The sequence below is a fragment of the Aethalodelphis obliquidens genome, unplaced genomic scaffold (assembly GCF_003676395.1).
Source record: "Aethalodelphis obliquidens isolate GAN/ISIS:26980383/991018 unplaced genomic scaffold, ASM367639v1 scaffold3, whole genome shotgun sequence".
Taxonomy (NCBI): domain Eukaryota; kingdom Metazoa; phylum Chordata; class Mammalia; order Artiodactyla; family Delphinidae; genus Aethalodelphis; species Aethalodelphis obliquidens.
In genome coordinates, this window is record NW_020837947.1 from 69,004,086 (window position 1) to 69,076,174 (window position 72,089).

Genomic DNA, 72,089 nt, shown 5'->3' on the forward strand with positions numbered 1-72,089 from the left:
TATAGTCCAATATGAAATAAAATTTAATAAAATAAAATTTTTTTAAAAGGAGTAAATCCTGAGTTCTCATCACAAAATAAAATGATTTTTTTCCTGTTTCTTTAATTTTGTATCTATATGAGATGATGGATGTTCACTAAACTTGTGATAATCATTTCATAATATATGTGAGTCAAATCTTTATGCTGTACACCTTACACTTATACAGTGCTGTATGTCAATTATGTCTCAATAAAACTGGAAGAAGAAAAGAATACATAACAAATGTTGGCGAGGATGTGGAGAAAAGGGAACTCTGTACACCGCTGTTGGAAATGTAAGTTGGTACTGCTACTATGGAAAACAGTATGGAGGTTCATCAAAAAACAAAAAACAGAACTACCATACGATCCAGCAGTTCCACTCCTGGGTGTATATTTGAAGAAAACAAGAACACTAATTTGAAAAAATGCATGAACCCCAATGTTCATAGCAGTACTATTTATAATAGCAAAGATATGGAAGCAACCTAAGTGTTCATTAACAGATAAATGGATAAAGAAGGTGTGAAATATACATATATTTGTACACACACACACACACACACACTGGAATACTACTCAGCCATAAAAAAAGAATGAAATTTTGTCATTTGCAACAACATGTGTTGATCTGGACAGTATTATGCTTAGTGAAATAAATCAGACAGAGAAAGAAACACTATGTTTCACTTATATGTGGAAACTAAAAAATACAACAAACTAGTGAATATAACAAAAGAATCTGACTCGCAGATATAGAGAACAAACTTGTGGTTACCAGTGGGGAGAGGGGATGGGGGAGGGGCAAGGAAGGTAGGGGTAGGGGATTAAGAGACACAAACTACTATGTATAAAATAAATAAGCTACAAGGATATATTGTACAGCACAGGGAATATTCCCAATACTGTAAAATAAGTATAAATGTAGTATAATCTTTAAAAATTGTGAATCACCATGTTTGTACCTGAAACATATATTATAAATCCACTATACCTCAATTTTTTTTAAGTTTTTAATAAGATATAGTTGAAATTTTGATAGTATATAATAAGAGTCTAATAAATCCTATTTCTTTTAAGAAATAAATTATTTATTAATCACAACAATTGCTTTACTTTTAGCAAATTATACTTTCTAGTTTTAAATACTGAAAATCTTAGATTGCCAATTAGGAATAATTTACCAGGATCAATTTTTTTCTCTCCGTATTTTGGAATTTAGTTTTAAAATTCAATAAATAAATAAATAAGTAGGCTGGCCTGGGAAAGCCACACTGGGAAGGTGACGTTTAGGTCAGGACCAGTAGGAGGTGAGGGAATGAGCCAGGAAGAAACTGGAGGAACAGCAAACCATGCCAGGAGGAGCACAGCCTTGACAAGTCCTAGTCATAAAGCAGTTTCACTTATAAGCAGAGTAACAATATAATCTATGTCCAAAGCAGGACATATGTATTAGGCAGCCTGCGACATGAGTTCCAGCAGCAATAAAACTACGGGTATCTGAAATGTAGTAATGCTCTCTTCTATATTTCTTTTTATTAAAAAAAAAATACCTATCTACTACCCTAAAATTAGGAAAACAATGTGTTTTTTCATGAAGTATGACAGCATGATGGTGAAAAGTGCCCTGGATTCCATACATGAAACTCCAGCTACAATTTCTGCTCAGCCCAAGGCACTCTACTAGTGGTAACAACAAGCTACCTAACGAACATGAAAATGGAGAAATACAGGAGTCCAAGTTAAGATATTTGTCCATTTTCCGCTAAGACAGGTTTTTAAAGAAATGAGAACCTACAGTTTTGTCAAGTTCAGATTCATTTAGTGAAAAAATGAATAATCCTTGAACCTCATTCCCTGAAGTTCTGCCTGGGAAGTTTTCTGTCCAGGATACTAATCCTTTGCATAGGTACATGTTTACCAAGGCACAGATGTTAAAGTCACAACTTTAGAAAAATGGAGAAAACACATGACAAACTCTTTAAAAATATAGTAAGTTCTTGTCAAGAGAGCAGGAACCAGCCAGACCTTTGAGAAACACTGCTGTAGGTGTGGGAAGGCAGCTCAACCACTGTTTTGTTACATAACATCAGATAAACTGCCTTTTCTGCATCTATTTTCCCATTTTTTAAATATGGAAATAATAATATATGCTTTACCCACTGCACAATATTAATGTTAGATAACATATGTTAAAAGGCTTTGACTAATATAAAGTACTATACATTGTCAACATCATTAATCATTTATTGATTATCTACTATAATTAAAGCAATATGATATATGTTTATTGGGGACTGAGAGCCAGGATACCAAAAAAAAAGAAAGCAAAACCTGGATAACATCTGCCCTACGCATGGAATACAATTAGAATTGTATGAATAATGTATGTGCTTTATAGAAATGCATGCAAATACTCACACTCTCTTAAATAAAGCCAAGCACTTAGTAAAGATTACAACTGGAATAAATTATTAGACAGTGCTGAGGTTTTGGAGATTATCTAATGATGATGCAAAAGTTTGCCAGGAATAGTCACTGAAAGGAATTGAGAGTTTTGTGATAGAAGGTGAGTTAGTACATAATGGGAGAAACAAAGAATAATGGGAAAAAAATAAGAAAAATTACTTTACAGTTTCACTAGAGATAGAACCAAAACAAGAATTGAAATAATGAGGATTTTGTCATTTGAAGGGGAGAAATTTGGTCTTGGCCACATTTACTTTACCTTGACAGAGTGGCTGCAAGACTATAATCAGGGTCCCAGGTCATGTTAGATCATTGAATTGGAAGAGCAAGCTCAGATCTAGGTTGTAAAAGTGTTAATCTAATAAAAATTTCTCCTGGTGTACCTGGGTAAAAAAAATGGAGTGAGATTAAAATAATTGTTTTAGCTGTAACTTCCTAACAATGAATAATAAGGTCAGTAGGTAAAGTATTACAAAGACTTCTCTTTCCTTCCATCCATTTTATAAACACCAAGCCTCTGCTCTTCTCTTGGGGCTGGAAGAATTTGGTTAGACATAGCTCCCCACTGTCCCTTCTGCCCACCTTCCTTCTGGACTCTGTCCCATCTGGCCATGCTCTTTCCTTCCAGATGTCTGTTTTAGCTTTTGGCCCATAATTTCTTTTGGACTGCACATATTATCCCTTGCTTTTCAAAATCAGCTGCCAGCTGTAAAAGAAAAATTGTTCCAAACCTGGTCTGGGGCAGAACTTTTTACTTGATGTAACATCCAGCCTCTTTCTGGGAAGAAATGAGCATTCCTGATAAAATGCTTAAGCAATTTTCAGATAAACTTTAATAGAATTAAGATTTGTTCTAGGAAAGTCAAGTTGGGTAACAGCTGATATGAATCCAACCAGGAAGTTATTGGTGATGAACACAGTTTCTATAGAGACTTAAAGCAAAAACCAAATTACACTGGGTTGAGGAATAAAGGAGAAGTAAAGAATTGTAGACTGTGAATGTAGGTGACTGTTTCAAGAAGCTTGGCTGGGAAAAGCAAGGGAAAATGAGGTGGCAGCTTGTTTTGAAGGACAATGGACGTGATTATGTTTATGTGTGGAAGGAAGGGAGGAAAAGAAACCTAGGAAAGGAAACTAGATGTTGGCTTTTTGTTCCTGAATAAAAACTTTTGCCTCTTGTTACAAATAAGATAATGTGCTCTGATTTGGTTTCGCTTATTTAGAATAGGTAAGTACTAGGAATCTAGAGCTGGAGTAAAGCTTATTTTTAGAACCTGGCATTAGAGAGGCAGCACAATATAGGGTAGGGTCTCCTCAATTCGCCTGCCCACTAAACTCACATGAGGATCTTAATAAAAGTAAAGATTCCAGGGACCTGTGCCAGACCCACTGAACCAGAACATCTAAGAAGAAAGGCCTGGAAATCTGCAGTTTTCACAAGTATCTTATGAGCAAGCAAGGCTGAAAGAAAAATGGTGTAAAGCACACACTGGAAATCAGAAAACACCTGGGTTCAAATCCTTCTTCATCACTATTTGGGCTTGTACGAATTATTCTACCTCCCTCAGTGGTTGTGTCATGGACAAAATGAAGTAATACACGTAAAGTGCCTGGTACACACAAATGTTCAACCTATATTTGGTACCTTTATTCTTAAAAATAAGACTTGTTTTAGGAAACTCCACTCCCCAAACCCAGCTGACTGCCAGTGAAAAGTCTAGTAACCTCTAGTGAACCAGATTTTGTTAAAATAAATCTAGTCTGAGGATTACATAATCATTCTCTTTTCCTATCAAATGGTCCTAATGGGAGTGAATCTTTGAATCAGCCTGCAAGGGACCTTTTGCCCTTGCAGCAAGATTGTAATAAAACATCGACATTACTCCTAACTAAATTTTTTAATAAGATCACAACAATTTGAGTCTGCTGAATTTATCACAACAATTTGAGTCTGCTGAATTTTTCCAACCCCTGGACTGTGTTTACTTCCTGGCACTAATGTTTTTACTTTAGCACCATTCCATATATTCTGATACTGCCATAAAATGGTCTCCCACAGCTAACCCAGCTGGAAAGACAGAACTGTACAGGCTTTTATTAGAGGAGAGGCGTGAATTTGAGGAGGGCTACATTGTCCTCTCAGGGATAGGAATTCAAGACTAGGAACTTTGACTCACAAGGATGTTACAGCAAAGCAATAGTCATAAAATATCCAGTAGTCCAGATGCTGGAAACTGGTATAAACCAGAGAGAGAGAATTGTAGATAGGATCTTTCTAAACAGCTAGAATATCATAAACAGACATCAGGGATTGAGTAAAGCCCTAAACAGAGAACAAAGTGTAGGATACAAACGTTGGAATAAAAGATTAGAGCTGAGCAAGTAGAGTTAATTGGATCAATGGATATCTTTGGCCTGAGGCCACCTTGTTGAATTTAAAGGAGACTCACCCCAGGGAGTAATGCTGGGCCTGATAAAGAAGCTTAAAGCTGGAGAGTGTTTTTGAATATCAGTAATTGACCTGGATTTGGGCTTTGATTTTCCTGCTTCTCCTTTTGTTTATTTATGTAGTTGAAATATCTGCATTCTTTTATTTTCACTTAATAAGGAGGGATTAATTTGGTCACTTTACCAGACTCAGCTTCACTTTGAACAGGCTTTGATCTAATGGGCTCAGCTTTGGATTAAAGTTACAGCAGCGGGATGAGGCATATTGCAGCAGCAATCAGGGACCAAAATGGCAGTGTGGCAGAGGGGCAAAACTAAAAAAGCAGAAGGACAGTAAATGTGAAGCATCTTGGGAAAGGAGATGGAAACAAAGGCCTAAAAAGACTAGGTTACTCCAGTGTAGCCATCCTAGAAAGCAGAGAGGGAAGCTAGTGAGTTAGGTGAGGGAGATGGTGGGTCAGTGAGATGCGGTAGAAGAAAGATCCAAACAAACAGGTACCAAAAGAGGTCTCCAATAACCCAAGTACTGGAATCACTGAAAAAAATACTTTGAACAAGGACTCCTTCCCTCTACCCAGAATGCTTTTCTCTGAGATATCCACAGGACTTACTCTCTTATACAGACTTGATCAAAACGTGTCCTTTACAGCAAAGTCTTCTCTGTTCATCCTATCTAAAATGCCAACACCTTCACACACACACACACACACACACACACACACACACACACACACACCCATCTCCTTCTCCAGCTGTCTTGTTTTTTCTGGGTTTTTGGTATTACTACGGATATACGTTTACTTCTTAAAGTTTCAATTCACTAGGAAGATATAACAATTCTGTATTTGCATGTACTTAATAACATGGCCTCAAATATATAAAGCAAAATTTACAGAACTATAAGTAGAAATGGATAACTCAAAAATTATTTCATTAACTGATAGAACAAGCAGATGAAAATTCATTAAGAGCAAGATTTTAACAATGCATTACAAATTTGATCTAATGATCTTATCTAGATGACTACACCCAGCATCTGCAGAACATATTCTTCTCCAGTGCCCATGGAACACTCACCAAGGTCAAACATACACTGGGCCACAAGCAAATCTCAACAAACTTCAAAGGATAGCAATCATATAAAGTATGTTTTCTGACCATAATGCAATATCAAAAATATATCTAAGAAGTCCCTGTATCCAGAAATAGAGACATAGATGTAGAGAACAAATGTATGGACACCAAGGGGGAAAGTGGTGGGGAGGGGGGTGGTGGTGGGATGAACTGGGAGATTGGGATTGACATGTATACACTAATATGTATAAAGTAGATAACTAATAAGAACCTGCTGTATAAAAAAATAAATAAAATAAAATTTAAAAATTAAATAATAAAAAGAATTCCCTGTATGTATAGAAACTAAAAACACACTTCTAAATAACCTGTGGGATCTGTTGTAATTATTTGTTCTTTCTGTTCCTTCTTGTTTATCACACCAGAGGTCTGTCTATACTCTTCAAAAAATCAACCTTGACTTTTGTTTATTTGTTTTTATGGAAGTATAGTTGACTTACAATATTAAATATCCATATAAAATATTAGGTATATTCCCTGTGCTGTACATTACATCCTTGTATCTTATTTATTTTATACCTAGTAGTTTATACCTCTTAATCCCTTCACCAAATCCTCTTTCCCCTCTTTCTGACCCTCTCCCCACTGGTAACCACTAGCTTGTTCTCTGTATCTGTGACTCTGTTTCTGTTTTATTATAGTGACTTTTAAGTTCCACATATAAGTGATAACATACAGTATTTGTCTTTCTCTGTCTGACTTATTTAACTAAGCATAATACCTTCCAGAACCACCCATGTTGTTGCAAATGGCAAAATTTCATTATTTGTATGACTGAGTAATAAATACACCATTGTGGTATATACACCACATCTTCCTGATCCGTTCATCTGTAGATGGTTACTTAGGTTGCTTCCATATCTTGGCTATCTTAAATAATGTCACTATGAACATTGGGATAAATGTATCTCTTGGAATTACCATTTTTGTCTTTCCTGGAAAAATAAGTGGAATTGCTGGGTTAATTAATTAATTAACTGCTGACAGTTTTTTGTTTTTTGTTTTTTTGGCCATGCCACATGGAACTTCCCCAGCCAGGAATTGGACCCAGGCCACAGCAGTGAGAGCCTGGAATCCTAACCACTAGGTCACAGGGAACTTCCTGGTAGTTCTATTTTTAATTTTTTGAGGAAACTCCATACTGTTTTCCACAGTGACTGCACCAGTTTACATCCCCACCAACAGTGTACTAGGGTACCCTTTTCTCCATATCCATGCCAACATTTGTTACTTGTAGACTTTTTGATGATAGCTATTGTGATAGGTGTGAGGTGATATCTCATTGTGGTTTTGATTTGCATTTCTCTGATGATTAGTGATGTTGAGCATCTTTTTATGTGCCTATCAGTATGTATTTTTGGGAAAAATACCTAGTCAGGTCCTCTGCCCAATTTTTAATTGATTTTTTTAAAATATATTGAGTTGTATGAGTTCTTTATATATTTTGTGTATTAATCCCTTATCAGACTTATCATTTGCAAATATCTTCTCCCATTCAGTAGGTTGCCTTTTCATTTTGTTGATGGTTTCCTTCACTGTGCATAAGCCTTTAAGTTTGATTAGGTCACATTTGTTTATTTTTGCTCTCTTCTCTTGCCTGAAGAATCAGATCCAAAAAAATATTGCTAAGACCTATGTCAAAGAGTGTATTGCCTGTGTTTCTTCTAGATATTTTATGGTTTCAGGGCTTACATTTAGGTCTTTAATCCATTTTGAGTTTATTTTTGTATATAGTATGAGAAAATATTATAATTTTATTCTTTTACATGTAGCTGTTCAGTTTTCCCAACACCAGTTATTGAAGAGACTGTATTTTTCCCCATTGTATATTCTTGTTTCCTTTGTGATACTAATTGACTATATGTGCATGGGTTTATTTCTGGGCTCTCTATTCTGTTCATTTATCTTTGTGTTTTTGTGCCAGTACCATAATGTTTTGTTTTGTTTTGTTTTTAATATTTATGTATATAGATGCATCAGGTCTTAGTTGCATTTTAGTTGTGGCATGCAGGATCTTGTTCCCTGACCAGGGATCAAACCCAGGCCCCCTGCATTGGGACCTTGGATTCTTAGCCACTGGACCACCAGGGAAGGCCCCACCATAATGTTTTCATTACTGTAACTTTGTAGTATAGTCTGAAGTCAGTTCTTTTTGCCAAGATTGATCTGGCTATTAGGGGTCTTTTGTGATTCCATATAAATTTAGGGTTATTTTTTCTAGTCTTGTGAAAAATATCATGGGTATTTTGATAAGGATTGCATTAAATCTGTAGATTGCTTTCGGTAGCAAGAACATTTTAACAATATTAATTCTTCCTATCCATGAGCATAGAATCTCTTTCCATTTATTTGTACTGTCTTCAATTTCCTTCATCAATGTCATAGTTTTCAAAGTATATGTCTTTTACCTCCTTGTTAAACTTATTCCTAGGTATTTTATTCTTTTTGATATGATTGTAAATGAGATTGTTTTCTTGATTTCTCTTTTTGATAGTTCATTATGAGTGTACAGAAATGCAACAGATTTCTGAATATTAATCTTGTATCCTGCAAATTTACTGAATTCACTTGTTAGTTCTAATAGTTTTTTGGTGGCTTCTTTAGGTTTTTCTATATATATAGTATCATGCCATCTGCAAATAGTGAGAATTATATTTCTTCCCTTCTAATCTGGATGAGTTTTACTTCTTCTTCTTGACTGATTGCTGTGGTGAAGACTTCCAATACCATGTTAAGTAGAAATGGCAAGAGTTGGCTTCCTTGTCATATTCTTGATCTTAGAGGAAAAACTTTCAGTTTTTCACCACTGAGTACGATGTTAGCCATGGGTTTGTCGTATACACCTTTATTATGTTGAGGTATGTTCCCTCTATACCCACTTGTTGTAAGAGTTTCTATCATGAATGGATGTTGAATTTTTTCAAATACTTTTCTTCCAGCCCTCCTGTAAGCCCTACTGATTTTCAAATCCACTAAGGGGGCTCGTCTTCACAGTGCTGGACCCCAGAGCTCCAGTGCCTAATATGGGGCTTGAACCCCTTGCTCCTTAGAGAGGATCCCTGAGCCTGTGATAATCCCCTCCTCTTCTGGGTCACCCACTAGAGGTGTGGGTCCTGACTAGATCACTTCTTCTCTCGTCCTACCAGACCCCATGTGGTTCTTCCTTTACAGCCGTGGTTGTAGAAGAGCCATTCTGCTGGTCTTCATGTCGTTCTCAGAGAGAGTTGCTCTATATGTAGTTGTAGTTTCAATGTGTTTGGGTGGGGGAGGTGAGCTCAGGGCCTTCCTACTCTGCTATCTTGACCCCGGTCCCTGTCTTGTTTTTCTTCTTAGTTATTATCGGTGTCTGACACATCATATATTTTACTTATTTATCACACTTAGTCTTACCCACTAAAATGTGAACTCCATGACAGAGATCTTTGTCAGTTTGTTCTTTGTTGTATCCCCTACACCTAGAACAGCACTGGGCACATATTGTTACTTAACACTTAACAAATGCTTCTTACAATAAATATTGAAGAGTTTGTTAGCAAATCATGAAGATAACTTGTTAAAAATAATTAGAAGTACCAGAACATAATTTATGCATCCTGTTGTGGGGAGGTGGAAGGGAAAGATAGTACTGAGAAAATAATTTAATAAAGAGTATCATGAACCTTAGAATAGAAAAGGGATCTTGGAAAAAATCTAGTTGGAAACTATCCTTGTTATGGACTGATTGTTTGTTCCCCACCCCCAAGAATTCATATTTAACCTCCAATGTGATGGTATTAGGAGGTGGGGCCTTTGGGAGGTACTTAAGTTTAGAGGTTATTAAGGTAGAGTGCACATGATGGGATCAGTGCCCCTATAAGAAAGGAAAGGACAACAGAGTTTCCTCTCTCTGTAATGTGAGGACACACAAAGCAGGCAGCCACCTACAAGCCAGGAAGAGAGCCCTCATCAGGAAGTGAATCCGCCAGCCCCTTGATCTTGGACTTCCCAGCCTCTAGAACTGTGAGAATTAAATGTCTTTCGTTTAAGCTGCCCAGGCTGTGGTATTTTGTTCTAGCAGCCCAAGCTGACTAACACAATCCTAATGAACTTTAATAGAATATTGGTTAAATAAATTATGGTATAGCCATATGACTGAATACTATGCAACTATTAAATAAAGAATGAGTAAGCTATTTGATATTATAGAAAGATCTCAAGATACACCATATTAAAAGAAAAAATCAACATGAAAACAGTATAGATGAGTACTGCCCTTTGTATAAAAAGGAGCAAAACCAAGAATATGTCTTTGTATATGCTTATATAAACATAAAGAAATGTTTGAGGATACATAAAAGGGAAGAAAGTAGGGTAGGAACTAGACAGATGGTGGACAAGCATGAAGAAACACTGCACTTCACAATATTTTACATTTTTATTTTTGAACTATGTGAACAAATTGCCTTTTCAAAAGAATAAGTTAAAAAAATGTAAATCCCTGACCTCCCTCTGGAACTCAAGACTGCCTGCCCAACATCTCCCCTGAAGTGTCTCATAGGCTTCTCAAATAGGACACGTCCAAAATGGAAAATCTGATTTTCCCCCTCAAACCTGCTCCTCTCCCACTCTTCCCTAACGCAGTACAACACACCAGCCACGCTCTTACTCAAGTTCCAAATCTGAGACCTACTCTTAATTTCTCTTTTTTCTACCCTAGTGAATTTGTGAACAAGTCCCATTGTTTCTGCCATCATGACAGAGCCCTAATATGCCCACTTCTTACTGTTTCTACCATTATTACTCCAGTCCCAGCCACTGTCACCTCTAACCTGGACCTCTGCGATAGCCTCGGAGGTGTTACTCAAAGTAAGACCCACAGACAAGAATTGCTTGTTTCTAGCCCACAACAACATAAGAACCTTGCACTAAAATGAAATACAACTACTTCGCTAAGCATAATATTGAGTTCAACTAACAATTTTTTTCATAGCAAGACTTTCTTACTTTTTTTTTTGGGGGGGGGTACGCGGGCCTCTCACTGCTGTGGTCTCTCCAGTTGCGGAGCACAGGCTCCGGACGCGCAGGCTCAGCAGCGGCCATGGCTCACGGGCCCAGCCGCTCCACGGCACGTGGGATCCTCCCAGACCGGAGCACAAACCTTCATCCCCTGCATCGGCAGGCGGACTCTCAACCACTGCGCCACCAGGGAAGCCCCAGCAAGACTTTCTTGATAAAAGAAGGGATACATTGATTTGTGCTCTGGAGGAAGCTCTGTATTTCTTTGCAGAGCAGCCCTTCACTATTGCTGCTGTCACTGCTTCCACTCTTGCCCACTTAAACATATACCCATTCTTTGCACAGTACCCCAAAATTATTTTTAAAACATCAATCACATCATGTTGCCCCCAGCTTATAACCCTCCAGAGCCTTCCCATGGCAACTAGAATAAAATCTAAGCCCCCTGGGGCTTCCCTGGTGGTGCAGTGGTTGGGACTCCGCCTGCCAATGCAGGGGATGCGGGTTCGTGCCCCAGTCCAGGAGGATCCTGCGTGCCGCAGGGCGGCTGGGCCCATGAGCCATGGCCGCTGGGCCTGCGCGTCCAGAGCCTGTGCTCCACGGCGGGAGAGGCCACAACAGTGAGAGGCCCACGTACCACAAAAAAAAAAAAAAAAAAAATCTAAGCCCCTTACCAAATTCTAAATGGACTTACCTGACCTGGCCCATCTCTCCTTCATTACACTCCAGTCAAGTTCTTTCCCATCTCTGGGCCTTTGGGCCTTCTGTCTGGAATTATACGCTCCTATATCTTCTTGTGGCTGATAGAGTGTCATTATTTAGGTCTTAGCTCAGATGAATGGTGATATGGTGAAGGTTATAAGTGACCTTATCCCCCCCAGCTTTTTATTTATTTTTGCTTTTAGGAAATTTTAAATGAAATATATGACTCTCTTCCTGAAGTTGGACAGAATCTTATGCTATAGATTATTGTGTGTTATGAGCTGAATTGTGTCTCCCAAAAAACTGTACAGTGAAGGCTTAACCCCTAGTACCTCCAAATGTTAATGTACTTGAGATAGGATCTTTTTTTTTTTTTTTTGCGGTACGCGGGCCTCTCACTGTTGTGGCCTCTCCCGCTGCAGAGCACAGGCTCCGAACACGCAGGCCCATAGGCCACGTCCCACGGGCCCAGCCGCTCCCGCAGCACGCAGGATCTTCCCGGACCAGGGCACGAACCCGCGTCGCCTGCATCGGCAGGCGGACTCTCAACCACTGCGCCACCAGGGAAGCCCGAGATAGGATCTTTCAAGAGATAAATTAAAATGAGGCTAACAGGGTGGGCCCTAATCCAATATGCTTGGCCTTGGTCCTTATAAGAAGAGGAGATTAAGACACAGACACACAGAGGGGGAAGAACATGTGAAGACAACCAGCTACAAGCAAGGAGAGGCCTCAGAAGAAACCAAGCCTGCCAGCACTTGATCTCAGATTTCTAGCCTCCAAAATTGTGAGAAAATTAATTTCTGTTGTTTAAACCACCTAGTCTCTGGTACTTTGTTATGACAACCATTGCAAACTAATACCTTGTGTATTAACTAACATCTCCCCTGATTTGCTTTGAGTACTGCATCCTAATTTTTCCTTCTTTCCCTCTGATATATTATTTATTTTATTTTTATTTTCTCTGTGTGTTTATGTAGCCACCTCAAATCCTTTCTGGAATCTGTTGGTCCCCTGAGGTATGTCTGATAAAAAAGTGGGATTAAGATTAATTTGCCAGTTCTTGATAAATCCTCCTGGTTGATTGGACTCAACACATCTTCTTATTGCCTGACTGGATTCTGCATTCCTTTTATATTTTCTTTGTGTGGCATCAACTCTATTGCTATTTAATTGACAGGCTAGGAGAGACAGATATGAACAGATATGAACAGGTAATTGCTATCCAACAACAAAGGGCAATCTTAGAGATATGTACCTGGCACTGTGGTAGCAGGAACCAAGGCATGTTCTACTCCATTTGAGTAGGAGACCACTAAACTGAATCTTGAAGGATGAGCAGGTAGTCCAAGCAGAAGCAGTAGCATGTATTGTACAGAAGCATGAAGCACAGATTGTATGAGATACATGAACTAGTTTAACCACAGTATAAAGTATACCTGGGGAAATGTGGAGAAGTGAGCCCGGCCAAATGAGCAAATACCCACAAGGCAGGGTTATATACTTCATACCAAGGAGTTTGAATTTTTCTGATAAGTAATTGGGAGTCACTGATGAGTTTTAAGAAGCAGAGTATCATGATTAGAGTTTCATTTTAGAGATTGCCTCTGGCAGCATCACAGAGGGTGAATGCAAAGCAGATAGATGAGTAAAAAGAACTACAGAAAAAAAATTGAAGGGCAATTTGACAACATCTGTCAGCACTAAAAATCTGTATACTTTTTGACTCAGCAATTCCACTTGGAGGAATTTATCCTATGAGTCCACTTGCACACATATAGAAGGTATATACAAGGTTATTCATAGCACCTAAATGTTCAGCAGTCACACATGAAATGAAATAAAGCTATTTAAAAAATGTTATGTATTGATATAGAATGATTTCCAAAAGTTATTAAACTACAAAAAATTAATTTGCAGAACAACATGCAGTATATTTCACCTCTTAAGTAAAAAAGACAAACAAAAGTATTTTATGCATTTAATATGCATGCAGTACATGAAAAAAAACAACATATGCATAAAATATCTCAGGAAGGAAACACTAGAAACTGATAGCATTTAGTTGCTTCCAGAGAGGTGTACTGGGTGGATGAGATGAGTGGGAACAGACATTTCACTAGAGCTTTTGAGTCTGGCATCATGTGAGTGTATTACCGATTCCTAAATAAATAAATTCAGTGTTAATTTAAGGGAGGGAGGTAATCCTGGTCGATAGAGAGGGTCCCTGAATTAAGACAGTAGCAATCACAGGTGGAGAAAAAAAGGGGTAGATAAGAAAAAGTTAAGGAAACAGAAACAAAAGAATTTCATGACTCTACAGAGATGACACGTAAGAGAAGAGAGCTTATAATAGTCCCTGATTTCTGACCTGGGAAACCAAGTGACTATATTGGTGCCACTTACCAAGTTAATGAATGCAAAGAGAGTAACAAGTTTAAAGAAAAGAAAATGCATACAACTGGGGACATGTTATGTTTCAAGTGTTGTGGAGCCACATATTTATTGGCTACTAGGTAATTTATTCATCCAGTGAAGTGTGCTAAGTAACAAGAGCATATAAATGGTGGGAAAATGACCTGTCAGAGAGGTACTGGTCAAGAGATACAAATAGAAGATTTTGGGACTTCCCTGGCAGCACAGTGGTTAAGAATCTGCCTGCCCATGCAGGGGACGTGGGTTCGATCCCTGGTCTGGGAAGATCCCACATGCCATGGAGCAACTAAGCCCGTGCACCACAACTACTGAGCCTGCAAGCCACAACTACTGAGACCACGTGCCGCAACTACTGAAGCCCACGCGCCTGGAGCCCATGCTCCACAACAAGAGAAGCCACTGCAATGAGAAGCCCTTGCACCGCAACAAAGAGTAGCCCCTGCTCGCGCAACTAGAGAAAGCCTGCGTGCAGCAACGAAGACCCAACACAGCCAAAAATAAATAAATAAATATAATAAAAAATTTTTAAGTTTATTAAAAAAATAAAGAAGATTTTGGAGCCATCAGAACATACATGGTTGACATGAGTTCAATCATGTGTTCTCTGCCCGCCCCTACCCCATCACCGCCCCACACCACCTAATTCATCTGTTGCGGTCCTAATCCCCAGTACCTCAGAATGTGACCATATTTGGAAATAGGGTCTTCAAAGAGGTAATTAAGTTAAAGTGAGGTCATTAGAGTGGGCCTGAATCCAATATGACTGGTGTTCTTGTAAGAAAAGGAAATTTAGGCAAAGACATGAACAAGGAGAAGATGATGTGAAGACACAGGGGGAAGACAGCCAACTATAAGTCAAGAAGCCTGGCAGCCCTAACAAACCAATACAGTGATTGTAGGCAGTAGAAGCCGTAGGCATGGCTTTTAATTTTTTTAATACAAATCATAGAGGATTCTAGGAATATTGCAGCAGAAGCAACATAGCTTTTGGATCTCCCCAAATTTCACCATAAAAACAAATACAGCAATTAGAGTAGTAATATAAACAGCGCACAGACAACATCTACAACAAAACTAGGTTAAAGGTAGCTTTACAAACCCCAAAATGTGAGTATGTGGGCATAAAAACCAACAGCTACAAGAGCTGCATGGTATCAGTAACAGAGGAAAGTAAAGAGAAGCAAAAGACAGCCGATTGACCTGAGAATCCAAAAAAAGCCAACAGGTGTTCACTGAAACGTTCAAAGGGTCAATTTAAGAATAGCAGCTGAAACTAGGAAGGGTTTTGCACACTCTAACATCAGGGGTCCATATTAAGGTCTGAAAGGGATGGAGCAGTCTTGACAATATGATCTCTCAAAACTAACCAGCAAAAGGACCTCTCAAGTATAACCTAACAAAGTCTTCACTGGTGAATTCTACAACATTAAAAGAAGAATTAATACCAATCCTTCTCAAATTCTTCCAAAAAGCAGAATAAGAGAGAACACCTCCAAACCCATTTTATGAGGCCAGCATAACCCTGATACCAAAGCCAAACAAGGACACTATAAGAAATATCAGGCCAATATCCCTGATAAGCTTGAGGGCAAAATATTTCAACAAAATATTAGAAAACCAAATTCAGGGCTATATTGAAAAGATCATATACCATGAACAAGTGGGATTTACTCCAGGGATGCAGGGATGTTTCAAAATTCACAAATCAATCAATGTGATATGCCATGTTAACAAAATGAAGGATAAAAATAAGATGGTTATCTCAATAGATGCAGAAAAAGCATTTGACAAAACTCAGCATCTGTTCATGATAAAAAATTCTGTCAACAAACTGGGTATAGAGAGAACACATGTCAACCTAATAAAGGTCATATGTGACACAGCTAACATCACACTCAACAGTGAAAAGCTGAAAGCTTCTCCTCTAGGATCAGAAACAGGAGAATGTCCACCCTCACCACTGCTATTTAGTACTAGAAGTCCTAGCCAGAGCAATTAGGCCAGAAAAAGAAATAAAAGGCATCCAATTCAGAAAGGAAGAAGTAAAATTTTATCTGTTGCAGATGACATGACATTATATATACTCCACCAAAAATCTGTTCAGATTAATACAACAATTCAGTAAAGTTACAGGGTATAAAATCAATATTCTAAAATCAATTGCATTTCTATACACTAACAATGAACTATCAAAAGGAGAAATTAAGAAAACACTCTCACGTACAATTGCATAAAAAAGAACAAAATATTTATGAATAAATTTAACCAAAGAGATAAAAGATCTGTACACTGAAAACTATAAGACATTGATGAAAGAAACAAAGAGATGGAAAGACATTCCATGCTCATGGATTGGAAGAATTAATATTGTTAAAATGACCATACTACCCAAGGAAATCTACAGATTCATTTCAATCCATATAAAAATTCCACTGGGATTTTTCACAGAAATAGAAAAAAAATCCTAAAATTTGTATGAAACCAGAAGACCCTGAATAGCCAAAGCTGGAGGCATCACACTTCCTGATTTCAAACTATATTACCAAGCTATAGTAATCAAACACTATGGTATTGGCATAAAACACATAGATCAATGGAACATAATGGAGTGCAGAAATGAACACACACATATAAGGTCAGCTAATTGTGACACATAATCAGAAGAGAAACACCCCACCCCACCCCAGCTTTGGTTGGTTTGGTAAATGTAACTATGATATAGCTTATGTGTCTTCTCTTGTTCTTTAATTATGTGAAACTGAAAGGCTGGTTTTCTTGTTTCCCTTTCTGGAAGATTTCTTTTTTTTAATGTGTAAGTAATTTGACCAAGTTATAATGCATTTTTCAGTTAAAAATCCCTTCCTTAAATGAAACTATAAGGTGGCCAAATACCTGAGGACCAAATTTATTCTAGTTATAATAAATTTAATATTTTTAAACGTAAAAAAAGAGAGCCAAGAATATGCAATGAGGAAAAGAGAGTTTCTTCAATAATGATCTTGGGAAAACTGGACAGTCACATGAGAAAGAATGAAACTGGACCCCTCTCTTGTACCGTACACAGAAATCAACTGAAAATGGATTAGAGACTTGAATGTAAGACCTAAAACAGCAAACTCCTAAAAGAAAACATAGGGGGTAATCTCCTTGACATTGGTCTTGACAATGACTTTTTGGATTTGACACCAAAAGCAAAGACAACAAAAGCAAAAACAAATAAGTGGGACTACATCAAACCAAAAAGCTTCTGTACAGCACAGAAAACCATCAACAAAATAAAAAGGCAACCGATCGAATGGGAGAAAAATCTGCAAATCATATATCTGATAAGGGGTTAATATCCAAAATATACAAAAAACTCAAACAACTCAACAGCAAAAAAACCCAACAATCCATTTTACAAATGGGCAGAGGAACTAAATAGACATTTTTCCAAAGAAGACATACAAATGACCAACAGGTACGTGAAAAGGTGCTCAACATCACTAACCATCAGGAAAATGCAAATCAAAACCACAATGAGATATTACTTCACATTTTCTAGAATGGCTATGGTCAAAAAGACAAGTTATAATAAGTGTTGGTGAGAATGCGGAGAAAAGGGAACCCTTGTGCTCTACTGGCAGGAATGTTAAGTTGGTGTAGCCACTATGGAAAACAGTACAGAGATTCCTCAAAAAATTAAAAACAGAGCTACCATAAGAACCAGGAATACTTACATACTTCTGGGTATATATCCAAAGGAAATGAAAACATGACCTCAAAGAGATATGTGCACTCCCATGTTCATTGCAGCATTATCCATAATAATTACATAGCCAAGATATGGAAACAATCTACGTATCCATCAACAGACACATGGATAAAGAAGATTTGGTATATAATGCAGTGGAATATCATTCAGCTATTATAAAGAAGGAAATTCTGTCATTTGTGACAACATGGATGGACCTTGAGAGCATTATGTTACGTGAAATAAGTCAAAGAAAGACACATACATTATGCTATTGCTTATATGTGGAATCTAAAAAAGCCAGACTAATAGAAACAGAGAATAAAATGCTGGTTACTAGGGGCTGGGGTTGGGGGAAAGGAAAGATGTTAATCAAACAGGACAAATTTCCAGTTAAAACGTGAATAAGTTCTGGGGTTCTAATGTGAAGCATGGTGATTATAGTTAATAACACTGTATCACATACTTGAAAGTTGCTAAGAGAGTAGATCCTAAATGTTCTCATCACAAAAAAATAAATGGTAATTATGTGACATAATGGAGGCATTAGCTAAAGGGTATGGTGGTAATTATTTTGCGATACATAAAATCAAATACATGTACCAAATCAACACCTTGTATACCTTAAACTTACACAATGTTATATGTCAATTATACCTTAATAATGCTGGGGGAAAAAAGAAATATGTGAATAAAATTACTGGATTTTGAAGAAAAGAGAGAAAAAAGAATTTTTTGTCATTGAGACGAAGGACAAAATCACTTAAATGGGCAAGAAATTCAAATTGTCATTAGACTTTTCCACAGTAATGCTTTATGCCAAAGGAAAATAGAGTAACTTATTTAAAGTACTCCAGGAAAGAAAATATGCCCAAGATTTATATACAGCCAAACTGATTTTCAAAATTAAATGCTGCAAGTAAACTGTTTTCAACATACAAAAACTCACAGAATATTGTTCACGTGAGCCCTTCCTGTCAAATCTACTAGGGAATGAGCTTCAGATAACATGATGACTAGAGAAATATTGACATAAGAACTATCGGTTAACATCAAATATTTATTTACATATAGAACTAAGATTAGATGACGAATACAAGAGACTATGTAGTACATAATGGTTATATGCATTTATAATGTTGTTACAGTACTACTGTGCCATACATCTATTTTTTTAAACGTAGGGACATGAGGAAAGCATACATAAAATTAATTTTTTTCAGCAACTACATGAATGGTGGTAGTGTTGGTGTTGTTTTTCTAAGAATATTGCATGTATAATGTGGAATAAAATAAACAAGTAATTATGTGATATTATAATTATGTCATCCCCAATATTCTTGAGAATTAGGATTATTCCTCTTGTGAAAAGGAGATTTAGAGATCACAATTTTATAATCCCTAAAGCATTAATGGATTTAGGCATTGTTTCACTGTCTGCTTCCTGAAAGAGACAACCAGACTTTATGTACCTATTGAATCTAGATTCAATGTACTGAAAATACGGAAGATCAAGGAACAGGTTAAAATATACTACGAGGATATAATCCACAAAATCAATGCTCTAAGAAACTATAGAGGTCAAATGACTCAATTTCTTCAACAAATAAAATATGTGGGAAAAGATACAGATAGACTAAAAGAGACTTAAAAGAAAGAACTAAACAATGATGTTTGGGGAGGCACACATGGGTGATAAAAATTTTATTAAAAAGACAAAGAACTGGTTCCATAAAACTAATGATGGTTATTACATCTAGAGGGGTAGAAACGGGTTTGTGATTAAGATGAGGCACATATAAGGCATCTAGGGTAGCTGGCAAAATTCTATATCCTGACCTAAGTGGGAGTTATGAGGATGTTCAACTTTTAATAATTCATTAATGTATATATTGGTTTTCTACAGTTTTCTGTCTATAATATGTTGGACACATAAAGACTTAAAATAAGTAAAAGGAATCCTCCTATACTGTTGGTGGGAATGTAAATCGGTGCAGACACTATGGAGAACAGTATGGAAGTTCCTTAAAAAACTAAAGGTAGAGTTACCACATAATCCTGCAATCCCACACCTGGGTATATATACAGAGAAAACTCAAAATCGAAAAGATACATGCACCACAATGTTCACTGCAGCATTATTTACAATAGCCAAGACATGGAAGCAACCTAAGTGTCCATCAAGAAATGAATGGATAAAGAAAACATGGTAGGGACTTCCCTGGTGGCGCAGAGGTTAAGACTCTGCGCTCCCAATGCAGGAGGCCCGGGTTCGATCCCTGGTCAGGGAACTAGATCCCACTTGCATGCCACAACTAAGAGTTCGCATGCCACAACTAAGGAGCCGTCAAGCTGCAACTAAGTAGTCCACAAGCCACAACTAAGAAGCCCACCTGCAGCAACTAAGACCCGGCACAACCAAATATATAAATAAATATTTTTTAAGAAGAAAAGAAAACATGGTATATTTATACAATGGAATGCTACTCAGCCATAAAAAAGAATGAAATAATACCATTTGCAGCACCATGGATGGACCTAGAGATTATCATACTAAATGAAGTAAGTCAGACAGAGAAAGACAAATATCATGTGAACTTATTTACAAAACAGAAATAGACTCACAGACGTGGAAAACAACTTATGGTTACCAAAGAGGATAGTGGTAGAAGGTAGGGAAGGATGAGGAGATAAATTAGGAGTTTGGGATTAACATATACACACTACTATATATAAAATAGATAAACAACAAGGACCTACTATACAGCACAGGGAACTATACTCAATATCTTGTAATAACCTATAATAGAAAAGAATCTGAAAAAGAATATATATACATATAACTGAATCACTGTGCTGTACACCTGAAACTAACACAACATTGTAAATTAACTATACTTCAATTTACCATGTGGCATGGCCAAAAAGAAACAAAACAAGTCATATGTATTAGGGTTCTCCATAGAAACAGAACCAATAGCATATAGATCTAGACCTAGATCTAAATCTAGATCTATATAGATCTATCTATATAATTAGATATCTATATAGAGAAAGAAAGATTTATTTTAAAACATTGGCAGGAATTACAGAGGCTGGCAAGTCCAAAATCTGCAAAGTAGGGCAGCAGGCTGGAGACCCAGAGGAGCTGTAGTTCAAGCTTTACACAAAAGTTCATCAATTTAAATGTTAATCTCATCCAAAACACACTGTCACAGAAACACCCAGAATAATATATGACCAAATATCTGGGCACCATGTTCCACCCAAGTTGACGCATACAATGAACCATCATATCATATACCTGCTGAATGCCAGGCCAACACCCATTTATCCATGTAAGATAAGTTCAGCTGTGAATACTTGAGAATCTACTTTGGGGATATTAAAGACATGTAAAACAGAGGAAAAGACGTGATTGCAAATATTTCTAGGCAAAAGATATATCTATACTTAAGGTTCTAGTGCAAAAATTTAAAGGATGTAAAATTTAAAACTTTTGCAAATAGTGGAAAAATCTAAAGCTCGTTTTAAAAAAGTGTATCATAAGCAGTTACTTTGTGCGAGGTCATTCTGTCTTTTCTAAAACTGAAGAGAGAAGGCAGTAGAGCAGTCAAGGGATCACAGATATGTCCCCTGCATCGGCAGGCGGACTCTCAACCCTGCCAGGAAAGCCCCTCCCACCTTACTCTTTTACCAAAAGCTAACTTGACCCTTTCTTCTTCTCAGCACTGAGAATCTAAGAGTCAGAGGAAATGAAACTAACCCACTGTGCTTCACCAAGGTGGCCCCCAATGGATACTAACAAGGCCCTAGAAAGATTCTCTGCTGGGCATAACGAGCCAGACTCAACTAAATGCAACAAGTTTGAGCCTTGAAACCTGGCAAAAAATCTGACTATTAAAAAATACAGTGGAGGGACTTCCCGGGTGGCGTAGTTGTTAAGAATCCACCTGCCAATGCAGGGGACACGGGTTCAAGCCCTGATTTGGGAAGATCCCACATGCCACGGAGCAACTAAGCCTGTGTGCCACAGCTACTGAAGCCTGCGCGCCTAGAGTCCGTGCTCCACAACAAGAGAAGCCACCGCAATGAGAAGCCTGTGCACCGCAACGAAGAGTAGCCCCCGCTCACCGCAACTAGAGAAATCCCGTGCACAGCAACAAAGACCCAACTCAGCCATAAATAAATAAATAAATAAACACACACACACACACACACACACACACACACACACACACACACACACACACACACACAGAAAAATACGGTGGAATCTGCACTGACATTATCCCATTTCTTCTTTCTAACTGAATAAGGATCAGTAGACTGGCTCTTAACGTATAAAATACTCTAAGAAATGTGTCCACATGGCTTCCCTGATTCCGAGATTTTAGATTTGCTCAAGCACATTTCCTAATTCTCATCAGAATGATAAGTATCTGTTGAAGATCTTTATCTTGTTAGTATTGTTTCCCTTTGTGTCTGTTAGGATTACCCTTAGTTGCATATGGGAAACCTCTAATTAAGAGCATCTTAAATAAAATAGAGCCTATTTCTCTCACACGTAGAAATCCAGAGTTAAACAGTTCAGGGTTGGTACACAGTTGCTATCTGAAAGTTTTATCTCTCCAAAATTTGTATGTTGAAACCTAATGCACAATATGGTAGTATTAGGAGATAGGGGCTTTGGAAGGTGATTAGGTCAGGAGGGCAGAGCCAACACAAATGGGTTAGTGCCCTTATAAAAGAGGTCCTAAAGAGCTCCCTTGCTACTTCTGCCATGTGAGGACATGGTGGAAACATGCTGTCTATGAACCAGGATGTGGGCTCTCTCCAGACACTGAATCTGTCGACACATTCTGCTTGGACTTCCCAGCCTCCAGAACAGTAAGAAATAAGAGTTTTGTTGTTTATAAGCCACCCAATCTCTGGTATTTTGTTGTAGCAGCCTAAATAGACTAAGAGTCCCACATTTCTATCTTTCTGTTGCATGATCCTGGTGTATGACTTGCACCTTCAAGGTTATCTCATGGCCCTAGATGTTTTCTGGAGGTCTAGTCACTGTGTCCACATTCCAAGCAGCAGAGAGAAGGACAAGAAAGACTGAAGGATGAAAAGGTGAGCACTCTCCATTTTAAGGTGTCTTCCCCAAAATCCTGCCTAAAAATCTCCACTTAAATCTCATGGGCTAGAACTTAATCACGTAGCCACACTCAGATTCAAAGGAAGGTAGGAAGGCATCTTGCCACCCCAAATAAATTCAGAGCTCTATTACTAAGGAAGAAGATGGAGGAAGGAGGAGAAAATAGATATTGGGAGAAAAATAACTGTCTTTACCGTAACCTACCACAAGGATTCCCCACCTTCCAGGGTTTCCTCCCCACTCCCTTCTTTTAAACACACAGAAAAACTGAAAGGATAATGAATAACCTTAAACGCACCAACTAGAGTCAATAATTGTTAATAATATTATCATATGTGCATGTTGGGGGGAGAGAGAATATGGTAAAAATACATACATATATGTCAGTGTGTGCACACACATACACATACACAGATGTATGTATCTCACATACGTACTGCTGAACCATTTGCCATGCATTATCCATAGAAACTAAGCAAATACATGAAATGTATGTGTGTGAATATTTGTCCAAACCATATGAAAGTAAGGTATAGACATCATGAAGTTTTGCCTCTAAATATTTCAATATGTATATTCTAAGAATTAGGAGATTCTCCTCTATAAACAATAGCATTCATACATTTAAGAAAATTACAATACCCCAATACTACATAATATCCAGTCCAAATTCAAATTTCTCGGTTGTCCAAAAAATGTCTTTTAACTGATATTTTTCAACCAGAATTTATCAAGGTTCCCTCACTTTATTTGGTTGTTATGCCTTTAGTCTATTTTAACTCATGAGGGCTTTCTAATGGCCATGAAAGTATAAATTATAGCTGTTTGATGTCTATGTTCAGAGCATGCAGTGTGTACATAAGGTCTGTCCATAATGTCTGTCATGGTTAATGAATTTTGAATGTAATGAAACCCTTTCCAAATAAGTTGATTTCCGGGACTTCCCTGGTGGCACGGTGGTTAGGAATCCACCTGGTGATGCAGGGGACATGGGTTGGATCCCTGGTCCGGGAAGATCCCACATGCCTCGGAGTAACTAAGCCCAAGCACCACAGCTACTGAGCCTGTGCTCTAGAGACGGGGAGCCACAACTACTGAAGCCCACATGCTGCAACTACTGAAGTCCACGTGCCTAGAGCCCATGCTCCGCAACGAGATAAGCCACCACTGTCCACAACTAAAGAAAGACTGAGGGCAGCAACGAAGACCCAACGCAGCCAAAAACTAATTAATTAATTATTTTTTTTAAAAAGTTGATTTCCAGTGTGTCTTTCTTAAAAGATTATCTTTTATTTTCTATTCTTATACATAAGTAACTCTCAGAAGTAAACTCTTTCCATTTCAAAACCCTCATTGTATAATCATTTCACAAAGTTGACAAGGTCTAATTACCTACACAATACGAGTTGGGAAAATTCTGTCTATGATTGGCTATTAAATAACATTTCTGAGCTAAAGTCTCCTGACCCATGGCCTTGCAATGCACTGGCATTGAAGGACAGTACATGCATTTCAGGTTCCTCCATACACCTGAAATAGACCCACCAGAATATCACAGGAAAGTACAGTGTGACAAGAGCAAAGTAAAAATGTACATCTAGGAAGCCACACACTGTAGCCCATTTCCAACTCCACTTTAATTTTGTTTTTAAGAAATTACTGAACCACTCATGACATTTGATACTTAATAGCTGAAGTACTTACAAAATATAGTCAGTCATCACATTTGTTGTATGATAAAAATAACTGGCAACACTTTGCAGTGTGTTGGGAATTTAATAACATGCAGAACTTTGGCCACAATTTCATCCTCTTAAAATACCTTTTAAGAAATCTACAATAGCTATTTGTCATCTAGCTGTTTGTCTTTTAGAGAATTATGAAATTCTCTAAAACCAGAGTTTAAAAATAACACATGGTTGTGTATTGTAAAGCTAAACGGTGAAATGGTTGCAAACCTTACTCTGAGGATTTAGGATTCTAGGATTATGTCCCTCAAGACATTATAAAATGATAACTAACCAACAGCAAGTGTATAAAATTTACTGACAAGGTATGGAATTCAATTATTATATGCATTCCCAGCCAGTTTCTAGGCAATCATTTGCTTGCAGCCATTCTAAACAATGCTTAAGAACGATCCAAACATCTTATTTAATACTGCCTAAAATTTGCTTGTGAGAAGCTGAAGTAAAAGGGGTAGTTAAGGTCAGGCTGGTATACAGAAATCAAAAGCTTAATTCACTTTGGCAAAGTTGACAAAATAAGCATATTCTTTATCACATATATGAGTACATGTGTACTTTTTAAAAAATTAATTAATTAATTTTTATTTTTGGCTGTGTTGGGTCTTTGTTGCTGCATGCGGGCTTTTTCCTAGTTGTGGTGAGTTGGTGGCTCCTCTTCGTTGCAGTGCACGGGCTTCTCATTGGCGGTGGCTTCTCTTGTTGCAGAGCACGGGCTCTAGGCGCGCGGGCTTCAGTAGTTGTGGCTCGTGAGTTCTAGAGCACAGGCTCAGTAGTTGTGCATGGGCTTCGTTGCTCCGTGGCATGTGGGAATCTTCCCAGACCAGGGATCGAACCCGTGTCCCTGAACTGGCAGGCGGATTCTTAACCACTGCACCACAAGGGAAGTCCCTACATGTGTACTTTTTTTTTGTTTTTCAGTACACGGGCCTCTCACTGTTGCGGCCTCTCCCACTGCGGAGCACAGGCTCCGGACGCGCAGGCTCAGCGGCCATGGCTCACGGGCCTAGCCGCTCCGCGGCATGTGGGAACTTCCCGGACCGGGGCACGAACCCATATCCCCTGCATCGGCATGCGAACTCTCAACCACTGCGCCACCAGGAAGCCCCATGTGTACTTTTAAATGCACTTAATCCTAGTTCATTAAAACAGGATTGTAGAGGTAAATATTATTGACAGTCCCAACAGGAAACATATGGATAATTAGAGAAAACTTCAATAAATAGACTATTTACAAGGTGGACAACATGTAGGAAAACCAAAAGGATAAAATAATATACTGAGCCTCGTTGAGTTTTACTACTCTTGTGTCTGAAGGGGCAAGGGAAGAAAGAGAAGAGTGCAGAGGGCCACCGTAACAGAAGCTTTCCCTTCAGTGGAGGCCAACAGCAACCCCCTCCTCCCTGTGACCTCCTGCTGAGGTTCCCTATTGGGCCAAACCAATAGGAAGCCAGAGGACAAGGAAATTCCTTGATGCAGTCCATTTAGGGCAGCCTCCCAGAGCACAAAGCACGATGGAGAAGGTTAAAAAGTGGATCTAGAGTGGGAAATAGAGGATATTTAACACAGTAGATTTTTTTAATGAGATAAACTGAGGTTGATATATCACTTCAGTCCATGGATGAGCTTCAAGTGGTCTAAAAATTAGTAGAAACAGGTAGTTGTAAATCATTATAGTAATAACCTTGATGAATCACACCTCTCAGTACTATTCACACCTCTCAGTACCCACACTCTTGTGTACCCCCTCCATACTAACTCTAGGCTTGGCCATATGACTTCATATGAACAATGGAGTGTCAGCATACGTGATATAAGCAAAAGCTTAATAGGTAACCTTTTGGAATACTGCCCTGTTACTTCCAGGCCATGAAGAAGCCTGGGATGAAACACCATGTGGAAAGAGACACCCAGCTATCCTAGTCGTGCCAGCTGAGCCCACCCCCAACAGATTGGTTAACTGAATGCCTCAGCATGAATAAGCCCAGTCAAAACACTGTCCAGTCAACCTACAGAATCTTGAAATATGAGAATTGTTTTTGTTTTAAGGCACTAAGGTTGGGTGGTTTATGACGCAGCAATAGATAACTGAACACAACTTGATTTCTACTGAGGAATGGCTAAACTCCAGGGCCACAGGAATCAATTATGTTCAAATGATATCCTTACAACCCAATTCTCTCTGCCTCTGAGCTCAGCTCTACTCTCTTTCCCTCTGTGTACTGACTTAATTCTCAGATAGGTTCTCCTCTTGTGGTCAAAAGGTGTTTGCAGCACTCCCAGATTTCACATCCTCTATGCTCAATATGCAAAAGGAAAGAGAAAGCTTCTTTTTCGCAACAGTTGGACAAGAGTCAAGTCTACTCTCATTGACTTCAACTAGGTCATTTCCACCTGCAGGCCAGTCACTGAGGCTAGGTGGTTAAGCCAGTCAGGCCCTACTCTAGAGCTGAGAGGGGTTTAACTGCATCCAAATATTAATAATATGAGCTAGGAGTAAATGAAAGATCCACAAAAAAGTAAAAGAACTTGGAAGAAGGGGGATCATTGTGGATGTCAGGTGGCCAAAAGCTGATAAACTTCTAGTACAAATCTTAAATGCATATCTCCATCCTTCACCTTTCTCCCAAATTCTAGGCTTGAATATCCAATTGCATACTTGGAATCTTGTATTGGATGTGTCCAAACATCTCAAACTTTGTCCCAAACTGAACCACCCATGGAACTCGGAGGTGGAGAGATGCTCCCCTTGCTCTTTATCGTAGCTCCCAAATCTTATTCCTCTTTCCTCCTACAAAAGCCCCATAATCGGGCTTCCCTGGTGGCGCAGTGGTTGAGAGTCCGCCTGCCGATGCAGGGGACACAGGTTCGAGCCCTGGTCCGGGAGGATCCCACATGCCGCGGAGCAACTAAGCCCGTGCGCCACAACTACTGAAAAGCATGCGCCTGGAGCCCATGCTCCACAACAAGAGAAGCCACTGCAATAAGAAGCCCGCGCACCACAGGGAAGAGTAGCCCCCACTCGCCACAACTAGAGAAAAGCCCGCACGCAGCAATGAAGACCCAACGCAGCCAAAAATAATAAATAAATTAAAGAAGCCCCATAATCTTTGAAGTAGGGCAGCGTATTTTTACACTAGCTCTTTCTCCTTGTTACTGTCATCTTTCAAACACTTGGGTCACATCCCCTCATTCACTGATGACTCTAGCACGTTTTGTAGTCTTTATTCCCACTACTCATCAATTATAGTGTCAACATCCACGGTGATGACCCACCTGACACCTTAGACTCTCAGTTCCCCAACCTCCTTCCCCACAGTGATCATTTCATCCTTCCACCTCAACCACCCACCCCCACAGTAACACTGTTGACCCTGTCTGTACCAACAATTACAGTACCTCCAAAAGCTCAAATTCCAGAATGCTACTTTCTAATCCTCCCATTTCCTATCTTTTCTAGTTTTCCCACTGCAGCTCTTCTTCAGCTATAATGAAACCTCCAGTCCATGGACACCATCACTTTCTCACTACAGATGATCCTCTTACCCAGTTTATATTTCGTTATTAATTGTTCAAATCATTTCCTTGCAAACACCCTTAACTCTCTCAGTCAGTCCTTTCTTCCTTCATTATCTTGCCTGACAAAGCTTTAGCCCTAGTTATCCCAATTAATTCCCCCCTACTCCATGCTGGCATCCAAATGTCTGAATATATCTAGAAATAGAAAGTTCACAGCTTTACTTGCAATAAATGTATGGCCATAAATTTCATGTGCACTCCACACTGCGAACCAATCCTATTTCACTTCCCTGGTCTGTCTGCTTTTCTACTCTGCATACTGATAATTTCACACATCCTTTCTCTTTAAACCTCTTGTACTTCCCAATTTTCCATTCTCAGTTGATGACCTTGCCTCATAGTTATTTGAGAAAATACAAACAATGACTTCCATTATCCGTACCTGTACTTCCTGCTGTCAAGCAAGTGACATCTGTTGCTCACCACCAGGGGCAGCAGTCCCAGGATGTCAACCTGCATGGTTTGCAGGTGTCAGGGTCACCGAGAAAGACACAGTTCACACGGCCACTGGATGGAACAACACTTCACTCACAGAGAGAAGAGACGGAGCAAAGATCAGCCTCAGTAATGAGTATCGGTCCCCCATGGCCAGCACATCTTATCCCACAGCCAATGCAGGGAGATGGTCTACACACACCTCTCCTGTGCTGCAGGTAAAGGACCTCCTCCTCTCCCCACCAGGTTCAGATATAGCTGGGGTTAGCCAGGTGCCATATCATGCACACACTTTAAGCAGAACAAAGAATTACATATCAAACCCAGAACAGGGAAAGATATTCCCAAACGATTCCACGTGTCCCATGATATGCAGCCATGCAAGGGTCAACAGGCTATACATAACTGTCTTTCCCAATAGTCCAGCCCCCAACCCTTGCTCAACCACTGAAATAGCAGATAAAACACATCAAGTATGGTAGGAACACCCTCCGCTCCCAAATCTGGAGATGGAACTAGGTCCAGTGAGGCCCCTGAACAATTCACATGGATGCAGTTTACTCGCAGAGGCTCCATGGTATTTTGGGACAGCAGTTCATCAGGGCCACAAGGAGAACCAGACCCAGGAGGGTGATCAGACCTCCCTCAGGGATGGTCCCTAATCAAGAACCCCAAGGGCCTGGAGTAAGCTAACTGAAGAGTTTTCTGAGAAGAGTCTAGGGGGACTGCAGGTATACAGCCGATAATCATCCTGCCTGAGCATGGGTCCTCTCTAGCTCAGTTTCTACCTTTCCTTAATTACTGATATATACACAAGTGTTGGCAATAACACAAATGCCACGATGTTCTGCCAGCAGATCAAGGCTATTTGGTTGTCCATTACCACCACCAGCTTAGCTAGTGAGTTCAGGGAGTCTTGTCTGTTTTGGAGTGCGTGGAGAGTGTCTGAGTCATTTTGTACCAGCCGAGCTATCACAATGGGAATATGGGATTAGAGCCTTAACCTCTAATTTAGAGGGACCTCTCTCTGTCCAGTAGCATTGGTAGAAGTCTTCTGTAGGGATCTCATCAATTTTTGTTTTGTCTATCCAGGTTTAACAACTGAAGCCATATTGCTGTGGGTCAACCCTGTTCTCTCCTTCATTCCTCCTCTGTCTTCCCTTGAGTTCCCCTTTTGGCCTCTGGGCATGGCTCCCCGTTGTTGGTTTTATAACTGTTTAGCCCAAATTGTTGGAAACCACTGAAATCATTCTATTGTTTTGATCCCAAACAGGACATTTCAGTGGAGCTTTTCTATTTCTTGTCCCATAGTCATTTTAGGGGACAACTGTAGGGTTAATGGGGTCTTCCACTGGAGAGCCCCCTGTCACATGAAGGACTCCACTGCATCATCTACATCCCCAGGGTCAGGGTCATATAGGCAGCATCTGTGGCTTTTACCTGAAATGCAGTTATGGCTCTATGAGTGGTTTTCCAGGGGCTCCTAGTCTTAGGGAAGTCCCTACCGTTGGGAATACCGCGCTCATACTCTTTGCAATCCAGATCAAGAGCAACATGGGCTTATCCTTTTCACTGCCCCATTGATTGCCCTGTTCCATGTGGGCAAAAACACACTGCAGCCAGGGGTCAGTGATTAGCTTCCCTGGACTGCATCACTCAGTCTGAGATATTTAAGTCTGCAAGGCCCCCTAATCAACCACATGCACCATCCAAGTCACATGAGACACCCCCCCCCCGGCCTCTGCCCATATCTTTCAGTTTTCATATTTCATTCTGAGAGAAGGACCTCATTTCATCAGTTACATTTTCAGCAACACCATGAGTGGTTTTGTGTTGAGTGAAAACAAGCTTTACTTGGGGTTTTTAAACAACCCAAATCAGAAGGAGCTTCCTACACAGGGGCCTTTGACTCCCCTTGGGTGTCATCTGCAACCCCTTGCATGTGGAAGTTAGGGGCTGGTGTAGGAGTGTGAAGGTGGCCAGAAGCTAAGCTAATTCTCCAAAAATTTTTAGGGCGCACCTCTTGCATTCTGCCCTTGTCCATAACAGCAGTTTATCCTTGTTGACAAGGAGACTGTCGACATCCCACTTATCCCCAGTCAGCTAGAGGGAGGTCATCCCCCCAGGGAGCTAGCACTACCCTGGGATGGCTGTGCTGATGAACCTTGTGCCATGGTATACTTTGTTGGTGACCTTGCTCACTGCACCAAACTGTCAAGCAAGTGACACCTGTTGCCTACCACCAGAAGCAGCAGTACCAAGCTGTGTTCTCACTGCAGAGTTTGCAGGTATCAGAGTTGCCAAGAAAGACACAATTCACACAGGCACTGGATGGAACAACACTTCACTCACGCAGAGGACAGACAGAGCAGGATCAGCCTCAGTAGTGAGTATGGCTCCCTCATGGCCAGTGCATCCTTCCCCACAGCCGATGCAGGAAGATGGTCTACACGTACCCCCTTCTCTCCCCACCAGGAATAGATTATAGCAGAAGGGCTGGCCAGGTGTCATACGATGCACATGCTTAAAGCAGACCAAAGAAAGTACAAATCATGCCCAGCACAGGCTGTGAGGACTTCTTATTTCCACGTAAGAAAACGTTCTGAACAGGCCCAAGGCATGCTCTTATGCAGTTATGCAAGGGTCAACAGGCTATGCGTGACTGCCTTTCCCTACACCTGCCTTATCTCTTGTTCTAACAATCAAAGAATACAAAGACCTCCATTTGTATTCTGCAAAGGATCTCCTCTTGCCTTCTCAAGGATTTTGCTCCTATAACTTTTTTTTTCTTTTTTTTTTTTTTTTGGTACGCGGGCCTCTCACTGTTGTGGCCTCTCCCGCCATGGAGCACAGGCTCCGGACACGCAGGCCCAGCGGCCATGGCTCACAGGCCCAGCCGCTCCGCGGCATGTGGGATCTTCCAGGACCGGGGCACGAACCCGTGTCCCCTGCATCGGCAGGCGGACTCTCAACCACTGCGCCACCAGGGAAGCCCGCTCCTATAACTTTCTGCCTCTTTTTCCAGCATCATAAATCTCCACCCTCTACTAAATCAATCCCATGAACATATAAAGATGCTCTAGTATCTCTCATTTAAAAAGCAGTCCCTCACTCTTACAACCCTCTCCAGCTACAGACCCATTCTTGCCTTCTCACCTTACTTACTCCTCAGTCCTCTTCAACTGTGCTTCCGTCATCCCTATTCCACTTGTGACTGTGTTCACTGGTGATCCTCATGTGGCCAAACCCCACAGTCATTTCTGTTATCTTACCTGACCTTTCAACATTCATGCTAATTGACCTAACTCTCCCTGAAACTCCCCACTTTCTTTCTGAGATATCGCACTCTCCACCTTTCCCCCCAAGGCATTTCATTTATTGGCACTTCCTTCTCTGCTGGAACTCCAAAGTTTGCAGCGCTCCAAGGCTCTGCCCTGGGCTTTCTCCTCTTTATCTATACTCCTTCCCTGATGCTCTCACTCAGTGTCATGCTTTAAATACCTTACTCATGCCAATGACGTTCAAGCCCTAACCTCTCCTCTGAACTTCAGGCTCATGTGTCAAACTGCCACCTTGACTTTTCCAGATACATGTGATTTTTTCCCCCTGATGTAGCTCTTTAACTTTACTACTTCACGTGCTTAAGTTAAACTCTACTATTTCATGAAGCATTCACAAGATTTTCTTCAATTTGCAGTTGTCTGTCCTGCAACGAAACCTAGAGTTTACTGACCAGTTCAGTTTTAGACACTGGCAAAATGAACATTAAGAGATAAGATTCTTTAATTCTCGTATTTTTAAATTTTTTTATTGAAGTATAATTGACATACAACATTGTATAATTTCAGCTGTACAACATAAAAATTCGATATTTGTAAATATTGCAAAATGATCACCACAGTGACTCTAGCTGACATGTGTCACCATACATAGTTACACAATTGTTTTCCTTGTGATGAGACTTTTCAAATTTACTCTCTTAGTAACTTTCAAATATGCAGTACGGTATTATTAACTATGGTCACCCTGCTGTATGTGACATCCCCATTACTTATTTATAACTGGAAATTTGTATCTTTTGACCCCCTTCACCCTTTTCGCCCACCCTCTATCCCCCACCTCTGGCAACCACCAATCTGGTCTCTGTGTCTTTTTGACCTTGGATTTTTTTTCTTCTCTTTTTCTTTTTTTCTTTTTAGATTCCACATATAAGTGAGATCATACAGTATTAGTCTTTTTCTGTCTGACTTATTTCACTTAGCATAATGCCCTCAAGGTCCATTCAGGCTGTCACAAATTGTAAGATTTCATTCTTTTTGATGGCTGAATAATATTCCATCGTGTATATATATATACCACATTTTCTTTATCTATTCATCCACTGATGGACACTTAGGTTGCTTCCATATCTTAGTTATTGTAAATAATGTTGATATGAACATGGGGATGCACATATCTTTTGAGTTACTCTTTTCATCTTTTCAGATAAACATCCAGAAGTGGAATTGTTGGATCATATGGTAGTTCTATTTTTAATTTTTTGAGGAACCTCCACACTGTTTTCCATAGTGGCTGTACCTTCCTACCAACAGAGCACAAAGGTTCCCTTTTCTCCACATCTTACACTAGCATTTTTTATCTCTTGCCTTTTTGAGAACAGCCATTCTAACAGGTGTGAGGTGATATCTCACTGTGGTTTTGATTTGCATTTCCCTGATGATTAGTGATGTTGAGCATCTTTTCATGTATTGGGTTGGCCAAAAAGTCCCTTCAGTTTTTAAGTAACAATAAAAGACACATTTTTCATTTTCACCAAGAACTTTATTGAACAATGTATTCACCGTTTTGTTCCACTACCTTCTGCCATTTTTCAGGCAACTTCATAATTCCATCTTCCCAAAACTTTTTATCTTTTCAAGCAAAGAACTGTTCCAGATGCCTCTTACAGTCTTCCAGGTAATTGAAATTTTTTCCATTAAGAGAATTTTGTAAAGACTGAAATAAATGGAAATCCAAAGGTACAATGTCTGGTGAATATGGCAGATGAATCAGAACTTCCCAAACTGTAACAGTTTTTGCCTGGTCATCAAAGAAACATGCAGTCTTGTGTTATCCTGATGGAAGATTATGCGTTTTCTGCTGACTAATTCCGGATGCTTTTCGTCAAGTGCTGCTTTCAGTTGGTCTAATTGGGAGCAGTGCTTGTTGGAATTAATCGTTTGGTTTTCCAGAAGGAGCTCATAATAGAGGACTCCCTTCCAATCCCACCATATACACAACATCACCTTCTTTGGATGAAGACCAGCCTTTGGTGTGTTTGGTGGTGGTTCATTTCGCTTGCTCCACAACCTCTTCCATTCCATATTGTTGTACAGTATCTACTTTTCATCACCCATCACAATTTGTTTTAAAAACGGGATGTTTTCGTTACGTGTAGTAGAGAATCACAGGCGGAAATATGGTCAAGAAGGTTTTTTTTGCTTAACTTACGTGGAACCCAAACATCAAAGTGATTAACATAACCAAGCTGGTGCAAATGATTTTCAACACTTGATTTGGATATTTTGAGTATGTCGGCTATCTCCCGAGTGGTGTAACATTGATTGTTCTCAATTAATGTCTCGATTTGATTGCTATCAACTTCAATTGGGCTACCAGACCATGGAGCATCGTCCAGCAAATCTCCAGCACAAAACTTCACAAATCACTTTTGACACATTCGATTAGTTACAGCACCTTCTCCATACACTGCACAAATCTTTCTTTGCATTTCAGTTGCGTTTCTACCTTTCTTGAAACAATAGAGCATAATATGCCAAAAATGTAGCTTTTCTTCCATCTTCAATATTAAAATGGCTACACAAAAATTCACTAATTTTGATAAGCTTTTTTAAATGCACGCTGATATGACAGCTGTCACAACACAATCTAATAAAATTGTTTCAAATGAAGTTAAAGATAACTAAGTGCTGCTAGAGCCATCTCACGGAAAAAACTGAACAAACTTTTTGGTCAACTCAATACCTGTTGGCTATCTGTATGTCTTCTTTGGAAAAATCTGTTTATTCAAATCCTTTGTCCATTTTTCAATTGGATTTTTGGGGTTTTTGCTACTGAGTTGTGTGAGTTCTTTATATTTTTTGGATATTATCCCTTATCAGATAATTCTTATTTCTGAAAGCTGACTTTTTTCCCACTTTGGAATAAGTTAATTATGTTTACATTACCTAACTTAGCATACATATGTTTCCCATGATTTAACCAAAAGCTGTAATTGTGAACTTTTTTCTCATACATTCATTATCTAACCAGCTCTTTATGTGTATTGACTATGCGCTCAAATGCTATCTACTACAGGATATCTGCACACACTACGGTACCGATTTTAGGCAACTGCTGCTGGCCCTTTTTTCTTTTCTCCCCACACTCATTTGTGCACATGACTTCACTCATCATCTTCATTAGTTTGCCAAATGGTCCTTCTCTAGCCCCGACTCTTCTCTTGGGCTTCAGTTCTACATTTCTGATGGTCCACTGGACAAATGTAACCAAATGTTCCCCTCAAAATCTAACAAAACCAAAACTGAATCTTCTTTTTCCTGCTCCGAAATCAGTCATTTCTGACTTGCCTCTTCCTGTCAGTGGAGCTGCCATTCTCTTGCCTGCCTAGGCTCCACTCCACTTCCCCCACAGATCATCACATTCTACCATCTCCTCCTTTAACACAGCCACAGCATGTTTTGGGGACAGGATTATGAATCTGGGGTCAGAAGGACTTGGGAAGTTAGTTGACCGAGATCTCTATGCCTCATTTTCCTCATCTTTAAAGTATACACTGGGATTGTTTTGAAGATTACATGATCCAATGCATACAAGAACCCAGTAGCACATAAGTTCTCACCATGCGTTGTTCTCTTCCCTGCCTTCCATCTCCGTAGCCAAAATTATAGTGGTGTCCCTCACAATATCTCATCTAAATGATTGCACTAAATTTCTAAACACTGCTTTTTCTCTCCAAACTCTTCCTAAAACACTATTTGGTTCACACTATAATCTTACCTAAAAGTCTTTAATGAATGTCTAATTTTTAAAGCAGAGGTGTCTACACTACTATATATGAAATAGATAATTAATAAGGACGTACTGTATAGCACAGGGAACTCTTCTCAATACTCTGTAATGACCTATATGAAAATAGAATCTAAAAAAGAATATATATGTATATGCATATATGTATATGTATAACTGAGTCACTTTGCTGTACACCTGAAACTAACACCACATTGTAAATTAACTATATTCCAGCAAAAATTAAAACAAAACAAAAAATAAAGCAGAGGTGTCTAAAATTGGGTGGTTACTTCTCACTAAAGTATAAACTCTTTCGGGAAGGGCAAGGACTTTTGTGTATTCACATTAACCTTCCCTGAAGCACAATGCATGCACCAGGGGCTCAGTGAACATTTCTTCCAAAAAAATGATTAAAATGATGATCTTATCTGAAAGTTTGCAACAGAATATGAGGAGTTGTTTTCAGTATGCTAAATTCTTCAAGGATACTTTTAATTTCAGTTCTGACCTTTATATGGTCTTTCTTAACTCACTTAAAAATATTTGGTAGCATTTCGCTTGTCTGCTTTAGGTGTGGGAGCAATAACTGTTGGCTTCATTCCTCAGTATGTTTTTCTATTCCTTGAAGAGATAAAAGTCTTGAATGAATTATGTACTGACTTTACAGTCATCAGCCACATTCACTGGAGGGCAGTGTTGTCACTAATCAGGCTCTAAATTCATTTCATTTTGCATTGCATTTGTTAGAGTCATCCGTTTATGAGTTAAAAGGAATATGGGAGTCTTTTTTTTTTAAGACTGGAATATATATCAGATGTGCACTACTGCACTTACCCTAATACAGCGGTTCTCAAACTTATATATGTATATGAACCACCCTAGACCTGGGCTGTCCAATACAACAGCCACTAGCCATGTGGCAATGAAGCACCTGAAATGTGGGCAGTCAAACTGAGATGTGCTGTGAGTGTAAAATATACAGTGGATTTTAAGGACTGAGTACATAACTTATGCTGATCATATATTGAAATGAAAATATTTTGGCTCTGTTGGGTTAAATAAAATGTACTGGAATTAATTTCATCTGATGCTATTTACTATTTTAAATTAAAAGTGGCTACTAGCATATTCAAAATTACATATATGACTCACATTTGTGGTTTATATTCCTTTTAGCACTGTCCCAGATGCTTGTTTAAAATGCTTCCTGGGTCCCACTTTTGGATATTCTGCTTTAGTACCTCCAGGTTAGGAACCAGAAATCTGATACTTTTTATCTCTCCAAGTAATTCAATTGATAAGTCAGAGTTTTATACTGCTTTTGACCAGATGATTTTAAGGGTCCTCAGCACAGCAAACAGTGATTCAAAGAGAACAAAGGGAGTAACAGTTTTCGGTTTCAATTGTGTGACAATGGCCACCCATAACAGTCATACATGTTTCTCAATTAGCAAAACACACTTCAAAACATAATCACAACACAACCATTTTATGGGAGTGGAAGGAAGCTGGGAACAATTAAGTAATATCTATCACAAATCTAAGTGCACATAACTGTTGCCTCACTTCTAGAAATCGATCTTGCCGATCTTCTCACAAGCTCACTATGATATACTTGTAATTCACTTCGGCACTATTTGAAATAGTGAAAAGCTGGAAAGTTATGAAATTATGACACGTCCAACTGAATACTATGCAGGCTATAAACAAGAAGGTCATCTATATGTACTGACACAGAAAGATGTCTATGATACTTACCGGGGGCAAAGCAAGTTGCAGAAAAGGACACAGATCCTATTTGCATGTGAAAAAATACGTACATATATGTGCATAGAAAGTTTCAAAAACTGTTAATATTGGTTACTGTTAATAGCAGGGAGAAGATTCCCAGCGATATGAAAAGGAACTTTTACTTTGCTTTTTATATCCTTTTGTACTGTTTTAGTTTTTTTAATATTAGGAATATGCAAATTTACATTGTACAGTACAAAATGGTTATTTTCAAATATACATAACGCCCAGCCAAGTAAACACTTCATCGCTTAGGTTCCTGTTATAGAAATTTGCTTTTCACTATTAACTTTTAATCTGGAGTTTGGTCTTCATTTTAATTTTCTAAAAAGCCACCGCATATATTCATTCATTTGTTTATTCAACCAGTAGTTACTAACCACCTGCGTTATGCCAGGCACTGTTCTAAGGCAGAAAAATAAAGAGCGGTGCACCGGCGGAGGACAATAAACAAACGCACACGTACATAATAACTAGTTGTTAAGTGCTATGAAGACCTCAAATTTCAAATGCCGAAATGTTCTAATGTCACGTGCTCCTGTGTGTGCATATACGTACGTATATTTACCCGTACTTACTAATTAATGCAATCATAGCTACTGAATTGAAGTGTCGTTTGGATAAAGCATTCTGGGAAATTTCTCAAATTAATCTTTCTCCAGCATGCATTATAATGAATTTTGTACAAAAAGATGTAAATAGCAAAGCCTTTTTTTTTTTGGTTGTGTGAATTTAGGAAAATTACTTAGCTACTTCAGGCCTCAGTGTTCTCCTCTACCAAGCGGAGGATTTACCTCTCGGGTCTCCCGTCTCGGGGTGAATTCTCTGGGCGTATCAGCGTAACAGCAGCGCCCAGCGCCCGGCGGCGTGTGGGTGGGGCGGGTCCCGCGGAGCGCAGCTGGGCCGCGTGCCGCGCGGCGGGCCGGCTCTCCCGAGACGCGCGGCGTTCTCGCTGTGGACCGGAGGAGAAACACGGTGCTTTCACAGACTTTTTTCACCCGAGCATTTCTGCCCGCCAATTTCTCTTTCCGGGCGTGCAGCGGTCGCCCGGCGTCAACTCCCGCAGGCGCCAGCCAACCAGCCAGCCCGACTTCTCGAGCAGGTCACCCGTTGAGGCCGCCCTACGCTCAAGTCCACTGCTACACTCAAGTCCACTGCCGGCCCCGAGCCGCCCCAGCCGTCGCGGGCAGACTTGGCTCAGTGTAGGTGGTAGCCTCGCCTGCAAAGGCGGCTGTTCGTTCAAATTCTGGCGCCACTCCCGCGCCACGTAGGGCCAGACTCGGAAGCGACGGACCACGGCGGGCCAGCGGGCGCGCGCCCGGGGCTGGGCGTGCGCGCCGCGGAGGGACGGCGCGCGCACCACGCCGCGGAACGAGCCCCCGAAAGAAAAGAGCCGCCTGGCGCGCTCTCGCTCCTCCCGTCAGGAGCCGGTCACGCCCCCTTACTCTACAGCGTCCAATAGATGCGAGAGGGAGGGGCGGCCTCTTTCCGGCTCGGGAGAGAGTATATAAGGAACTGCTGGCGACACCGCTCGGTCTTTTACGTCAGGACTTGGGATCTACCGTGTGGTTCTAGGTAAGCGGGCGTTGCGGGCGGTTGTCCGAGCGAACCCGGGCGGCGCAGCTTAGGTTGGGAGCTGCAGTAAGGTGAAACGATTTCAGAAATTGGAGCTTAGAGTGCGGTGATGAAAACTTGGACGTGGGGAACGCGCCGCCGGGCCGCCACGTGTCCCGAGTCGTGGTGGCGGCCGGCTTCGAGCGTAGGCGTGCGGAGGCGGCCGCTTGTGGCCGCGCGGCCTGGTTGTTACGCCCGGGCAGCCCCTGACTGAGCCTGGGAGGCGACCGGCAGAAGACAACATTCCTGGGATTTGGGGGCGGGGGGTTACCCTTAACGTTAAGAGCAAGAGTCCCGTGATAGGGTGTCTTTCTCCCATGGCCAGATCAACAGTTATTTCAAAACGGGCAGCCCCGGACTCGGCGTGAGACTGAGTTGTATTGTGCCGAGGTGGCGCTGTGTGCAAATAGGATTATTGAAGGGGAGGAGTTTAGTGCTGAAAACCTTGAACTATGACTTTCTGTGAGAATGCTTAATTTTAAATAGATGCCCCGCAAGAACAATGGCTTTAGGTGTAACGGAGCTGTTATGTGGAGAGGCAGAGGTAAGGGTTGTTGAGGGCTTATTTTTAAACCGAAGGAGTAAACCTGTTGATTTACAGAAACGATGATGGAGCATCATTTGAAATTAAACTTTTTTTTAGATGCAAAGAAAAGTTCCAAAACGTATGGGAGAAGGTTTGCTGGAAAATGACTTGGTTAAAACTTGACAATCTTACCAGGTGTGTATTGGACTCGTATTAATACTTTGAGTCTGCATGTGTTTAGTCCACATGTAGAGTAAATGAGAAATTTTTTTGTCCTCGAAGGAGCATCCTGCAGGTCGATGAATACTAATGAAGCTATGACCGTCACCGATTGATGATGAACAGCTTCATTTGAAAGTAAGTTATGTGGCTTACAGCATCTACTATAGCATTCCGTAGTACTTGCCTTTTAATGTTGCTATGGTTTAGGGTAAGTGTCAGTGTGATCGAGCTTAATGGAGTTTGGTCTGATCAATGAGGAAAGCTATCCCTAAACGGATTACCTGAAGAAAAGTATGTACGGATTCGGCTTCTGAGATAAGACCAATATGCAGATATGAGATAACAAATTTTTGTTGCCTGGATTTTATAACTGAGTTTTCTGTTAGCTTATGCCTCTTATAGGGGAAAAACTGTTGCTTCACACTAGTGTTTTTCTTCTCTGCCAACAGTGACAGGGGTCGCTGTCCGCCTATTGAAAGAGGCCAGTTTGCCATGAAGTTCCTAAGGTGTAAATATGTCTGTGAGTAGAGATATTTTGCTTAACAATCAGTCAATCTTGTGTCCTTGGTCTTATCTATGATGATCCTATCCCGAACCTGAAGTTCTGTTGAAAAAAACTTATATACGGATCTGGCTTCTGAGATAGACCATTATAAGGACGACAGTATTTTTGAAAATTCCTTTAAATAAGTTCTTGAGATGTTGATAGTCTTGTAAATCTCAAATGTTCTTCCTTTTCTAGGGCTAGTGCCACGAGATTTACTTGTCTGTTGTATGAAAAACTGGTGATCAGGAAAAGCTCTTCATTTTATGGACACGGAAAGAAAACAAAACTCAAGACAGATTATTTAATTTTGAAATTGCATTTGTAAAAAGATTTCTGAGCCAACGTCAAATCTAGATTAATGCATCCATAAGATTCAAGCCATTTCTGTTTAATCTTGTCACTGTCCTAGAGTCATAACCTGTTAGCCAGTATATTATTGATACTTTCTAGCTCTGAAACTGTTTTTAATGGAAAATTATTTTTCAGTTGTCCAGCCTTGTAATTAAATAATTCTGAGTGAATGTTTAGCCTTTGGTCACCTGTCTGAATTTAAAATGCATAATTGTAAATACAGCCAAGTGAGAGTTTATACTATTGTAGGAAAATCCTTAGAAGGGAGAGATGACTGGGTTTGGCGATCACAAGGGGATATGGAAAACCTTGGCTTTGTGCAGGGTACTAAGTATTACAGAATTACTGGAGGTGAGGGCAGAGGAGAGAGACAGGACCTATGACTGGGGTGAGGGGAGGTAAGCCAGGCAGCAAAACAATCCAGTATACTAGCTGAATTGTGGAATATTTAGTCCTAGTATAATAGTAATATGAAGGGGTATTTATGCTAAAAATGGGGAGGAGTAATGCTGAAAATTAAGGAAGAGAGCACAGCATAAAAGTCAGGAGCCATGAGGGAAGGTCACTGATAAAATCTGGGTTAAAACTGGTCAAACATTGTACAGAATGGATTAGTGTAAACAGTAATAGCATCTGATCTAACCAAGGTGGTTGGGCTCCGTGCATAATCATTTTCCCTAAATAGCTGCATGAATAAATTGTTCCCAAGCCCATATTTAAATGTCAAAGTTAGAGTGCCAATATTCTTGTCACCTTATAATGAACTCTGTTTCTTAAAATGTTCACCTGCCTTGGTGAGAATTCAATTGGGTCCATGCAGCTCAGTCAGGTTCATGAGACTGATAAGCCTGTAGTGGTCAGGCACATAGTGAATTTGGCCCAAGTATTAAGACGTTGTACAAAAATGGGGCTCTGAAAATGTTTCTTGCAGTCCGTGTACAGCATTGTGTTACATTGTTCTTTATTGCACTCAGTGTATTTGGAAATGAGGAAACTTTGGCACTGCAATCTGCACCGTTGATCACTGATCTCCCTTACCCTGCTTTATTTGGTTGGAACTTTTACAACATGCTCGATAAGATCTGTTTCACACACTGACATCTTAAGTACCTAGATACCTTAACTACCTGGCACTTGGTTGTCAGTAAATGTTAAACAAACAATGAATGATTAAAGACCAATTGGGATCTACACAAAACTTGCAGAGAAAACTGCCCTTTTGTCAAAGTTGGCAAACATCAGTCACTTCAAAACAAGGCATGAAATGAATAAAACTTGGCTTTAGAGCCCTTTGACCTCAGTCCCTTCTGGTTTTGCTCCTTTCCCTCCCAGTCAGTCTTATAATATTTCCTTAGTTGATAAAATCCAAATAATGTACATATACTTCATTGCACTATACTAGGTCCTGCCAGGGAGGTCAAGGGTAAAACATTTCCTATGTCCTCTGTCACATCAATAGTTGTACGAGATACCAAGAAAGAAGGCAAGATACAGGGATGCAAAGAACTGAGAAGATTGAACAAGTGATACATTTAGGCGTAGGAGACACCAACCAAAGATGGTATGCTGAAGGTGGTAAATTGAGAATTTAGGCATCAGTTGGATGGATAGATGTGGGACAAATAAGGTGGAGGATAAGACTGAAATGGTACAGTACCCCAAGCTTTTTGAGCAACAGAGAACTAAAAGAAAGCTATCATTCAAATTCCCTGAAACTTGACATGTTTTCAGTAGGAAGAGACATAGTCACTTATTGAGCCCTACTGATTTTGCAGGGTACACACTTGACAAGAGATGAGAGTTGGGTCCAGAAAGGTACAATTTTAGTGGAACTTAGCTCAACATAGCAGCTTCCTTTTAAATTACCGATTGATTTAGTAGCACTTTTCTTTCGCACAGCAGAGGTCTTGTTATCCTCTACGGCCTTCTGATTTGTGAATGCTGACCTAGCTGGACAATAGGCAACTACTAGCTGAGACCAGGGACCTTAAGCTGTTATCTGGGTAAGGGATTTACCTTCCAGAGCATATCTGCTAAAAGAGGCAGCGTAGATTAAAAATCAAAAGCCTAAAGACAAACGAATAGGACTGAAATAGACCAGGATCTGCTTGGTTAGGGCTGGTTTCAGATTGAAAGAGCAGATTCTACATGTGTGACTTGAGCCAATAATTTTCCCTGCGTAACACCATGCCCCCAGGTTATCTTAAAATACAGTAGGCTCAATCCTACCTTTTGGTGTTTTCTAAATTAGTTCTATTGCTAGAAATCCAATATCCACTGCACTTGGCTTCCTAGTCAGGTGCCCTCTGAACTGATTATACACTTCATAATCCTTGCTGTTTGCCCAGCCTGTGTGAAGGCTTTTGGCTGTTTCATGATTTTTAAACCAGTTCACCCATTAAATTTAGAGCCTTTGAATCCCAGCCTACTAGGATAGTCTGCTTATCTTTTGTCAATTCCTCCTCCCTGGGGGTGGGACCCTCCCCATATTTCTTCCCAAAAGCTTGGTTCCAGATCCAGATAGTATTTAAAGCATGGTATTTATAATTACCTCACTGAATATTGCCACTGCCTCTGGCATTGTTCCACCTCACTGATTCTACATTTTGGAGTATGTACAGAAATCAGGTCAAAATATAAGTGTGCCATGAAGCTTTGAAAATTTTATGGACCATTTTGAGGTGGGGCGGGAAGGGTACCTTTCTAATATGAGAACCACTCAGTCTCATTCTCACAAGTCTTGGCCTCTTCCCCCTGACCACTAGTCAGTCCATCTCTGAGGTCCTGGCATGCCATGCAGCTGAGTTATAACAGGAAATAGATTTAATCTCACAGAATCCCACATGGAGTACAGTATGATCCAATGTACTTGGGAACTTTACCTTAGTTATGCTTACTCAGTTGATTATAGTTCCTTTCAAAGGAGTATTAACAACGCAAAAAGCATTTCAGAATTCTCATAGAATTCATCATTTGAAGAAAATATTTGTAAATACAGTACATTACTGAGGTCAGGAAACTGGATGTGCCCTTGCCTCCTAACTACTGAATACAGTTACAGAACAATAAATGGTTCATTTTTAAAGTGTACAGTTTGATGAGTGTAAGTATGCACCCATGAAACCATTACTGCAATCAAGATAGTGGTTAAATCCATCTCTCCCCAAAGCGCCTTTTTGCAGAGGCTTGATTTTGAACATGGTAAGTTTGAGATATGGGGAGAGATCTGAGCTGGAGAGTCATCATGTGGATGGTATATTTAAAGCCATAAGGTGAGATCACCAAGGGATTGAATACCAATGGAGAAGTAGTCCAAGAGTTGAGTCCTGGGACATTCCAGGAGTAAGACATTTCAGGTTTATTTCAAATCCTAAAGATGATTTTGTATCAACAAAAACTGGGAAACAGAAATCTGTTGTCAAGTTCAACTGCCGCATCTGAAACAAACTAGATAGAAAATCAAGGAGTTTCAGAAAACAAGGGTGAGAGCTAAGCAAATAATTGCTTGGGGTAATGAGGCTGGAGGTCAGCATAAAATTGAAGGAGTTAATATCCAAGGACAACTTTGCAAAGTGGCCTTCCAGAGAGAAGGAGATGAGGAATTTACGAAGTGTGTTAAAGGTTTTCATCAGACACTGGCCTTGGAGAAGTGGAGTTGACTACAGACAAGTTAGGTGTGCCTTGCGGTGCTAAAGTGCCTGGTGAGGCTGAAAACTACCAAGTGTAGTAGTTAACATAATTCTTCACTACTCTTCTATGGAGCTCATCCATGTGGGAGCAGAAAGCAGATCAGTGGATTAATCCAAAATTAGGGATAAACTGGACAGGAGGAGCAGAGTCATGATGGGCCAATCAAGGGTGAAGATGAAAGTAGTGTTAAAATTGACCTTGAGATCCAGGTTGATTAGGGAAAAAAATTAGACTGCTGGAAAACCGTCCCAGGTAATAACAAAGATGAGATGTACCATAGAAAGATGATGAAAATGAGGTAAAATAAGATCCTCTCCAGTTATACTATAAAATGACCCATAGCAGTTGTATTTCTAATTAGTGTTTATCTCTCTCTGGCCCTAGAGTGTGTTCTTTTCAAGCAGAAACTGTGCTCTTTCGCTTCTTAAACTCTGTGCCTAGTATACAATGTAATGACTCCCATTACAAATTAGTCTCATTAAAATGGAATTCAGTATGCATATTTAGGGTGGGCAATGATGGTATGATCTAAGTTCTCCAAAAGAGATAAAAGTAATGAGAAAAGTTGAAAACTTGTGATGGACTCAATATTTGTGTCCTCCCAAAATTCATATGTTGAAGCCTTAACCCCAGTGTGGCAATATTTGGAGATGGAGCCTCAGGGGAAGTAATTAAGGTTAAATGATGTCATAAGGGTAGGGCCCTTGTCCGATAGGATGAGTGTCCTTGTAAGAAGAAACACCAGAGAGCTCCCTCTCCCTCTCCATGTGCACCCATGAGAAAGAGGTCATGTGAGGATACAGTGTGGCGGTGGTTGCCTACAAGCCCAAACAAGAGGCCTCAGAATAAAACCTGCCTTGCCGGCACCTTGATCTTGGACTTTCCAGCCTCCAGAGCTATGAGAAAATTAATTTCTATTGTTTAAGCCATTCAGTCTGTGGTATTTTGTTATGGCAGCTCTAACAGGCTAAGACAGAAGTAAAGGATAAATGGCCACTGCTATAATTAGGGGACTTTATATTTAGCTAAAGATTTATGAGTAATAACTACTGAAAAAGTCCATGCAATGTAATGTCTCTGGTTTTATACATTTTCCCTTTAGGTTTTTACTTATTACATTGAAACTGGATTGACAATGCACTTCCTTTTTTTTTTTTTCTTTAAATGCACTTTCTTATTGAATAATAAACAGCTGCCACTCACAAGCTTTCCAACCTGTTTCAACATCAAGATCAGTTATTTAAGAAATAGATGATTTTTCAATTAAAAAAATCTCAGTAAAAAAACTAGAGGGAATTCCCTGACAGTCCAGTGGTTAGTACTACTTGCTTCCACTGCAGGGGGCAGAGGTTCAATCCCTGGTTGGGGAACTAAGATCCCACATGCTGCACAGCGTGGCCAAAAAAAAAAACAATTAGAGATAGAAATTAAACTATCTTATAAAGTGAATGTTATCTGAAGTCTTATGGTTCACAGGAAAACCTTTTTAACATAAATGAAATTAGATCTTTTATAATCACCTCATACAACAAAAAATGGTTTAGGCTTACTAGATATTTCACAGTGTAAAATTTCCTTGTTGTATATGAACGTTAAGATTGCAAAAAAAATTTTAACATCTTTGGTAACTGATAGGTCATATCTATCATGATTTCACTGTTTAATGAAACATACTTGGTATAAAATAATGGCTGACACTTCTATAGTTCCTTTTATTTTCCACAGTACTTTGACATACATCATCTTGGTTTCTCCTACAGTAACCCAGGGAGTAGGCATTATTAGTATTTACACAATTTATATGTGAGTGAACTGTGAGACTTAAAATATAGGATGCTTAAGGTCTAGATCACTGGAAGGAATGATTTCATCATCATCTGTATTTTGCACACTATAATATAGACTTTTTAGTTTGGGTGCCACATTTAAGAACAGTGACAAAATAGGGGGCAACCTAAGGATGAAGACAAGAGTTCAAGAAACCATGTCATTCTAGAGAATATTTTAAGGACTTGGAAATACTTAACCTGAAGAAGTGAAAATCAAGGGAAGGCATGATAACTATTTTCAGATATTTGAAAGTACTTCATGTGGAATAATAGTAATAATCCCATCTGGTAGGTACTATGATTAGGCCAATTTTACAGATGAGGAAACTGAAACTTAGAAAAGTAACCTAATGAAGGTCACAGGAAGTGAGGGAATTAGATTGAAAATCTGGCAGTCTAAATCAAGCGATGGTGTTCTTACCCCACTAAATACCTTCCCCAGAGGAGTAGTTAACTGAAGTGTTTCTTTGGAAGACACAAAGGAGATCAATGAAATAAAAAGGCAAACTGCAACCTAAAAATGAACTTTCCAATAACAGGATGTACTGTCTCCTTATCACAGTCTCCTATCAGTGTGAGCTGGAGGAAGGAGGCTGGTCCTAGTCAACTTCAAAGACCACTCTAAGTCTAAATTCAGATTCTTGACTTGCCCAAGGTAACCCAGCTAGTTAATAACCAAGTTGACAACCAACACCTTCTATCCCTCTCTCAGTCCAGTGCTCAATCCACTGATAGTGTGGTGCCCCAATTTTTCTCCTGCAAAAGTTTAAATTTCCTCAGAATTCATTAATCTATGGGAATGGGAAAGATGGTACAAACCAAATAACTTTAATCAACTATTTTTATACAAAAGTACAATTTGGGGCCTGTTACTAATGGTTGATCAATTTAATTACATTAGTGCCACAGAGGCCTTAAGCAGACTAAACTTCTCTGGGGCAACAGTAAGGTGTATTCTTTGGGGGTACATCTCAATTCTGATTTTTTATTTTCATCACTGATGTAGACTCGCAGTTGAAATTACATTTCTTCTTCAGAAATGAATGCAGAAACATTGCTCAGAGTCTGAACACACACCCAGAAATGTCAAGATAGTTTTGAAATTCATGGACCTGTTTCCACATATCTGAATAAAGCTCAGTTTCTTGATGAGTTTTGTTTGCTTTTTTTTTTTTTAATTTTTAATTGGCACATGGGATCTTAGTTCCCTAACCATGGATCGAACCCGCCACCCCCTGCAGGGGAAATGCACACGGAGTCTTAACCACTGGACCACCAGGGAAGTCCCAAGTTTTGTTTGCTTTAAATTCAATCTGTTCCTTTGAAGATCAAGGCACACTGAGAGGTTAGGTGTGGGGTGATTCAGAAATATCCTAAGGTTTCACTCTTTTGTTCATTGAACAAATAGGTCCTGAATAGTTACCAAGTGCAGGTACTGTCCTAAGCACTGAAGATACAGCCGTGAACCAAACGAACAAAATCCCTGCCCTTGTGGAGCTTACATTTTAGGAGGAGGAAAAGGATAAACTATAAAGTATGTGAGAAATTATAAAGTATTTGAGAGAATGAGAAGCAACATGAAAAAGAAAATAGAACACAGGACATTGGGAGTGGGTTTGGGGAGGGAGGTAAATACTGTTGTGATTTTTAAATACAATTGATAGGATAGGCTTCAATGAGAAGGTGAGATTAAGCAAAGACTTACAGAGTGAGGGATTGAGCTATGGACATATCTGAGCAAAGAGCATTCCCAGGACAGTTGCCCAAAGACAGGTGCATGTGTGTTAAAGAAAGAGAAGAAACACGGCACGCGGATCATGTCGGGTCTTATGCGTCATTGAAAGAATTTTGCTCTGAGTAAAATAGGAACCCGTGTAAAAGGAAATACAGAAACTGAAAGTATGATTCATGTGCATCAAAACCTGTGAATCCTACCCCTATGGCCCAGATTGTAGTCTCTACCATTTACCATTAAAAGAAAACAGGGCTCATTGGAGAAATGACTGATTACAGAGCTGAGGCAAGAAATATACAAGATGCGCCTTCTGCATCTTGCTGTATAGTATAAGAGAGCAAGAAAGCTATCAGACATTTGCGGTTGTGTGAAAAGAACTCAGGAGCCAACTTGGAGCATCTCCTACTGTCCAAATATGGAAATGCTGACTATTATCAAGGATGATAACTACAATAGACTGAGATACATAAAATATGTTCAAATCTGTGAATTCATAATGATACCTTAAAAGAAAAACCTGATTTTGATGCTGTTAGAAGATGCTAGTGAACCAACTTATCAATTTCAGAACTGGCAAATAAGGGACTTTCCAACACCAACTGCAGTAACAGATAATCAGATTGAAAGTGAGAAAGTTTTTTATTGATGTATCCCAGTTCGTAACTGAAAAAGATTGACAGAATATCACCATTTGTAACATCTCTTGAATTAATGTACCAGCAGTGATCATCCATGTTGGCTAACATTAAAAAAAAAAAAAGAGAGAGCGGGAACAGAGTCTAAGTGGCTGACTGGATGTTTTGGGGTCGTGTCAACAGCATGCTACTTGAAAATCTGCTTTCCACAGGAAATATGCTTTTTTTTCCAACAAAGATGATATATTTACAATAAATAATATTTTCCATCAAAGAATTTTTTTCAACAAAGATGATATAATAATTCTTTCCAACAAAGATGATATATTTATCCAAAGATATTGGCACTCTCCATTGTGCAATAATGTCACATATCTGCAAGTTGTCTGATCAGGCTCCCCCAAAAGAGTTCCTTGGGGCTTCCCTGGTGGCACAGTGGTTAGGAATCTGCCTGCCAATGTAGGGAACGTGGGTTCGAGCCCTGGTCCGGGAAGATCCCACATGCCTTGGAGCAACTAAGCCCGTGTACCACAACTACTGAGCCTGCACCCTAGAGCCCGTGAACAACTACTGAGCCCACATGCTACAACTACTGAAGCCGATGCGCCTAGAGCCCGTGCTCCACAACAAGAGAAGCCACCGCAATGAGAAGTCCGCGCACCGCAAGATGCTCGCCGCAACTAGAGAAAGCCCACGTGCACCAACGAAGACCCAATGCAGCCAAAAATAAATAAATAAAAACAAAATAAATAAATTTATCAAAAAAGAGTTCCTTGGGTGAGTCTAACAAAGAAAATCTAGAAAGCTAATTATTGACATGAATAAAATAACATGAGATATATCACTTCAGCTTCAGTGGCATCTTGGGGAGGTGAGCTTGTTATATACACTTTAAACACTTCTGTCAACTAGTGATATCAGTCCTGGCCATAGTACTGTTGTCTATCTTAACTAAATAGCTGTATCTCAGGAAGTACAATACACTCAATCCATATTAATGTTTATTCTAGATTTATGGTTAATAGATGATTCATATAATAGTACCTCAAATTTCTTTGAACATTCTTCTTAACTTAGAATAAATATAACCTAGTAAACTTAGATTCCATGAAATCCAAATATAAGAAACTGTCTCCTATGCAATTTTCAATTTGCTATTTACTTGGTATTTAAATTATTTATCAATTTTTAACTGAATAAAGAACAAATCTGCAGAACACAAACTTCCAGGGTAAGTAAAATATGGTTTTTTTTTCAATTTTAGGCATAGGGTTCTGGGGCGTTTAAGTGTACCTAATCTCCTAAAAGCTATAATTTTTTCTTTTTTACCTATTAAAAATTATCTTATAATTTTTTATAAAAAAGGTATCTTATAAGATAAAAATAAGGAAAACATTAAGCACAAAATTAAAATAACTCACAATTCCACCGTTTAGAGTTAAACCACTGTAAAAAAATTTTAATATCTTTTTCTATGTAGATATAAATTTTAATTAAATTTTACTGTATGGTTTGTTTTCCTAATTTTTTATTTAATATTCTATAATGACAATTTTCAATACCATTAGAAATTCTTCTACTCATTGGCAACATGGAGAACATTTCCTTTTTTTTTGTGGCCGCGCAGTATCTTAGTTCCCCAGCCAGGGATCGAACTCCCACCCCCGGCACTGACAGCACCAAGTCCTAACCACTGGACTGCCAGGGAATTCCCATAACATTTCATTTTAATGTATATTTAATACCCAAAGACTGGAAATTTCAATTGCTTTGAATTTTATCATGATGACAAATTATACAGCAATAAAATTTCCAAACAGGGCTTCCCTGGTGGCGCAGTGGTTGAGAGTCCGCCTGCCGATGCAGGGGACACGGGTTCGTGCCCCGGTCTGGGAAGATCCCACATGCCACGGAGTGGCTGAGCCCGTGAGCCATGGCCGCTGAGCCTGCGTGTCCGGAGCCTGTGCTCCGCAACGGGAGAGGCCACAACAGTGAGAGACCCGCGTACCGCAAAAAACAAAAACAAAAATTCCAAACAGTAATGCTGCACTGGTTATCTCTGGATGGTGGGTTTATATCACCATCCAAGAATTAAATGCCTCAGGTAACATATATTCTCACATTGATGTGCAGCCGTTCTAGTCTAAACTGCCTCCCAACAGGTGTCCTCTATCCTAATCTTATTTATTTATTTATTTATTATGGAAGTATTAGTTGATTTACAACGTGTTACTGCTGTAATTATCAGACGCAAACTAGTGTATAAAGGATGGATAAACAACAAGGTCCTACTGTATAGCACAGGGAACTATATTCAATATCCTGTGATAAACCATAACAGAAAAGAATATGAAAAAGAACATATATATATATGTATAAGTGAGCCTCCTAATCTTTTCCACCGTCCAGTCTACAGGGTGAGAAACTACCACACGTCCTTAACCATGTTTTTGTGCCTTCCTTCTACCTCCTTGCACTAATTAAAATCTGGTTCTCCCCTCAGGGCACTGCTTTCCTTTGCAGGCTTCTTAAGTTCTCTCCTTCAGATGTGGAAGTTAAGGTCAATACCTTCCTTGCTTCCCACTGCCACTTCTTGACAACTATTCCTCCATTTTTATGTACAACCCCCTGATTTTTTTAGGCTTATCCCACCTGGCTTGCCACCCTTTGTCCTGACTTAAGGTTTTTATTTTCCAACCTTCTAATTACTACCCCTTATTGATTTTGAAGACTTTGGGACCAGGTTTGCTCTCCTATTTTATGTCATCTGTCTCCAATGTCTACACACCAATGTCCAAACAATCTGGCTTCTCAGTTGTTTGACTTCCCTCTACCCTATCCCTCCACACCCAGCATTCTTATCTGGGATCCACTGGCCTCCGAGGAGCCATGGGTAGAATTTGAGGGGTCTATGAATGTGGACAGGGAAAATCTATGTCTTTATTTTCACTAAACACTAATTGAAGTTTAGCATTTCCTTCAATAATAAATGGATGCAATATACCACAGATTTATTAGCAGTATATATGGTGCTGTCAACCACAGAAAACACAGCTATTTTCATATATATTACGGTTCATATCACATAGAAATACTTTAAAATTTTCACTTATGTTTATTTCTACCTAAAAATCATGCTCCTTTTTAAGCCTGCTGCTAGATCTTGTTGTTTAATGCAAAGAAGCACATTATCTTAGTTCATTCAGGGTGCTACAACAAAATACTACATCTTAGGTAGCTTATAAACAACAGAAATTTATTTCTCACAGTTCTGGAGGCTGAAAGTCCAAGATCAGGGTGCCAACATGGTCGGGTGAAGGCGCTCTTCTGTGTCACAGACTTCATTGTATCTTCACATAGTGAAATGGGGTAAGAGAACTCTGTGGGGTCCCTTTCTTTTTTTTTTTTTGGCCATGCCACTCAGCATGTGGGATCTTCCCCAACTAGGGATTGAACCCAGGCCCCCTGCATTGGGAGTGTGGAGTCTTAACCACTGGACGGCCAGGGAAGTTCTCTGGGGTATCTTTTATAAAAGCATTAATCCCATTCATGGGAGCACCACCCTCATGACCTAATCACCTCTGGAAGGCTCAACCTCCTAACACCATCACATCGGTGTTAGGATTCCAGTATTTGAGTTCTGGAGAGACACAAACATTCAGATCATAGCTACATTATTGTAGCACACATTTGGTTTGTTTAAATATTTTGGCAACTATATTTTAATGTAAGGGCTTTCATATGTAACCCCATATATTTTGTTTTATGCATTTAAAAATATTTTGAGACTGAGTCCATAGGCTTCACCAGAGTGGCAAAGTAGTTCATGCACAAATAGTTGAGAACCTCTCATTATAGGACAGCTACATGTAAAAGAATGAAATTAGAACATTCTCATGAGTTCCCTGGTGGCCTAGTGGTTAGAATTCCGGGCTTTCACTGCCATGGCCCAGGTTCAATCCCTGGTCAGGGAACTGAGATCCTGCAAGCTGCTCAGCACAGCCAAAAACAAAACAGAACAAAAAACAAACACCATTCTCTAACATCATATAGAAAAGTAAACTCAAACTGGATTAAAGACCTAAAGGTAAGACGGGGAACCATAAAACTCCTAAAGGAAAACATAGGCAGAAACCTCTTTGACATAAATCATAGCTATATGTTTTTGGATCTGTCTTCCAAAGCAAAGGAAATAAAAGCAAAAATAAACAAATGGGACCTAATTAAACTTAAAAGCTTTTGCAGAGCAAAGGAAACCAATGACAAAACTAAAGGACAACCTACTGAATGGGAGAAAATAATGGCAAATGACGTGACTGATAAGAAGTTCATATCCAAAATATATCAACAGCTCATACAAATCAACATCAAAAAAAAAACCAAACAGCCTGATTGAAAATGGGCAGAAGACCTGAATAGACATTTTTCCAAAGAATACATGCAGATGGCCAACAGCCACATGAAAAGATGCTCAACATCGCTAATCATCAGAGAAATGCAAATCAAAACCACAATGAAATGTAGTTCTCAGCATCACATATCACATTGTTGATAGCCATTCTCATACCTGTCACAATGGCTATCATCAAAAAGAGCACAAATAACAAAGGTTGGCGAGGATGTGGAGAAAAGGGAACCTTCCTCATTCACTCTTGGTGGAAATGTAAATTGGCGCAGCCACTGTGGAAATCAGTATGGAGGTTCTCAAAAAACTAAAAATAGAACTACCATATGACCCAGCACTGCCTCTCTTGGGTATATATCCGAAAAATACCAAAAACACTAATTAGAAAAGATACATGCAGCCTAATGTTCATAGCAGCATTGTTTGCAATAGCCAAGATATGGAAGCAACCTAAGTGTCCATCAACAGATGAATGGATAAAGAGGACAAAGATGGGGACTTCCCTGGTGGTCTAGTGGTTAAGACTCCACACTCCCTATGCAGGAGGCCCGGGTTCCATCCCTGGTCAGGGAACTAGATCCCACATGCCGCATCTAAAGATCCAAGCAACTAAAGAGCCAGCACGCAGCAACGAAGATCCCATAGGCTGCAACTAAGACCTGGTGCAGCCAAATAAATAAATAAATAAATATTTTTTTAAAAAGGGGGTAATGATGAATGGATAAAGAGGATACACACACACACACATGCACGCACACACACACACACACCCCTACAGTGTAATACTTAGCCATAAAAAAGAATGAAATTTTGCAATTTGCAATAACATGGATGGACTTGGAGGGTATTATGCTAAGTGAAATAAGCCAGACAGAGAATGACAAATACTCTATGCTATCACTTATATTTGGAATCTAAAAAATACATCAAACTAGTGAATATAACAAACTAGAAACAGTCACAGACACAGAGAACAAACTGGCAGTAACCGGGGCGGGGTGGGGGGGAAAGGGAAGGTGGGAAGAGGCAACATAGGGGTAGGGGATTAAGAGGTACAAACTACTATGCACAAAATAAATAAGCTACAAGGATATATTGTACAACACAGGGAATATAGCCAATATTTTATAATAACGATAAATGGAGTATAACCTTTAAAATTGTGAATCACTATATTGTACACCTGTAACTTATACAGCAACTATACTTCAATTGAAAGAAAAAAAAGAACCTCTCATTACATATCAATGGGCTTCTCATTGCAATATTCCCTATCCCCTTATTCCTGTTTTCTTTCCTTGGCTACTACTCGGCAATACCCCAACTATGGATGAATCCAACCATTTGCCTTGCTGCAGAAATCACACAGCAGGGCAGATTTGTGCCACTATACGTTCATGGTCTCCAACCCCAAGCAGGCCCCCAATGCGACTAAGCACTCTTCTTTTCCCTTGTCAGTCTTCCTTCCCATTTCTGACTTTCTTTCTCCTCCATACTTCTTAACTCTTCCCTCCTCTGCCTCAACTTTCCCCTCACCTCAGCAGAGATTTCACCCTCCTGTTCATGGAGAATTTTGAAGACTTCGGATGACAGTTTCCTTACACCAACCATTATATGTATCCACTGTTTTTTTTTTTTCCTTCCCTCTTACTGCAATGGAATGGTGTCCCTCCTCTGATCTAAGGCAAATTCCTCCTCCAGTTCTCCAAATCATATTCATTCATTCAACAGTTATTAAATCAGGATTCCCCCCCCCAAAAAAAGACATGTTGAAGTCCTAAACCCTAGTACCTCAAAATGTGACATCACTTGGAAATAGGGTCGTTGCAGGTATAATTAGTTAAGATGAGGTCATCCTGGAATGACCTCATTAGCGTGAAGCCCTAATCCAATATGACTGGTGTCCTTATAAGAAGATGGTCATATAAAAACAGACACAGAGAGAATGTCATGGGGCAATGAAGGCAGATATTAGAGTATATGGTTGCAAGTCAAGGAAAGCCAAAGATTGCCCACGTACCACCAGAAGCTAGGAAGAGGCATGGAAGATTTCACAGGGAGCATGACCATGACAACACTTTGATTTTAGACTTCTGGCTTCCAGAACTGTGAGATAACAAATTTCTGTTGTTTCAAGCCACCCAGTTTGTGATACTTTGCTAAACCTTCTCTGGCCCCTAAATCCAGGTGAGTCATTCTTCTTAAGAGCTCTAACAGCATCTTTCCCCTATCACTGAACTCAGATGACTTTTGGTCTTGTGAGGGAAGGGACAATGTTCATTTGTATCTCCATTGTTGAGCACAAAATCTGGCATTCAGCAAGTGCTCAAAAATAATATTGCATTAAGGGCTTCCCTGGTGGTGCAGTGGTTGAGAGTCCACCTGCCGATGCAGGGGACACAGGTTCGTGCCCTAGTCCGGGAAGATCCCACATGCCGCCGAGTGGCTGGGCCCGTGAGCCATGGCTGCTGAGCCTGCATGTCCGGAGCCTGTGCTCCGCAACGGGAGAGGCCACAACAGTGAGAGGCCCACGTAATGCAAATAATAATAATAATAATATTGCATTGCATTAAATTTTTTTTCTATTTTCTATGTAGAGTACATTACACTATTACCTATACACCCCCTTGGACTTGAATATTTTCAAGGTCTATGATTATTTTCTTAGGATAAAGCCCTAGAAGTAAAACTATAACTGGATAATAGAATATAATCATTTTAAAGTCCTTGACATATATTGCTAACTTCATTTCCAGATGTTTATTTTCCTAGATTTATTTAGGAAATATTGCAAATTTTTACAATATTCAGTCAGTCTCATCCAGAGCTATGCTCTTTCTACCCATTTATATGTCTTATTTTTATATTACTCAGGGTAACTTTTGTAATTTTTCTGATATATGATCTTCATATTTCTTTTAAAGGTAACTAAATGTTTTATATGTTTGTGTATGCCTATGTGTGTAAATATAAACATATGTGAAATCATTTCTATTGCAAATCAGAAGTCTTTTCCACCATATTTTTATTACCAGCTATTGCTGGTATATAGGAAATCTAATGTGTTGGTGATTGCTTTCTTATCTGGCTACTTCAGTGACCTTTCTTACTAGTAATAAAAGTATACAACTTTATCATCTGTAAATAATGATACATTTATTTTCTCTGTTCCACAGTTATGCTTCTTATTTGTTTCATATCTCATTTTAATTGCTAGAATTTCCAGCACTTGTTTGATAATGGTAATAAGGACAGGTTTCCTATTGTATGCCTTACTTTAATGGAAACACTTATATTTCAGTGTTCAGTGTGATATTGCCTGGATTTCACAAAAGTATTCTTTGTTATTGTAAGAAAGTTTTATTCATTTTCTAGGTTACTATTATTAAAATTCAAAAGTAGATAGTATTTTTATCAGACACCCTTTTAGCATCTATCTAAATGAATATATAGCTTCCTCCCTTTGACTTATTGATGTGATGTAATAGAGGAGGTATTTGGGGATAAACTCTACTGTTTTTTCTTTTTAATCAGTTGTAGAATTTAACTTGTAAGTACTTATTTTATTTAGGATTTTAACATTTCTTTTTGTAATGGAAATTGGTCTGCTTGTATGTGGGGTGTGTTTGTGTGCGCGCACACGTGTGCATACTCTATCAGGTTTTATATCATGATTTTATATCATGATGCTTTTATAAAATGATCTAAGAAAGTTTCCTTCTTTTTCTATTTTTTGTAACAGTTTATATAACATTGTAATTATATAGTCCATGAAAGAATCCACCCTTTAAACTATATAGGCCAAAAACCCTTTGAGGAGTTATAAATTCTTTTTCAATTTCTCTCATAGTTTTTAAGTCCCTATTTTCTACTTCACTTAATTTTGATAACATATTTTTCCAGAAACTTTTCAATTTTATCAATATTTCCAAACCTATATCCAGGTATTATGAAGTAGTACACAAATATTCATCATTAAAAATAATCTTTGTTCTTCTACTATCATTCTTTATTTTCTGAAGTGTGTTTTCACCCTCTTTCCCCAAACAGACTGCCTGACATTTGTTTGCATTACTGTTTCTTTAAAAGGAAAAATAGTTTGGGGGTATATATATCAATTCCATTCTTCTTTTATTTTTCAATTAATGTTTTCTGGTTTTCTGTTTTAAATGTATCTTACATTATTTCATAGTTCTTTATTTCTGATAGGAATGTTATGCTTAGTTCATTTATTTTCATTCTATATTTTTCCAAAGTGGAAACATGTAATATTATATAAATTTGCCTCTAAGTGCAGCTTTGGCTGCAGTCTATAAATTTTGCTGTAAATATTACACTGCAAATTGGCTTTGGCTTTGGAATTAGGCTAAAATATGCTGTTACACTATTATTACATTTCATGTTTAGCTTGTGGGTGACTGAATTGTCAAATGCAGACTTCAAAAGAATTCAAGGTATCTCTGAACTTGTGTGCAACCAATGACCATGTGGTCAAAATATTACCGTCATCTTTTTTTTTTTTTTTACCGTCATCTTTAATCAGAGTAAGTACATCAGTAATGTGAACAAGCCTTGTCATGTGGACATATTTTTAACATCTGAATATAGGACAAGCATTCTAGATGTTTCCTGTAGTAAAATCTATTCAATATGCTTTAAATGTTGCAATTCTGTCAGTTGAAGGATATGAATATATTTATTATTGTAAGAGTATAATATTGCAATAATTAATGATGATTGTGAAAGGTAGGTAAAGGTGTCCAAAATATACATATTAAGTGAAAAAAATCAAGTTATATTAATAATATTATATATATGATAGGAAACCATTATTGTCAAATATATGAATATAATATTAGTATCCAGAGTGATAAAATCAGAAGAAATATATACTGTTTGTATTTTTATACAGTAACCATCTCTGGCAATGAAGTTATAGGACATTTTACCCTCTGTTTTATATATTTATATAATGCTTGAATTTTTATCAGGATCATATATTATCTTTTATAATAAAAAACAATAAAATATATTTAAAATAAAAGCAGGACTAAGGATATACAGGTTAGTAGCCTGATAAGCTATATGCTTCTCTTTCTCTTCTTGGAAGATTCTATGATTCAGTTATCTAGGATGTTTATTTCCTCACACTTTTCTTGCTGGCCTTTTAACCACTTGACTTACCACTATGCATATACAAGGAGAGAAGAACTAGTCAATTATGTCACATTTTATCAGCTATGATGAAAAAATAGACACAATAATGTAATTGATTCATATAAATGGTTAAATTGTAAATAGGTGTGTTCTAATTGGCCATTTTGTGCTAGATCAAGGAACTCAATTTAGCCAAATAAAGAGAGTATTACTTCAAGGACACATAGGATGGGGTGGGCATTCATAGGAGGGGACTGAGGAATTTGAGACTCAATGATAGAATGATTGTCCAGTCAACACTTACAAGATCTGGACCTGGCGAGGACACAGGACCAAGGAGGCTCAAAGGCCTGATGAGTTGTGTCTCCTCTCTTGCTGTGTGTGACCTTTCTCAGACTAACTTTGCCCATCTCTGGATATTTGCTTTATTTTCCTTCTGCTTTCCATTGTTCTATTCCATCCATCTCTACTATTTACATCTACTCTCTTCGCTCTTGCCTTCTCCAAAACCTTTCTCCTTTTTTCAACTCCTCTCTCCTCAACCTTTTTCTTTCTATTGACTTCATCCACAGGTATATATATGTATATACAAGATAGAAAGATATATATCTATATCTGTATCTATCTATCTATATAGATAGATAGATATCTCCCATCTTAAAAACCAAAGCAAACAAACCAAGACAAGCCAAAAAAAAAAAACCTAATCTGAACCCACATCCCCCTTAAGCAACAAACCATCTCTCTGGGCTCTTTCCCAAAGGCCCCGAAAGAACGGTCTGCCTGTGCTGCCTGCACGTCCCCTCTCTTTGGCCCCTTACACCACTCTAATCTGGCTCTTGCCAGCATGTCACTCCTGAAACTGCTCTTCTTAAGAAGTTCTATTCCAGTCTTACCCCAAATTCTTTTTTTTTTAATGTTGTTTTAAAATTTTATTTATTTTGGGCTTCCCTGGTGGCGCAGTGGTTGAGAGCCCGCCTGCCGATGCAGGGGACACGGGTTCGTGCCCCGGTCCGGGAGGATCCCACATGCCGCGGAGCGGCTGGGCCCGTGAGCCGTGGCCGCTGGGCCTGCGCGTCCGGAGCCTGTGCTCCGCAACGGGAGAGGCCGCAACAGTGAGAGGCCCGCGTAACACAAAAAAACAAAAAAAAACAAAAAAAAACAAAAAATTTTATTTATTTTTTTTATTTACTTTTGGATCTGTTGGGTCTTCGTTGCTGTGTGCAGGCTTTCTCCAGTTGCAGTGAGCGGGGGCTACTCTTCATTGCTGCACATGGGCTTTCTGTAGTTGCAGCGAGCGGGGGGGCTACTCTTCGTTGCGGTGCGCTGGCTTCTCATTGTGGTGGCTTCTCTTGTTGTGGAGCACGGGCTCTAGGCGCACTGGCTTCAGTAGTTGCAGCACGCAGCCTCCGTAGTTGTGGCTCTCAGGCTCTAGAGCGCAGGCTCAGTAGTTGTGGTGCACGGGCTTAGTTGCTCTGCAGCATGCGGGATCTTCCCGGACCAGGGATCAAACCCATGTCCCCTGCATTGGCAGGCGGATTCTTAACCACTGCGCCACCACCTTACCCCAGTTCTTAACTGCATTCATTCAACATAGTTGACCACTTCCTCCTTAAACACCCTGCTTTCTTTTCTGAAACATTGCTCTCTCTTGGTTTTTCTCCTACCTCTTTGGCCATTCCATCTCATGCTTCTTTACAGGCTTCTCGCCTACTCGTTCCTCTATAAATTGATCTTTCTGGGGATCAATCCTTGGACTTCCTGTCCTTGCTCTTTTCCTACTCTTCTACCTCAGTAATTATATCCATTCACATGGCTTTAAATACATTTATTACAAGACAATTGAAAATGCAAACGGGTTGTTCTAGATCAATGCTGTCCAATATAACTTTCTGTGATGATGGAAATGTTCTGTATCCGTGCTGTCCAGTACCATGGTCAGTAGCTACATGTGGCTAGTGAGCACTTGACAGGTGGCCAGTGTGACTGAAGAACTGAATTTTAGATTTTATTCAATTTCAGTTAATTTAATTTGCCACATGGGATTGGTGGCTATGGTACTGGACAGTTTGGCTCCAGATTAAAAGAAACTGAAGAAACATTAAAAAAAAAAAAAAAAGCTACTCAAGAACTTGGTTAAATGTAGTGAAAAAGAGTTGCAGAGGTGGGTTTCAGCTCGATCTCTCTCTTCCCTGGTACTTTTCCCAACTGTCAACACTGATAACCAACAATGACTCCAAGCCTGCCACCAACCACAAAACAGCCTTCCACATAGATCTCCACTAGTCCTCCTTCATGGTCCCCCCCACTGCCAGCAACTGGTTGTGCTAGGCTTCCCAGATTCCCCTGCAAGGTCTCCTTATTCACCCAGGCTTCAGAAGGGCTGGTTAGTGACTCAGCTCTCATTCTCCAACTTTCCTTTTGGACCATTGCTTCTCCCAGCATATAAATTCTTATTCCTATAAGAAACCCCTTATTCCAGAATACTCATAATGGTTCTGCTTCTCTAATTGACTCCTAACTGATACATTCTTGACAACTGTTACTCTACGTCTTCACCAACTCAACAAATGGCACCAACATCCATCAATTGCCTCCTAAACTCCCTACCATCAGTCTATCACTAATTCCTTCGCAAACTAGGTTCAAAATACACACTGAGGGGCTTCCCTGGTGGTGCAGTTGTTAAGAATCCGCCTGCCAATGCAGGGGACATGGGTTTGAGCCCTGCTCCGGGAAGATTCCACGTGCTGCAGAGCAACTAAGCCCATGCACCACAACTACTGAGCCTGCTCTCTAGAGCCCGCGAGCCACAACTACTGAAGCCCATGAGCCACAACTACTGAAGCCTGCGTGCCTAGAGCCCGTGCTCTGCAACAGGAGAAGCCACTGCAATGAGAAGCCCACACACTGCAATGAGCAGCCCCCGTTTGCCTCAACTAGAGAAAGCCCGCACGCAGCAATGAAGACCCAAAGCAGCCAAAAATAATAAATAAAAAAATAATAAATAAATTTATATTAAAAAATACACATTGAGTATGTCCACTTCTCTCCTTTTCCTCTGCAACACCCTTGTCCAAGTAACTCCTATCCCTTACCTGGTTCCATGTCCATCGTCTAACATCTATTAGACATCTATTCTGTTTCTAAATACTAACTTTAAACATTGGAAACATTTCAATGGCTTCCTATCATACTTATTTACATAGTTCTGCATAATCTATCTCCCACCAACTTCTCCAAACTCATCTTGGGCCACTCTCTCCCTTACCAAATATGCTCCAGTCACACTGGCATCTTTTCAGGAAAGGCCATGCTTTTTCTCCTCTCACACATGCTATTCATTCTGCCTGGAGTATTCTTCCAGCCCCCCTTCATTCCTCACTTTAAACATCACTTCCTCAGAAATGCTTTACTTGACCAACGCAATGTAACACTATACTACGTTAATTTCTTCTTTGCATTGATCATATTTTATAAATATTTAATTAATTTATTTATTCTCTCTCTCTCTCTTTTTTCTCACTTAGCTGTGATCTCCATGAAGGCAAAAGACATTTCTGCTTTACTCATCTGGTGCTTCATTCAGTGCCTTGCGCATAACTGGTGCTCAAAATGTATTTGTGGAATGATAAATATAGTGAGGGGATTCCTCTTAGCTTCTGCTAATTTTAGTTTGACGTGACCTCTCATGGCCCCAGCTCTAACTCCCTCTTCAAGACACTGACTCTTATCTTTGGTTCTGTTCTAGGTATGGTCTGGTACCTGATGCTGGTCCAATTAGTTGTGACAAGGCAGGGGTGAGTGTGCAGAGTAAAAATGTGACAGCCTAGGCTGATGCTTTAGCAGGGCTTTGGGGTAAGGTTACCCTTGGGAAGAGCTTTGGGACACAACATGATGACATGTTCAGTGAAAAAATTATCACTAAATTTTCCTTTTTTGTGCCACGATTCATCTTGAATATCTGAACAACCAAAGATTGCTTATATTCTGGGACTCCATTCAGAGTAGAGTGGGAATACTTTGACAGAAACATTCTTTCAGTTTATGTTTACATAATCCTTGTTCTTTTTGTCATTACTTGTATAAAATCTGTGGCTTCTTGTAATTTAATCCATCAACCCTATTGTAAATGTTGAAATGCAAACAGCTAAAATGAGACTGAACTTCTAATTAAAAAAAAAAAGCTAAAAGCAATAAAAAGGATACCTAGCATTTCGAGTGTATTTAAAATGTCAGGACCTTGGGACTTCCCTGGTGGTGGACTTCCCAGTGGTTAAGAATCCACCTCCCAATGCAGGGGATGTGGGTTCCATACCTGGTCAGTGAGCTAGATCCCACATGCATGCTGCACCTAAGGAGCACACGTGCCGCAACTAAGGAGGCCGCCTACTGCAACTAAAACCCGGCGCAACCAAAATAAATAAAATAAATAAAATTTTTTTAAAATGTTACTATAAAATATCAGGACCTTAAAAATTAATAGATATTATTTTTTAGAGTGTTTTTAGATTTAAGAAAAATGAGCAGAAAGTACAGTTTCCATATACCCCTCTCCCACCCCTTTCTCCTATTATTAACATTGTACATTAGTTGGTACATTTGTTACAATTGACAAACCAACATTGATTCATTGTTATAAACTTAAGTCCATAGTTTACATTAGGGTTTACTCTTTATGTTGTACATTCTATGGGTTTTGCCAAATGTATATGTATCCACTGTTATGGTATCATACAGAATAGTTTCACTGCCCTAAAAATTCCCTGTTACACCTATTTAACCCTCCCTCCCTCCCCCTGAACCCCTGACAACCACTGATCTTTTGTGGTTTTGCCTTTTCCAGGATGTCACATAGTTGACATCATGTAGTGTATAGCCCTTCCAGATTTACTTCTCTCACTTAGCAAAATGCATTTAAGATTCCTCATGTCTTTTCATAGCTTGACAGTGCATTTCTTTTTTTTTTTTTTTTTTTTTTGCGGTACGCGGGCCTGTCACTGTTGTGGCCTCTCCCGTTGCGGAGCACAGGCTCCTGACGCGCAGGCTCAGCGACCACGGCTCACGGGCCCGGCCGCTCCGCAGCATGTGGGATCTTCCCGGAACGGGGCACGAACCCGTGTCCCCTGCATCGGCAGGCGGACTCTCAACCAATGCACCACCAGGGGAACCCGATAGTGCATTTCTTGATAGCACTGAATAATATTCCATTATATGTGTACTAAAATTTGTTTACTCATTCACCTATTGAGAAACATCTTGGTTGCTTCCAAATTTTGGCAATGATGACTAAAGTTGCTATAAACATCCTTGTGCAGGTTTGTGTGCGTGTGTGTGTGTGTGTGTGTGTGTGTGTGTGTGTGTGTGTATACTTAAATTTTCAACATATTTGAGTAAATACCAAGGAATATGACTGCTGGATCATACGGTGTATGTTTGTTTTGTAAGAAACTGCCAAGCAGTCTTCCAAAGTGGCTGTACCATTCTGCATCCCACTAGCAATGAATAACCGTTCCTGTTGCTCCACATCCTTGCCAGCATTTAGCATCAGTTTTTGTGATTTTGGCCATAATAACTGTTGTGTAGCGGTATCTCACTATTTTAATTTGTAATCCTCGAATGACATATGATGCTGAGCATTTTTTTTCATATGTTTATTTGCCACCTGTATATCTTCTTTGATGAGGTGTCTGTTTAGATATTTTGCTCATTTTAATTTTTATTTATTTTTATTTTTTTAAAAAAATTTATTTATTTGGTTGCACTGGGTCTTTAGTTGCGGCATGTGGGATCTTTGTTGTGCAGGATCTTTAGTTGCTGCATGGGAAACTAAAGAATTGCGGCATGCGGGATCTTAGTTGCGATGTGGGATCTTAGTTGCAGCATGCTGGATCTAGTTCCCTGACCAGGGATCGAACCCAGGCCCCCTGCATTGGGAGCACGGAGTCTTACCCATTGGACCACCAGGGAAGTCCCTTGCTCATTTTTAAACTGACTTGTTTGCTTTCTTATGGTTGAGCTTTAAGAGTTCTTTGTATATTTTGAATACTAATTCTTTAACAGATATGTGTTTTGCAAAGATTTCCCCCCAGTCTGTAGCTTTTCTTTTCATTCTCTTGTGCAGTGTCTTTGCAGAGCAGAAGTTTTAAATTTTAACATATCAGCCATTCAATTACCATGAGAAAGAGATGTTGCAAAAACTTTCTTGATTATTAGAAAGAGTGGATTGAATGACTTCCACAGTCTCTTTTGACTCTAGGTTTTTATGGTTCTGTGAAAAGAACAATGGTGTGTTGTGAATTTTTCCCATATGAATTCTAGCCCCCCCTTCTCATTATAACATTAATATATGGTAATTGCAAAAAGTTTAGAAAATATAGAAAAGAAAAGAAGAAAATATGATATTAAAAAAACAGTTTGGCATTTAATAGTGGAAGAATTTGGATGACAAGCAAAACAGGCAAAGAGGCATGACTTTATGCCTGCCTTTGATTAATTGCAACTTAACAGGTCTCCATTTTCTTACTAATTCAAAGGTTACATGGATGGAAAAACAGTAATGAGGCCCATAAATAATTAACTTAAAAATATTTATTGCAACAAGTTAAGCATTACCAAAGTGTATGAAGTAAAAAGTGGTGGTCTCCCTCCACTCCATCCTTCTAATTGTAATTGTTCTCTAGAAACAAAAATCTTAATATCCATCATACCTTGTTATACACATTCACACAGATCTGCAAGCTTCATGAGCCAGGGGTCAATCTGTGTCTATCTTGACATACAATATTGTGAACCTAGTGCCTAACACAGAGCTTAGTACACAGAAGGTGCTCAACTGAATGAATAAATGTCACACTCTACATTGTTCTCTAGGTGGCTTTTAAAAAAAAATTAAGAATGTAACCTGGATCTCTTTCCATGTAAGGACATTGGTAGCTACTTCATTCTTTTCAATGGCTCCAGAATAATCCACGCTATGGATGCACACTCTAATTTATTTAACCAGTCCCCTATTACTTGATGTTTAGCTTATATACATTTTTACAAACAAAACACACATGCACACACACACATATATGTATGTTACAAACAATGCTTCAGTAAGCATTATAGTCTAATTATTTTGTAAAAAAAAGTCATATCAATCTATCCTTTCACTCTCTTGGGGAGCATTAAGTCACCTGGCCACACCTGGCTGCCCCAGAGGCTGGAAGTGGAATTTCTAGCTGGACGGCAGGTACCAGGTTACAAGGCATTCATGGTGGAAGGATGGAAGAACAGACTTGGGGGAGCAGGGCTTAATAAATACGACTATTATTTATTTATAAAAAGAAAAAATCTCTCATTTCACTAACAGTGAACGTGTCAATTTCTCCACAACCACAGTGGAGATGATATCCCAAATCAGATATTATCAATGTTTGTCATTGTTGCTGTTATTTTTGCTTGGAGCAAGGGTTCATATAACGTGAATAGATGGCTATTTTGTTGTAAAGGAAAGTTGGGATTCAAATGAGGAAGATCTTTAGTGGCAAATGGGACATTTGAATATTTTTAAGCCATGAGAATCCAGAGAAAGAGTTTGAGAAATTTTTAAAATATATTGCAAAATGTTTGAGCTAGAAGAGATCTTAAAAAATTATCTCTTTCAATGCACTTCTTTTATAGATGAGGAAATCGAAACTCTGAGAAGTGAACTGATTTACCCAAGCCCACGCCACCCATTAGTAGCTGATCTGGGATTAGAATCAAGGTTGTTTTGGGTCTCAGCCTATCATTGTTTGGTTCTATTCAGTAAATGCTGATATTTATTTATTGAGCATCAAATCCTGTGTTTGGTACTAAAGAGGATTCAGATAAGTAAGGACACATATTTACTGAGAATTTTTTGAGAATTTTCTTGTGCCAGATCTTTCACATACATTTCAATCTAGTCCAATGCATCTATCGTACCAAGTGAATCAATCTATCTACTAGTTTCTTGTTTTTTTCTGTTTTTTTTTTTCAGTATTATTAGGGATTCCCTATGTTTCAGTAATAGTAGTAATTCTTGGCATCAAGCCTGGAATAAGAAGTTCCGCAGGTCAGGAGGAAAATTATACCATTGTTTCTCTCAACAAGATGTCAACTGGAGAGCATAGCTGATAGCTTTTTTCTCAGGCCTGCTCAGGGCATCTCTGTCTAAGTTCCTGTCTAGGTCCTTAGTGTGTGCCATCCTGAGAAATGCCAGAATTGAAGGAAGGCCACCTGAGGCTGGGAGAATGGCAGAGATGTGGCTGGGGAGACATGTGGGACAGGTCACGGAAGGCTTTGTTGATCTAGTTAAGGATTTGGTTCTAAGTGTATTGGGGAGCTAATGAAGGGTTTTAAGCAGATCTTATCTGCATTTAAAATCCAAACACACACACACAGACACACACACACAGACACACACACACACACTCATGTGCGCGCGTGCACGTGCGCGGCTTTGAATGGATTAGAAAAGCTGCAAGGATGGATGAATCAGGAGGCTCTATCATTAGTCCAGGTGGTAAGTGATGGTAGCTTATCCCCTGGGTACAACACAGAAGTGGAGATATATTAGGCAGACAAAATTGACAGGACTTGATTAATTGATACGGCCTTGAGGGAGAAGGTACTGTCCTGAATGACTCCCTGGTTTTCAGCTAATGCTGCTGGATGCAAGTGGGTGATGTTCACTGAGATGGGAACTCTGGAGCTGGATGATGAAGGGGACGATGTTGTGCTCAGTTTTTTGAAATGTTGATTTGGAGTGCCTAAAGCCCACAGAAACGTGCCGGGTGGGTAGGTTAGGCAAAGGAATTAGAGATCAAAGAAGAACTAGAGACTTCAATTTGGGAGGTCTGGTCATCTGGTAGATGACATTGCCTAGGTACAGGCTCTTCTTCTCCTTCCTCTTCCCCATTCCTCTCCTTCTCCTTCTTCTTCTCCTTCCTCCCCCTCTTCCTCCTCTTCTTCCCCCTCCCCCTTCCTCTCCTCATTCTTTTTTTTAAAGGAAAGTCTTAAAAAATAAGTGTTGGATGGTTCAGATCTGTTGTTTTTATTCCTTCATCTATAAGATTACCCAGTTTTTATTATATTTTTGTATTAAACATTTTGGTTATTTGGTTTCATTTATAACATTATCTACAACCTTCGAATTATGAACTAAAATCCCTATTGCTGAATTAGCTGAATACAACAGCAGGTCCATGTATGACAGGAAGAAATTTTAGGTAGTAGAGTGCCCAGATAAACCGACTGGCTAGATAGTCTTTTGGTCAAAATATTTCAAAAATGTCATATCTTGATCCAGTTACTAATGAAAATAATCTGGCATACGAAGTGTTTAAGCACTTTGAGGAGTATTCATCTAACTTTTTGTTTAGGGAACCAGTGAGCTCTTGTTTTTTTAATGAAAAGGACACTATTTCTGTTTTTCATTACAGCTGCATTGAACAAAATTAGTATCCATACGGCGTCTGAAATTCAAATGCCTTTGTCTTGTCTTTCTTGTACCTAGTATACGGTTACAAAAGAAGTGTCACTACAGTTAAGATTTAATTGCCAAGATTTTCGAAAAAAAACACAGATATGCTCTTCATAGTTGCTCTAACCACGCAGCTCTGTGCTGCTGCAAGTTGCTCAAACTGTGCCGTGAGGAAGCCCTTAACTGCTGAAAAGGCCAGAGACTGAAACGGAGTATTGCACAACTCTTCACCACCCAGCGGTTTTGCTTCCAAATCTGGCTTTCGTAGCATCCCAAGGCGGGAGCCGCTCCTCGCTCCACTGGAGCCAGCCGGTTCCCCCTCAAAAGCAGCCGGGGTTTCCTCGTTCGAGCCCCGGGCGCCCCTCCCTCCACCCAAGGTTCCCGTGTAAGGGAAGCCACGCGGGCGCGGGGCCCCGGAGTTCCCACTGTCCGGCCGGGGAGACCCAGTCTCCCAGGAGGGACTCCCGCACTCGAGTCCCGCCGGCCAGGTGGACCAAAGGTCCGCGGGCACCGCGCCGCTCCCCTCCCCCGCCGCCCCATTGTCTGCCTCGCCCCGCCCCGGGGGACACGTGCGCCTGCAGCTTCCCGAGCGAGGAGAGCGCGGGGCGGCGGCGGCGTGGACACCGCCTGGAACGACTACGCGGCCGCGGCGCCCGGGGCGGGGGCCGGGCGCGCACGGACCGGTGGGTACGCTCCGCGGAGCTGCGCTCGCGTTCCGCGCCCCCCGCCCCGTTCCCCGCCGGTCCGGGACGGGGCGGGGGGGTGGGGCGAGCGGGAGCTCGGTTGGGGGGGCGTGCGCGTGGTGCCGCGGTGGGGGTGGGGTGGGGCGGGGTGGGGAGATGCCTGTCTCCTGACAAAGGAGAACGAGTGGGACACGCTGAGCCGGCCCGCCCCGCCCCGCTCGGAGGGGCGCGGGAGGGGGAGTGCCGGGAGGGGAAGGGGCGGGCCTTTCATTCACTCTTGGCCCCTCCGTCGCCGCCGCCGGAGCGGAAGGGCGGGGTCTCGCGCCCTCCTGTGTGGTGAGGAGCGAGGGAGGTGGCGGGCGTGGGGGCGGAGCCCGCGGGCGCGCGTCCCGAGGCGTAAGCTACGTCGTCACGTCAGCGCGGGAGAGAGAAAGAGAGGAGCCGAGTCGGCCGGGACTGGGGGGACGGGGCCGAGAGAGCGAGGCAGGGAGCGAGCGTGCGAGCGTGCAAGCGAGGAGGGGAAGGGCGGCCACTCGTGCCTGAGCGGCCGCGGACAACACTGCGGGCGGTTGGGGAAAGGAGCAGGGAGGGGAAGAAGAAAGGCCTAGAGGAGAGGCGGACGGAGGCTGGTGGTGGTGGGAGAAGGAGAAGGAGGAGTTGGAGGCGGGCAGGGGCTGAAGGAGTGAGTGAGAGAAGCGGACGCGCGAGGGAGGGGAGGGAAGGGAAGGGGGGGGTCACGCGGAGGCGCGCGCGCGCACTGGGAGCGCGCTCGGAGGCGAGTGGAACTGGATCGGGTTTGCTGCCAGCGGCGTGAGCTTCGGCCGCCATTTTACAACAGCTCCACTCGCGCCGGACCCAGGGAGCAGCGAGCACGCGTTGCCCGCAACCGGATCTCCTCGGACAGGATTCCTCCACCGCAGCCCGACGGGGAGGTAACGACCGCCGGGACCCGGGTCTGGGAGGGGAGCTCCGTGACATTGTGGAGTGAGCTGTGGGAGGGCGGTGCGGGGAGAAACCGGCTTTTCTGGAAAATGGATTCCAAGGAAGAGGGGAGCATGTTGACTGGGGCTGCTTGGGAGTAGGCCGCGGCCCGCGCCGCCACTTCCTTCTCCCTTCCATGTGCTGCTGCCATTCGGGCTTTGTCTGCGGCGCTCCAGGGAGGAGGCGCCCCCGTGGCCCGCGCGGACCACGAGCGGCGGCGGAGTTGGTGCTGTCGTGGCCGTCGCCGCGGCGCGGGAGTGGGCGGAGAGGAGCCGGTCCTGTCCCGCAGCCGCGCGGCGGGGTTGGGTGGTGCTCGGGGTCCGGCGAGCGTTGGGCAGTTCGCGGAACGCCCTCGCGCCGCCGGCTTGTCGGCCCCGGCCCGGGGGTGGCACCGCCGGCCCCCGCGCCGCAGTCGCTGCCGGGACCGGCGAGGGGTGGGGGGCTTGCACCGCGCGCCGCGGCGCACGTCTCGGCGGGGCGGGCGGGCGGCCGGCGGTCGCCGGCGCCCGGGGCAGAGAGAGCCATGTGTCACGGCCGAGACGGCGGCGCTGGGGGGCGGGGAGAGCCTGTGGCCTGGCGCCGCCGCGGCCTCGGTGTCGAGGGGCGAGGTTGTGCTGCTGCTGCTGCTTGCTGGGGGCTCCGGCCGCGGCTTGGGGTTGCTGTTGGGAGCCGGTGACGGTGGTCTTGGCCTGGGACTCGGTGGGTTTTCGTGGAAGGAAGTTGTAGGACATTGGAAGGCGCAGAGCACGTGTTTCTGCTGGGCTCCCGGGGGCCGCAGCGGTGAGGCTGCCGCTCTGGATGCGGAGTCGGGGGCGGGCTTTGGGGTGTGCGGGTGAAGGGTGGAGAAATTGGGTGGTGGGAAGGTAGCTTGTGTGAGCGCTTTGTTCTTCGCAGGCTGTTGTTACCGATCTTTAAGCGGCAGGCGGGAAAAGCGCGCACTTCGGGGGTTTACCTTTGAGAGGGAAAAGCCCAGCTTTGCTTGCTCCACACACACCTCGTTCGCCGTACGGGCACAGCTGCATGTGGCACGCTGGCTCGTCCTCGTGCTGGTTGGGCTCCATTTGTAATGTGGTTTTTCCTAGGGAGTGTTAGCAGGTGAGTCAGGGGTGGTGCTAAGGAAAAACGTAGTGGATCCGTCCTTCTGTGCCCCGCGCTCCGAATGTGGCTTGTCAGGCGACAGTGACTTTCAAGTAAGGCCTCTTTAAAGGGAGGTGCAGGCTGACTGGTGTAGAAATTGGTAGAGAATGTAAAGACTGGGGCTCTCATATTGTCCTCTACCCTTTCTGAAGATCCTAGTTTAATTTTGCTTATTGCGTTTGAACAGATCTCTGGAAACATGGCTACAGAACATGTTAATGGAAATGGTACTGAAGAGCCCATGGATACTACTTCTGCAGTTATCCATTCAGAAAATTTTCAGACATTGCTTGATGCTGGTTTACCACAGAAAGTTGCTGAAAAACTAGATGAAATTTACGTTGCAGGTAAGAACTAACACTTGCAAAATTATATCATGAAATTTTTCTATTGGATTTCTGGCTTTGAGCTAAAATAGCAACTTTTTGTGGTTTCCAATAAGTGTGGGACCTGGAGTTTTGCCTTGTTGTGCTAGTTGTGAGCTAGAGGTTAAGGTGTATAGAGGGAGGGAAGAGAAAGGGTTAGGAGGTAAAGGCTGGCTGGCCAGATGGATAAGTATACGATGGTAGCAACAGCTGCTAAATATTGGAAGCAGGCCATGTGACTTTTTGGGGGTATTTTTATAGTAGGATTCTTGTTAAATAACTTGGTAACTGTAGACTTGTAGTCTGTCTCCGTGTGGCTCTTGCTTTTTCTAGTGGTATTTGAAATTGAGTAGAGGTTCATTTGTCATGCTCGGTACTTCGTTGGTTGGTTTTAGAATTTGTGAGCCTATATGTTTGCTGTAGAAATAGGGTTCAGAATTGTCTGATTTAGACACAGAACAAGATTTAAAAAAAGTGGTTGAGAGGCCTTATTTAGTTCATAATGCCGTTCAGAATGGCTAAGGTATGTGTGTTTTTCATCATATAGTTAAGGGGGCATGGAAGAATTCTTAGTTGGCACCTATATTGGCAAACATGGTCTTTTTTAAAAAAAAAACCTTCTAAAAATATTAAAAGTTGACAATTAATTAAGTTTTTTCTTCTCCAGGGCTGGTTGCACATAGCGATTTAGATGAAAGAGCTATCGAAGCTTTAAAAGAATTCAATGAAGACGGCGCATTGGCAGTTCTTCAGCAGTTTAAAGACAGTGATCTCTCTCATGTTCAGGTAACATTAATCTAGTGTCAGTGTAAAAACAATAAAAAACCTGAGTAGTTTTGATAGTTCAAGTTTTATTTATTTAGGTACGTTTAAGATAACTATTGTTAAATATGATTGGAAAATTCGTTTGCAGAACAAAAGTGCCTTTTTATGTGGAGTCATGAAGACTTATAGGCAGAGAGAAAAACAGGGGACCAAAGTAGCAGATTCTAGCAAAGGACCAGATGAGGCAAAA

At 40.5% G+C, this 72,089-nt stretch overlaps 1 protein-coding gene, 1 long non-coding RNA gene and 2 other non-coding genes across 12 annotated transcripts in view; all 4 read left to right on the forward strand.

The window, feature by feature from the left end:
• The first annotated feature begins 39,248 nt into the window (after positions 1 to 39,248).
• On the forward strand, positions 39,249 to 41,140 carry LOC113611768 (uncharacterized). Of its 3 annotated transcripts, none has more exons than XR_003429585.1 (5): positions 39,249 to 39,279; positions 39,962 to 40,039; positions 40,127 to 40,201; positions 40,516 to 40,586; positions 40,809 to 41,140. It is a non-coding gene; the product is annotated as an uncharacterized LOC113611768 (long non-coding RNA). The 3 variants fall into 3 exon arrangements; XR_003429586.1 differs by lacking the exon at positions 39,249 to 39,279 and adding an exon at positions 39,845 to 39,862; XR_003429584.1 differs by lacking the exon at positions 39,249 to 39,279 and having other exon boundaries at positions 39,345 to 40,039.
• On the forward strand, positions 40,314 to 40,383 carry LOC113613400 (small nucleolar RNA SNORD50). The gene has a single exon (XR_003430242.1). It is a non-coding gene; the product is annotated as a small nucleolar RNA SNORD50 (small nucleolar RNA).
• On the forward strand, positions 40,638 to 40,710 carry LOC113613399 (small nucleolar RNA SNORD50). The gene has a single exon (XR_003430231.1). It is a non-coding gene; the product is annotated as a small nucleolar RNA SNORD50 (small nucleolar RNA).
• A 27,426-nt stretch (positions 41,141 to 68,566) lies between the features above and the next one.
• SYNCRIP (synaptotagmin binding cytoplasmic RNA interacting protein) overlaps positions 68,567 to 72,089 on the forward strand; it is a 29,008-nt gene continuing 25,485 nt past the window's right edge. For 3 of the 7 annotated variants that reach the window (XM_027091152.1, XM_027091160.1, XM_027091140.1), the window contains exons 1-4: positions 69,008 to 69,523; positions 70,897 to 71,056; positions 71,742 to 71,860; positions 71,988 to 72,089. The exon at positions 71,988 to 72,089 is cut by the window's right edge and continues 6 nt beyond it. In XM_027091152.1, the coding sequence (XP_026946953.1) occupies positions 70,909 to 71,056; positions 71,742 to 71,860; positions 71,988 to 72,089 (369 nt within the window). In that variant the 5' untranslated portion in view covers positions 69,008 to 69,523; positions 70,897 to 70,908. Of the gene's footprint in view, positions 68,592 to 69,007; positions 69,524 to 70,896; positions 71,057 to 71,741; positions 71,861 to 71,987 lie in introns of those variants that run through there. The other 4 variants (XM_027091147.1, XM_027091168.1, XM_027091179.1 and 1 more) reach the window with 4 other exon arrangements.